Source organism: Chelonoidis abingdonii, chromosome 20, assembly GCF_003597395.2.
Source record: "Chelonoidis abingdonii isolate Lonesome George chromosome 20, CheloAbing_2.0, whole genome shotgun sequence".
In the NCBI taxonomy this organism is placed as follows: domain Eukaryota; kingdom Metazoa; phylum Chordata; order Testudines; family Testudinidae; genus Chelonoidis; species Chelonoidis abingdonii.
In genome coordinates this window covers 21007171-21079259 of record NC_133788.1, presented here as the reverse complement: position 1 = coordinate 21079259, position 72089 = coordinate 21007171, and the positions used below count along the sequence as shown (strand labels likewise).

Genomic DNA, 72089 nt, shown 5'->3' with positions numbered 1-72089 from the left:
CACAACTGGAGGAGGATTGGGACCAAGTCCAGGGGGTCAGGCGGCAGATATGGAGGAAGCAGGAGGACATCTCTAATTAGGCACTCTCCTCAATGCTACTAGCAACTCATACAAGGGGTAGGAGTTTGATGTTAGAATCTCTCTTTGAGATTTTCTTCAGTTTCTTTCCAACACTCCTTTCTTGGAGGGCTAAGACAGAGAAAGGAAAAGGAAGAAGAATGGGTCAGTTTCTTTACATTTCCCTGGCTTGAACATGTTTTTCTTTCATATTTCTTAAACACTGTCTATAAGAACTTCACGTATGGCTGGGAAGAGCAGCAGACATACAACAAATGCCTCTAGTGGTTTCTTACATGATTCATTCCCTGAGATTGAAAGTTGTTTTTTTTTTAATGTAGATTTGTTTGTAACATTATTGTCTTCTTCAGGTAAATACCCACTCTCCCTGTCTACTTGCATCACAGAAGCAGAGCTAGTATGATTCCTCTTTGAAAATGAACATAACTGTTCAGATTCTGCTGCCCTGGAGTCCCAAGGGAACACAGTCTCCATAACAAAGAAGGACTCACTTCCCTACAGCTAGCTGTAAAGGATGGCAAAAGCCAGATAAAGCCCAGAGGATCACAGAATGAAAATGGCAAAACATAAGCAATACACCACATTTTTGGTTGACCATTTCTAATATACATATTGCAGCCTTTGTCTGAAGCAAAAACAACATGTCTAGGTGGATGACAAATACTAGCTCCAGTGTATTTCATTTGGAAGAGGCTTAAGTCTGGCTTTAGCTTTTCTTTTACCACTCCAATCCCATCAGAGTTTATTAGAGTCAGTCACATTCCACATGTCTTCTAAATCAGGGCTATTATTAAGTCTTATTCTGTTACAAAGAAGTAAAACCTATGCAGTGTAATAACTCATCTTTCTTTTTCAGCTTCTCATTCTGTTCTAAAATACTGAAACAGCTCTCTATCTAATCTATCCTCTATCCTTACATCATGTATCATTTATTCATCTTTCAGTGCATTCATTTCTCAGATTCACGTAGATGACTCAGTTTTGCAAAGAAAACAGTAGGAATTCTCAGTATCTGTGAGACTATATGACCTGGGGGTGAAAATGCTGTATCAGAAAAATAGCAAAATTTGTTGTTTTATTCTGTTCTGCTTCCTTCTTAAAAGATCTTTCAGCACATTTGAGGAAGGGAAATTCCTTATCAAAACTGTGAAAGTCTAATCCTTCAATCATTTGTCTAGGCAGTTTGTGAAATGGGCATATGGCCCCATCTGGTGTTCTTTCTTACCAGAAGTGAATGCAGTGGGCCATTTTAATGAGCTGCAGACATTTAATATTATCAACCATTCACTTCAAAATTATTAAGATTTGCAAAACTACTGTTACAAAAAGATAACAGTATTTGAGAACAATCTTACTTTTATAGATTCACATTAACATGGTTCAATTAACATGGTCAATATGGTTCACTCTTCCTTGAACTCTCAAGATGGAAAACTAACTGTTCTTTAGGAAGTTGCAGTGATTTTTCCCATCCCTTTCCTGGTGTGTGTTAGTGATTTTCTCTTTCTCTGCATGTGCTGCCTCTCTGATGAGTGAGCATCTCCAGGACACACCATGCAGCCCACTTCACAGCTTTCAAACTTGCAGCCCTGGAGCTCTTCAAGCTTATCTTAGACCTTGTGGACCTTTTTAGGATGTGAAGATTCCAAGGTAGCGTGAAGTTTTTCCTGGTCTCCTATGTAATATTCTCCTTTGTACTCCTCTTAAGCATGTGTTCATGGGGGAGATAGTCAGCAAAGAGTCCCAAGAAAGTGGAATAATATAGAGGCTCCAGGTGAAGCTCTTTCCTTGATTAACTAGATTGTCCTAGTTAATACAAACACTGTAGCAGTAAGTCACAACTGCAACTGCACCTTGTTAGTTTTGAATGCTTTCCACAATCCTTGTCTGTTAGTTCTGTTTTTAGTTGTTAAAATATTATTAAAAAACAATAACAGTAGGGCCTAGATCCTCAAAGGTATTTAGCTGTCTAATTTCCAGTGGTGTTCAGTTAAAGTCTAGCCCATGCACTAGGGAGCAGAAATTGTTACCACCCAATACTGCCTCTGTGAAATACATTGTTTGGGGTGGGGGCAGGTCTCTGGACAGTTGCTAGGGGGATTTTACATCAGAAATGATCATGGCAGCTGGCACTCTTATTCGCAACCTCAGCAGAGAGTGCAAGCACCAAAGCCACAATTCACAAAAAACTCTTAAGCACATGAAGTGCTTTGCTGAGTTGAGATGGACTTAAACACACATTTTTGACTTCACCAAAAATTCTGAAAAAATTCATTTTTAGTTTTCCCTAAGCTATTCTCCCTCCCTCCTTCCCAAAAAAAAATTGACAGCAAACTGGAAAATCTGTTATTCGGACAGTTCTAAACAGATCCATTAGTTCTGACAAATTCTTTATGCTTTACATTTGAAGGGAGGCTTGGCATTTACAAAATGAAGTAAATAATGCACCTCTGGTAAGTGACCACTGGGTGACACTTCCTCACTGCAGAGATCTAGTCCAATGCTCTTTCATAGGATTGTGTGCCTGTGACAGATTTTGAGAGCATCTTCATCTGTCTTTTCTTGCTTTTGTGTTATATTTTATACTATATTGGCTTGTTTTTCTCTTCTTGTGGCATTGTTGCAGTTATATGAATATATGAGACTAGTTCTCTGAGTCCTAGAGAGCTTTGACTATATAGGATCTGGAAAAAAAATCTGCCAAAGTCCTTAAAAGAATGGTTTCATAAAGGAAAGACAGGTCTGTGGACAGCAATTCTGGGCCCCAGGGAAGAACAGGCAATGGGACCCCTAGAAAGGGATGTGCCCACCCAGCTGCCTTCGCCACTGCCGGTAACACCCCCCACATGTCTAGGAGCCAGGGACAGATTAAACTTTTGTAGGCCCGGTGCCAAACATATTTGTGGGCCCCATGGAGGCAATGGAGCATGGTGCAGGGAGGTCAGTACCCAGAGCAAGGGGCCAGCCAGGGGCAATGGGGCATGGCATGGAAGGGGCAGCCCCGCTCTGCCCAGCCTAGTACGGGGGCACTGTTTACAGATTGGCAGCTGCCAGACGCACACTGGCCCACCCAGCCCTGTGCTGCCAGAGTGCCCCTTCCCCTCTGGGGTTGGCCCATGCCGTGCCACACAGCCCCCCCACCCAACACCTCCCAATTCCCTATGCCCAGCCTCCCAGAGGCCCATTATGTCGAGTGCCCCCCCGCCCACAGCCTCACCACAACTGCCTAGCACCCCAACACACACAGATCTCCCCCACTCTGCACTACCCAGTGACCTTCTCCACAGCCCCACCACTACAACTACATAGCACTCCACACAGACCCCCCCCAACTGCCCAGGACCCCAACACACACAGGATGCCCCCACTGCCCAGAGCCCCCCACCCCTCACACCCCAGCACCTCCCCACAGAGACCCACTCTCCCATGCCCTGTCCCCTGGCCACACTCACCAGCCCTACTGAGCCAGTGCAGTGCAGGGGTTCCCCCGCCAGCATAGTCCCAGGGGGCAGAACAGCTGAAACTTGGGAGCACAGAGCGGTCCCATCCCCTGGGGTGCCACACAGCCCTACTTGCCTGGTGCTGGGCCCTGCGGTGGAGAGGAGGCATTTCCTTGCAGGGGCAGTGCATGGCAGCCACTGACTTCCCCAGTCTACTGCTTCTGCAGAGCAGGCCCTGTGGCTTGCCTGGGTGATTTAAAATGGCCCAGGGCTCCTGGCTGCTACCATGGCAGCTGTGGTGGCCAGGGGCCCCCAGCCCCCTTTAAATTGCCTGGGCCCCTGGGCAATTGCCCCCTTTGACCCACCTCCTGTCAGTGGGCCTGAGGAAAGATTATAGCTAACAAACTAGTTGCCTTTACTCTGAGGGGCAGGGAAAGCGAAGAAGATGTTTAAGGTGGGCATTTTGAGTTTCATAACATTAAGAAGATTTAACTCCCTGGAGGTTCCAACCAAGACCAGGGGCTCATAGTACATATATAGTAAGAAACAGAGTTTGCCTTGAAGAACTTACAATCTATGTAGACAAGACAGACAAAATGTGAGATGAAGAAAGTGTGACTCCCATTTTACAGATGGTGAGCTCAGCCATAGTTGAAGTGTTCGGCGGGGCACAAAGGAAGTCTGTGGCAGAGCCAGAAATTGAATCCAGGTCTCCTGACTTCCAGGCCAATCCCCTGATGACACCACCATCCTTCCTATCATACATATGCTCATAAAGGCCATGTGGCATATCAGATGAGCGGCAGGCAGTTGTGGAAGTGACTCCACAGTGTCTGTGCTACAAAATGACTATTGGAACCAGAAACTGTGCTAGTAATCATATAATCGTAGTAATTGTGATAGACTGTGATGTCACAAACAGGATTATTTATGGGCTTGATCTGGCAAAACACTTGATATACAGAATTGCCGATAGGAGTGGGCCCTGTGGCTATAGATGAGGCAGAAGGAAAAAAGAAAATGCGCTAAGAGAATGAAAGTTCTTATTACACCATAAATACTGATAAGAAAGGAAATTAATAAAATGATTGGCCAAAGAATTCATGAAGATCATGTGTCACACATACAGATGCAAGAAGATTTAACATATTTCTGATATTGACTGTACTATACAGAGCCCTAATCTTATTGCTAATATCAGGGCAAATTCTGCCTTGATTTATATCTACTGCAGCCTCCATAGAAGTTGTTGTACTTGCACTGGTAAATCAGACTAGAATTTAACCCTGAGTCTTTAATTCTCATGTAAACATACTACTTTCTGCTTCAAAGTTCTTTTAAAAAATCTATACAGATGTTACTGTATTTTTTAATAAAAATGTGATTTATACTAAAACTCACAGTGAACACATACATTAATATAATGCCATGTTTAAAAATTTAAATACCTTAAAGTTGTGTAATAAGGAGTTTATTGCCAACATTGTCTGGGAAAGCAAATGCAAAGTTTCAGAGGGGTAGCCGTGTTAGTCTGGATCTATAAAAGCAGCAGAGAATCCTGTGGCACCTTATAGACTAACAGACGTTTTGGAGCGTGAGCTTTCGTGGGTGAATACCCACTTTGTCAGACAGCCTGTCTGACGAAGTGGGTATTCACCCACGAAAGCTCACGCTCCAAAACGTCTGTTAGTCTATAAGGTGCCACAGAATTCTCTGCTGCTTTTACAAATGCAAAGTTCTCACTTTAAAAAAATAAGCTACTACTAACCATACCTTGTGATCGCTCCTTTTGTTCTATAGCCCTATTCAGCTGAAATTAATTTTTCACAGGTTCTGGCCTTGAAAACTCTACTGGCTTCCACTTGACACCCTTGCACATTAATGCTGATTCAGTAGGCAAAACCTTTATGTGCTGTGAATTGCTTACTTCATCTTTCTTTAGCCACATTCAATAAATTGTTTCAGAAAATGAAGATTGTGTCCCTCCTATTTTAGTCTAGGGAAGGTAACTCTGCTGGAAGATGTGTTGATCCTCCAATGGACAGAACATAATGACGTACTTGTATGGGGAAGGGCTGACCTACCATCCATGAGAACGACACCTCAAAGGCAAATACATAGCAAGATAGTACGTGTCTACTCTAAGAATAGGTATTCCCAGGTTCTACATCCTGATGTTCCCAACTAGCTAAGCAGACATTTTAGCCAGTATAGAATCATAGAAGATTAGGGTTGGAAGAGACCAAAGGTGGTCATCTAGTCCACCCCCTGTAGGATCAACCCCAACTAAATCATCCCAGCCAGGGCTTTGTCAAGCCGGGCTTTAAAAACCTATAGAGATGGAGATTCCACCACCTCCCTAGGTAACCCATTCCAGCGCTTCACCATCCTCCTAGTGAAATAGTGTTTCCTAATATCCAACCTAAACCTCCCCCACTGCAACTTGAGCCCATTGGTCCTTGTTCTGTCATCTGCCACCACTGAGAACAGCATAGCTCCAACCTCTTTGGAACCCCCTTCAGGTAGTTGAAGGCTGCTATCAAATAAGCCCAATTCCCTCAACCTCTCCTCATAAGTCATGTGTCCCAGTCCCCTAATAATTTTCGTTGCCCTCTGCTGGACTCTCTCCAATTTGTCCACATCCTTTCTGTAGTGAGTGGCCCAAAATTGGACACAGTACTCCAGATGTGGCCTCACCAGTGCTGAATAGACTGTGCCTCAATCTGCGCCAGTGCTCCTACTAGTGAGCCCAATATGCGTTAGCCTTCTGGCAACAAAGACACAGTGTGACTCATATCCAGCTTCTCGGTCCACTGTAATCCCCGGTCCTTTTCGGAGAACTGCCTCTTAGGCCACGCTACACTACGGGATAATACGAATAGCTAAAATCGGTTTTATAAAACTGATATGAAAATGCGATTTTCAATGCGGCCACCTCCAGGCACAGTAAAATTTCGGCGGTTGTGCATCCCATGTCTTGAGGCTAATGTCGATTTCTGAATGCCGTTGCATTGGGGTAGCTCTTTCCGAGCTCCCATAGTGCGCCGCAGTCTCCCCCGGCCCCTTGAATTCTGGGTTGATCATTATTGTCGCGGGTGGGTCTTGGGTAAATGTCAGTCTAGTCATACCTTCCTCGGGAAAACATCAGCTGACAATCCTTTTTGCGCCGGTTTTTCCGATTGCCGCGGGCATAAGACCCATAGAAACGGCAACCATGGAGCCCGTTCAGAATTTTTTTTTCCGGCAGCCGTATTCTGAACCTGAATGCCGTTGGAGCAGAAGGCCGATACTCCAGCGCTACACAGCAAAGCATCTAGCTTTTGCATGAATAGCAGAGATGGTAACAGTCCGTCTGTACCGTCTACTGCCGGAGAAACTGCCAAGGAAATGAAACGGTCTCTCCCCCTCTGTACCTGTCCGTGCTAATCCATGAGTGCCCCTGGCTGAAATGGCCCAGGGGCGCAAACGCAAAACAAAATTGGATTGACTCCCCGAATCAATCCGCCCCTTATGGTTCTAAAAAATTAGAGTCACGTCCGCCTAGAATAAGGGGCAAGTGTATAGAGGACCAGTGATATCAGAGAGCAACCAGCGCTACCATGCGTAAATTCACAGGGGTGCCCCTCGCAAACAACCCCACCCCGTCACGCTTCTCCCCCCAACCTTCTTTGGCTACCGTGGCAGGCTCATGCCCATTGTGTCTAAGATAAGAAGCAGGAATAAGAAACACTGATTAAGTGAACATAAAAGGGGAGGCAGCCCGCGGCGCGATGATATCCATGGAGGACATTAAGCGGTGGTGGGGGAAGGAGCAACAGCATGCTGCGTAAGGACCAGTCCAGACAGTAACAAGAATCTTGACTTTACATAGGAAAGGGAGGGTGCTGTAGCCCCCAGTGCTATGAATGAAGAGTTATTAGCCGTTCTGGTCTATCTACTGGGATACCAGGAATGTTAACCCGACAGCTCATGTCAAATGATCTAGAAATATTTCAAGAGGAACGGTATTACTAAAGTCCTACTGCAACCGTCCACACACCAGGGAGGGGGAAGGAAGAAAGGAGCAGATAACTCCTTCACTGGCGGCAGCATCACGTGCTACCAGCAAGCATTCAGTAAACACATAGGGTGAACATTGGAAAGGAAGTCAACGAAATGGATTTCTTCCCTTTTCCTTTCAACGTGTGGTGGGGGAAGAAACTGAGAGCTATTCAACTGAACCACGCCAGACAGCTGTGTTTAAACCTACAGACCCATTGGAAAGCTCACCAGATGCAAAATACTTTCAGAGACTGCGTGGACTTGGATAAGCTAAAAAGGTCCTCAGTAACCCTCCTCCTCCAGAGCGCATTGAGTCCTGTCCAGTCGGCGTGATCCACGCAGCGCAGGTGTAAACCTGGAAAGATTTTTTTCAAACGCTTTGGCATTATCCGTGTTTCTGAACGCGAGCTCTGATAGAACAGAATTGGTCTCCCATACGCGATGAGATCCAGTACTCCCGAACAGGTCCATGCTGGAGCTCTTTTGGATTGAGAACTGCTCGCCACCCGTGCTGATCAAGCCCACGCCGGACATAACTACAGGAACATGTAATCAAGTTCGCTGGTAGACTTTTCCGTTCTACAAGCCCCCGCCTGCATCCGAGTTCAGATGCTCGTCCAGAGCGGTCTCCAGTGGTGCACTGTGGACCGCCGGAGGCCCAATACCCTATCACATGTGTCGGTCCAACACAAACTGTAATCCGACTCATTGAGAGTTGCAAATCGATTTAGCGCTACCCTCTCGCGGGGAGGAGTACAGAAAATCGATTTAAAGAAGACGTTATACGATAATAGGCACGTGTGTATGTGGGCCGGGTTAACAGCGTGTAAATTGATTAACGCTTCTGTTACAATCGATTTAACGGTAGTGTAGACCAGCCTTAGCCAGTTCAGTCCCCAGCCTGTAGCAGTGCATGGGATTCTTCCATCTACAGTCAGGACTCGCATCTACGTTGGAATCCTATTCGAGATTTTTTTGGCTCAATCCTCCAATCGTCTTAGGTCACCTGGACCGGACATCTCCTACTTCCAGCATACTACCTTCCCGCTTAGTACTCATCCGCAAACTTGCGGAGTGCATCTATCCCATCCAGATCATTAATTGAAGATTTGAACAAACCGGCCCACTTGATAACGCTTGCCACTAGCTATATCGAGCCAGTTGACACTCCTGTTGAGCTTGAACGATCTAGCCACTGCTTTCCTATCCACTTAAGGCCATTCATCCAATCCATACTTTTTTTAACTTGCTGGCATAACTTGGGCCGAGACCGTAAAAAGCTTGGCTATAGTCAAGATATATCACATCCACCGCTTTCCCAGAATCCCAGAGCCATTACTACTAGAAGGCTATCCAGGTTTGTAGGCACTGACTGCGCCATTGCCGCATTACCATGTTTGAACTGTCCCTGATACACGGGTTCCTGATCACCTTCCTCTCCTCCAAGTGCTTCAAAATGGATTCCTTGAGGACCTGCCCCATGATTTTTCCAGGGACTGAGGTGAGGCTGACCAGTCTGTAGTTCCCCGGATTCTCCTTCTTCCCTTTTTTAAAGATGGGCACTATATTTGCCTTTTTCCAATTGTCCAGGACCTTCACTGAATTTTCAAAGATAATGGCCAATGGTTCGGCAATCACAGCAGCCAACTCTCTCAGCACCCTCAGATGCATTAGATCCGGACTCATGGGCTTGCATATGTCCATAGGGACAGGAAGGGGAGTGAGAGGAGGAGAATGGTTTCTAAAAAATGTTCTTTCCCCCTTTGGAGGTACCATTGAACTTTGCCACAATATTTTCCATGACCCACCTCTGTTTTCTGATAACAGGATAATCACATGCAGAATCCAGATCAATTCCATGGCCTCAGGGAGCCTCTTTAATATAAAATTTGTATCTTATTGTCATTGACTAGGATCCTGTGACATTACCTTGTTCTTGCCAGAAGTGCAATTATTAAATCTAAAATCCATGTATCACCTGAAAATTATGTTTCTGTTATGTATCTTCACTGGGTGTTGACCTCAGTGGAGTTTTATTTAATTGCACCTTAAGTTGTTACACCTTAAATACTTGGTTATTTGCACCAAGTTAAATAAATGCCAGCTAAAATCATCCCTTATTTTAAAGTGGCTGCAGGTAACATGACTGGATCATAACTATCACCACGACTAGTGATAACTGCCAAGAAGTATCTGAAGGGTGGAAACAAACGAGGGAGAAGAACTGTTCTGAGATTAAATTAAGATATGGAAAATTTAAGCTGAATGTTATTAAAACCTTTTTCATAGTGTGCTCCATTAGGCTATAACATAGTCTCCCAAGGGGAATGATAGAAGCAGGGCCAGCTCCAGGGGTTTTGCTGCCCCAAGCAGCCAAAAAAAAAAGCCGCGATCACGATCTCCGGCAATTCAGCGGGAGGTCCTTTGCTCCGAGCTGCTGAATTGCCGCCAAATACCTGAAAGTGCCGCCCCACTCTGGAGTTGCCGCCCCAAGCACCTGCTTGATAAGGTGGTGCCTGGAGCCAGCCCTTGATAGAAGCACCATAACTTTAAGACATTTTAAATTAGGCTGAAAAAAGTACTAGAAAATATCTGGTAGGGAACAATCCTATATTGCCTAAGGGATGCACTAAATGATCCAATGGAACTTTTCGCTCTCTAATGTATCTATGATTCTGTGAAAAACCACATCATTATTAATAATAATACCTAGCACTTAAGTAGCCCTTTCCACCTACACAGCACTGTAAAAACATTAGCCAATTAATATCCAGAAGATCAGCTGAAAATTTTGAGGTTACACAATCATTGTGTAAGTGGGGGAGTGGTTTCACTATTGTGGGGAACTTTTGTGGCTTATACACTACCCCGCTGAAATTGGCTAGTGAAAGGATCTGAGTCCTTGCTCCCACTCCTTTTACCGAGGCCAGCCTGACAGTCTCCTGTATGGCAGAGTCCTTGTAATCCCGACAAGGCTGGGTCCAGCATTCCTGGGTGACCAACCCCCAATCTTATCATGGTCATTTAGGATAGGGGCTAGGGTGCCTCCACTCCAGGGTACTCTCTCTGCCCTGGACACGTCCCTGACCCACTGATCATTGCATTTTCTTTGAACTGTATGCAATTTATTAAACAGGAACCAATTAAAAAAACTAAGGAAAAAATGGGAAAGGTTAAAGGGAAACATATAACCCCACCCTGGGGCACAGGGACACCACAAGCAGCTGTCTCTGGAACGTCAGGGCAGTTCACAGTCTGTTCCTCACGTCCCAGGCCCTGGCTGTGCTGCAGGGATGCTGTGGGTCGGACACTTGCTCTGGCGATGGCCACATGCCCTCAGGCTCTAGATGGCAGGGCCCTTCTGCCCAGCATTGCCCCTCCTGTCAGGGTTATGATCCCCCTTCAAGTTTGGCCTGCAAGGCCTCTTGGCTGGGGGCGTCTCCTTGCGCTGGGCCCCCTGACCAGCATCCCCCTCACTTTGCCCAGCTGCTCAGCGCACCTGGCTCCAGATGGCGCCAGCTCCAGCCCCAGCTCCATTCTGGCAACGCGCTGCTGCTCTGCCTCCAGCTCAGCTCTCTGGGCTGCTCCTCTGGCTGGCGGCTCACTCTCTGGCTCAGCTCAGGCTCCTGCCCTCCCTTACCTCAGCCCCCCTGGTCTAGGCAGCTCCAGCTCACACGGAGGACGGGACCCCCAACCTCCTGACTCCTTCATTGGCTGGCCTGCTGTGTCAATCAGGCTGACCTAGAACGTTGGCCTCTCCCCATTGGCCCTGAGAACTGTTAGTCTCAGGGTCCTGATTTCTCATTGGCCTTTCCCCTTTCTTCTGGTACTGGGAGGTGGCCAATCAAAAAAACCCCACTGAGTGTCAGTAAGCGACCAACAGTCCCCTAACAATTGTACATTTCAGAATGAAGATACACGGGGCCCTTACTATAAATTCAACACCATGAGCATTTTTAGAATTAACAAAACTCTAAAGTGAAAAGAAAACTCCTTTGCCAAACCATCCTCTTCAGACAACGCAAACCAGCATTTTTCCATTCATCACTAAGCCAGGTGGCTCCATGGCCTTTACCGGTTTTAACTGTTAGTTTAACTTGGTGGGCAGCAAGAGATAACAAACCTACACAATTAGGGGATTCAAAAGAAGCCTCTCCCTGGCTCACTCAGTAAAAGCAGTATTCAGCCTGTCTCAGCTATAAGGAAGTCATTCTTTTCAAATCTGATGCAGGAGGTTTAGCCCAGGCATGTCCTTTTATTCCAAAGGGGGAATGCACATAGGGAATCATACAAAGCAAAAAGATTACTCAACTGCCTGACATTAGCATACAGTTAGTCAGAGATGAAAAACCAGTAGTGTATAATTGGGGTGGAGGGAGGTCCAGAGAGGCCATCTAATGATCAAATAATTTTGGACTGCGTGGGACCAAAGGTACAGGAGCATTATATTTTTAGAGAAAGTGTTATTAGAATCTGATCATTCAAGCAGAGTCAAGTGTGCAATTTGTTATTAGAGAGACAAGGTGAGGGAGGTAATATCTTTTATTGGACCAACTTCTGTTGGTGAGAGAGACAAGCTTTGAGCCACACAGAGCTCTCAAAGACTTGTCTCTCTCATCAACAGAAGTTGGTCCAAGAAAAGATATTACCTCACCCACCTTGTCTCTCTAATATCCCAGGATGGAAATGGCTATAGCTACACTGCATATAGTTTGTTATTGTCATTCTTTCTGGTTACAGTCACTGCATTTAAGAATCTCAGAAATACTAATTATTCAGGGATCTGTCGTGCTTTACACGTGAAATCAGATGAAACATACCAAAACAAGCTAAATCCAGATTTTTAGCATTCATCAAAGTTCTTCTCCCGACCCTTCTCCATGTAAAAAATGCCATATGGTTGTAGATGTTTAACTGAGCCACAAATAGGAGGCTGATAAATCTGAAAAACAGCATTCGTGAAAAAGTCAAGGGCAATTTAGAAGTCTTCTATTTTCTATTCACTGGTCTGCTTTATTTTCACTCCCCGTGTATTGTTTCTCTATTCACCTAGTATGGCAGCTCAATGCAAAGGCAATATCTGGTATAAGCTACGGCCAATCATTCCATGTGTTATTTATTTGGATACTGAACAGCCTGCATGTATATTTTTAGGAAGTAGATTGTTGGTATCAGGTTTCGGTTGGATATTTTGTCCCTAGGATCATCTCCACACCAGGTTCTTGAGAAACTCTGTCCAGCCAATCAAAGGAGCAAATTATATTGATAATGCTTATTATTTATGGAATATTGAAACATCATTCAGGAGGATCCCAAATAATTTACAAAGTATATGGACAGATTTACAAATTAACAAATTATTTCATACACCACATTATTGCAGCCACTTCTCCAAATCAAGGAACTTGCCATAAAGTTTATGAAGGTCTGATAACACAGTCTTTCATTCTCTGTGAAAAGGTTACTGTAATCTCTTTGGCAGCAATGTTACTAATGTTTTAGAGCAGTGTAACTGGTAATCCTGAAAGGGATTTAAGGGTGAGAGTGGACAGCAAATTATACATAAATCTGCAATATATTATGGCATCAAAAAGGGCAATGTAATTTTGGGCTAGATACCCTGAGGTGTCATATTGGAGAGCAAGGAGATAGTAGTCCCTTCTCAATATATCTCTGCTGTGACTGCATCTGGGATACTGCATTCAGAGCCAGGTCCCTCATTACCAGAAAGATACTGAAAACTGAAGTGAGTTCAGAGAAGGGCAACAGAAATTTTGAGGGGATTCTTGAGGGACTGATTTGCAAGTACAAAAGGAAAGAGTGAATTAACTTTAATTTAGCTAAGCACTGATTAAAGCAAATATAATCTACACCAAAAAGAGAGGAAATAATTCACATAATAAAAGTGGCTTCAATGAGGTATAATAGGATTAAATTTAAATAAGGAAAGGTAGCCTGTAAATATCATGTAATACTGATATGTGTATACTGATAATGCACACTCAATTAGTCTGCGGAATTAATTCCCTGTGGAAATCGTGGAAATTCCATCTTTCAGCACATTTAAGCAAATATTTTTACTATTGTCACATCTATGGTTGCATGAGATGCACAGGTTTCATTTCTCACAGTTTTGGTGAACCAAAATCAGTGGATTTGGTTTGAACTTGCTGATGTTCACCTGCAATTATTCATAGATTCCAAGGCCAGAAGGGACCATTGTGATCACCTCCTTGACCTCCTATACAACACAGGCCACAGAACTTCCTCAAAATAATTCCTAGGTCCGATCTTTTAGACAAAAATCCAATCTTGATTTTAAAACTGTCAGTGATGGAGTATCCAGCACGATTATGTGAGCTCAAAAACATAAAGAAAAACTTTGTTGCAGTTATTTCCACAAAGGGCCTTTATTGGGTGCAGTTGTTATGAGAAATGAGTGTACCAGGTATGATGAATTCTGTGCAGATTTTAACTTTCAGCTTGAAACGTGAAACCAGGTAAGTTTTTCTTGGCTTCAGATTTCAACCAAAAAGTTTTTATATCTCTAACCAACTTTTCAGAGTAGAAGGACCATTCCAAAGATTTAGGGGAAAGGTGTGTGTGTGGAGGGGAGAGAGCTGCCACAAAGACAGGCATTTTATTATCTCCAAAGCAATTGCATTATCAATTGAAACTGAGATTATTGTCATTTCTGAAACACCCACCCTAGTTTTGGTAATCATCATCAAAAGGCTGCTTGAGTCAAATTATAGCAGACTCACTCTGGAGAAAAAGCAGCAGACAGCAAGGTGGGGCACATCCTGCTTGTGTGTGGCACAATCCCCAAAGCACTTGAATATTGCTCAATTCTTGACTTTTCCCAAACATACAAAAAACTGAACACCACAGTGAAGATTTACCAGGAGTACAGAGTCATGTTGTAATGGCTCAGGAACTCCCCCCAGCCAAAGCTGTGATCTGGTGCATTGCATGTCAGATTTGGGCTATCTAAATATAGCTGATGCTTTTAAAGTCTAATTAAATTGCCTGTCATAACCACATCTGATGAACAGTTTTGGAGAGTGGTTAAATATGTTTTAAAAATCTAAGGAAAACACTGGGAGGTACTTGCCTAAGTGATTTGTTTTTATTTGTCCCTGATATAGAAGGACCCAAAAATCTTGAGCCAAATTTTCAAAAGCATGCATTCAGATTTAATTGCATATGCATATGGGTTCCACCATAAATTGCAGTTTCCATCTGCACAAGCTGGGTGCACATAAAATTTTGCGTGTGATTCAATGTGCACACTTTTAAATATTGGCCCTTGATGTCTGCAGAACGGTATGAGATTTTCTCCCACAGATCAGGCTAAGGAAGTACACCTTATTTATTTACTCAATAGTGCTCAAAATGTGCTAAGTGCTGGACAGACATATAGGAAGACACAGGTTCAGCCCCAACTATCATACAATCTAAAAAGACAAAAAACAGACAAAGGAGAAAGGGAAGCACCTTGCAAGCAGCAGATTTGTCAGTGTGATGATTGGTACAAGTCTTGTTAATTCCATGTTGTTCTTTTTATGATGTGAGGACAGAGGGAATGGTGCGTGTATGCAGAGGGGAGTTAATAAGAACGAAGAGCTAGGGAAAAAAAAGAAAAACAGGATTAACAGTATAACTGCTGCCATCATTATTTATTTATTTATTTATTTATTATCCTCAGTTTATTCAGCTTCCAGCCAGTGCTTGATGGAGTGAGGGTTAAAAACAACTTAAAGTCAAATTCTGGTGCCATAAATGTCAGTGGGATTTTTACCACTGATTTCAATTGATACAGGATTTGGTCAACTGTGTCTGAGCATGGGATTGGCAACAGGTGCCTACCCTCATTGAGTTCAGTGATGGGGGGGCGGAAATGGCTCTGGGCACAGGTGGAGATAATTGCACCATCAGGAAGGGAAAACAATATAAGAAGAGACAGGGTGGTGCACTTTTTTTTTTTTTCTCTTTAGCAGCCTAGCTGATATAGGGAATGAATACTACCTGAGCTATAGGACCAAGCTTTTTCCTTTCTCTTCTTTTTAGAACTTTGGCTATGCGAATCTATTTGTTTCAAGCTGTAGGAAAATTGATTGCAGAATGTAGCAGCAAATTAGGGTGCATAGCCACAGCTAGTTTGTGTCAGCAGTTGGCCACATGCCTTTCCAGTAAGGCTGTGTTCAAAGTTTATTCCTTAAAGTCATTGATTCTGAGGCCTGAAGGGACCATAGTGATCTGCTAGTCTGTTTGCACAGACCATACATACCACCGCAACACTAAACAAATGCACTAGGTTCACATTCAGTTCTTATATTTTTGATTTGTTTTAAGAGTAACTTGGTCATTGTTACGGCTTTCACTCCAGTTCAATCACAGAAGGTGTAGCTGAGGGAAGTATAGAGAGTTAATAAGTACTAGAGGCCTCACAGAACATTCTCCACCCCTTAGTGAATAGGGCTTTGTGTTTTCTCCCATTTTGTATTCATGGCAAAAATTCTTGAGGAACAAAACCTAAAGGCACAGGTGCTATAAGGCTGTGCTGATGATATTGCTAGAGAGTGCTGATTTGTCTTTTCAATCTACCATGTTGCATAAAATGGCAGATATTATCCCACTTTAAGATTTCCCTAGAATCTATTTCCTACTCTACAAAATTCATACACGCAGAGTCTGATGTCTGCTGCCTTATAACTTAACTGTGCAAAGTAAAATGCTATTTTCTCTACCTATGCACAGTGGAGAAACAGGGCCTTACGGGAGCACCCTGCTACCCTTAAAACATCTTTCAGAATGGAACTTCTTGTTCTCACAGCTCATATTCATAAACAGACACCTTAGTAACTGCCAATATTATTCAGCTGGTCAGGGATGAAAAGATCTTCATATGTGTGTGGTAGTATCAAGAACTGATCCTATGAGAATTAAACTAATAGTGTGGGACTTAAGGGAGTTTTATAATAGGGAGAATGTTACTAAAGTTACATAGTTAATGCATAAACAAGTCTGTTATTTTAATTCTTCTGGTTGCAGTCATTGCATCTGAGAATGTATTAAGTGCTAGTTCCTAGGGGATTTCATGAAATGTATATGCCAAAAAGTCAGAAGCACCCCAAAACAAGTTCAGTCCAAATTTTAAGTATTCCTCAAAATCCCTTGTTACTTTCCACCATTCCAAGTAAAAAGAACAAAACTAGTGTGACTTTGAAAAGGGGGAAAACAGGGCAGAAGTTGATGAAAATGAGTCAAGTACTACATAAATGTGTGAAATGAACTTTTCTTTTATTATAGGGTGTTTATATTATTGATGTGAGAAACTGACTACAAAGTCTTTTGATAAATCAAAAATATTATTTGTTAGAGAAAAGCTAAATCCATCTCAGCAGGACTCTAAAGGAACGTACACATTGCATGCATGGAGTATTGTCATGAAAATAGGAGACCAAACTACACACAGCAAAAATTCTCTACTCTGTTTCAAGCCAGATATATTTGTACTGGATTGAGTAGTCATTCATTATATTGTTTTAAGGGAAAATGAGATGTTTAACAATATTCATTTACATAATACCCTTTTCATTAGATTTTTTCTTAAAATGTGGATGTAAGATGCCATGTGAAGGAAAGTGTTATGGAACAAGATAAGTTTGACAGTATAGGATGGGATGACATATGTTTTGCCACTACTATATTTTCTGATGGCACAAAGTAAAGTTTCTTCTGTTGTGGGAGATAGCTGGCTGCTTATACCACAGTTGACTAAAGAGAAATCAATTACATGAATCCCCTCAGTGCTAGGGTGGGATATGTTACTGAGAAAATCTGAGTCCAAGAATCGAGAACTTGATACTAGAAAAACTGATAACATTAGGGAAAGTCAGCATCTTGCCTTAGTTTAACAATAAAAGCACTGTGGATAGAATTAACACAACTTTAATACCTTCTAAAAGCCTATTATAAACAATGGACCCATCCAGCCGTGCACATAGCTAGCCTTGGTAGCACTGTGATCTCATTGCTGTCACCTTTATACTCTTTCCACACTTCTCTCTTACTCTCTATCTCTAACATTCGCTTGTTGCATCTTGTTCAGTTTAGTTGTAAAATCTCAGGGGAAATGATCTTCCGTATAAACCAAGAGTGTATATTGTACTAGCACAATGGGGCCTTTGGGTGCTATTACAATATATATAATACTAATAAAGTTACAAAATCATTTTTAAAAATCCTTTAAAACCTTTGGATGTTTCTTCTGTATTATTTGTAGATCCCACCCATAACACACACACTGTCATGAACTGATTTGATTTCCACATGAAGAAGGTTAAATAAATGTCTATATCCTAAGTAAAAAATCACAAAAGGCTCTTGAAAATCAATTAAATATTGAACTAAAAGGAATTTGCCAATATTATTTGGAAAGTAAGGCTGTGTAAAAATAATGAATTCAAAGGCTAAATTAAGCAGTTTTTCTTACAGAAGGCACTCTTGGGAATGGAATGCTGACAATAAGTAATTGAGAGTTATCCTGTTTGTTACTTTATTAATGTTATAATATCTTTTAGACAATGGCTTTCCTTTGAATAAGTCTGTCTTGGGGACTGGAAAAGCGGAGAGTTAAATATAAAGTCTGACCAATTCCCTTTGTGTTGCATGAGTTTGACTAGGATCATGTCATGGGAAAGCAGAACTGACAATACAACACTGATTGTTTGATCTATATGGCAAGAAAACCAAACTTTCAGCACCTCCCACAGAGGGCTCCTTTTGCCCTGTTTATTCCAGTCCACACATGTAGCTCTTTTACTTTTCCCATAGACCACTTACCAGAAAAACAAAATAAAAGTTACATGTCAAACAAGATCTATGGTATCAACTTCTAAACTGCAGAATATCTACTTTTAAAGTTACAATCTAAAAGCAATTTTTTCATAATTTTTTCAGCTCTGTCGTTTATGGCATTATCACTGATAAGTGGTAAAGAGACAACAGATGGATACAGGCAGACAGATAGGAAAGTACAAGGACACAATGAGACTACCATGAGGGGCAGTGTGGGAGAAAGTACAAAGGTGCTTGTTTGAAAATTTAACAAGTGTGTGATAGAGGCTGGTACCATGGGCCCACCTAGGGTAGGAGTTGCCATTTTGATAGGGAATGAGAGACAGAGACTGGGGAAAGGCCAGGATAAAGGGTTTTGAAAGTGAAGACAAGTATCTTCTAAGAACGGCCATACTGGATCAGACCAAAGGTCCATCTAGCTCAATACCTGTCTTCTGACAGGATACTTCTGTTTGATGTGCTAGAGAAGGGGAAGCCAGTGGAGCGATGTGAAGTCTTTCTTCAGACCACAAATGACTAATCCCAGGAGTTACCTTCTTAAGCTTTTTATAAGCTTCCATTTCCAAATCCTCTCCATATTCGCATTTTGTTTGCTTTTCAAACTTCTGATGCTTTCCAGCTCCCTTTTACAACACCAGCCATTTGTCCATTAGATTCACCTCATTAAGTACACAACTCCTAAGCTCCAATGGAATTGTCACTTCAGGGAACTTAATTGACAGCAGTCTTAAGTATATCTCCCAGGCATGGCTACATATACACACAAACTTTTAAAAATACTGTTCCCTGATAAATGTAAAACTAAGAGAAGGAGAGGAAAACTTGGGGTCATACTGTTATAGGTGCCAGAAGGAAAGAAGTCCATTGTGTTAATTATCACTCAATTGCGAAAAACAAGCATGGTTGCAAAATTCCATTCCTTGTAATTGGCATTACACAATAAAAATTAGATCAGCATTGTTGATACAAAGCATGCTAATTCATATTGTCATGAAGCCTAAAGATGCATGTTAACTGAATCCCTTTAAAGACAGGGAATGCTTTAAACAAATCTACAGTACCCCCGCTAACGTTACTGTTTGGAAATGAATGTGACTCTAAACCCTCCATGTGTTCTGAAAGTAATAGTTAACAATATACGTTTTTGCTTCCTTAGCCTCTCAGTTTGCAGTGCTCTCAATTTATCTTTTCACTTTTGTGCTTTTTGAATAGGTAATATAATTACATAATATACAACAAATGAGGCATGACGTAAAGAAACATGATTTACAATATCAGTGGATAAGTTTTACCCAAGTTCTCCATACTATAGACTATGGAAACTAAAAAAGCTATGGTTTTCAGATGTGTATCCTTTTGCATATTATACAGGTGTCATTACATCATCATTAAATGACTCAGATTAATTAGCAACTCTTTTTAATATATAATTATTGGCTGTGTTTTATCTTACCATTTTGTTAGCTGTACAGCAAAGAAATTGTTGTCTAGCAAGTTTGTCTGTCTTCTACCTAATTTCAGGCGTAACCCTGTGGTGTTGCAGTTTTAAGTACTATACTCATACATGGAAACTGCACCCAAACAAACCAGATGACACAGGAAGAGTGCCTCACATTTTTAGGATGGTTTTAAGCTTCAAGAGACATTTTTTGTTTATTGTGCTGTTTCATTTTTTTGGATACAATAGCAGTACTGGTGGCAACCACTTTGGAGTTATTTCTTACAACTATAAACTACCTTTTCTATACATGAAGGGAGCTTCCTAACCAGGGTAAGTCATCTTAGAGCTCATCTGGATATAGATTGCAGTATGATGCTCATATGGAGAATAAGGGCTTTATGTGACTCTTCCATTCTTTAAAAGGCAAAGGGTAAAAGAGGTCCTGATTTTTAAATGGAGTAATTTTTCTGTGTGATTTATTAACCCAGGGCTCTGCAACATGACAAATCTTAACTCCCTAAGTGTGTAGAGGTGAAAATGGATAAAGTGCTTTTATGTATACTTATTTGATCTGTGGTAACATTTTGTAATTTGTAATCTAGTGAACATGGCTTTTCACAATTCTTTTGGGGGAAAAATACCAAAAACGACCCCTGAAACAAACTAAATTTTTTAAATATTCTCATCTTTTTCTGAGGCACTCAGATGTTATGCTCACTTCCAGAAGTAGAATGGTAGTCAGATCAGATCCTTAGTGCTTCTATAATGCTAAGATCTATTAAAAAAACCAAAACTCTGATTGATAAATCCTGTGTTTTGTAAGGAAGACATTATTCTTCCCCAGAGCTTTTCATGGGAAGACTCATTTTCCAATAGGGAAAAATTAGGTTATAGTTTGGTGTGTCAGCCCCCAACCACAAAACCTCAAAATACCCACTCCAAAAACAGTGTGAAAATGTTAAGGAAGAGGAAAAACAGGACCAGATTCTTTCCCCAGTGTGGGTTGTTTTGTACGTGTTTACAGTTTAAGCCAGTCAGTCACATATTAGAGAGTTCCAACTTATTAAAGGGAGTGTGAATATTGTTGTGTAACACCTAGCATTGATTCCTGATTTGGTTTTTTTAGGTACTATGTTAATACAACAATAACTGAAGAACAAAAATAACAGCTTTATGGCAGAAAAGATTTTAAAAAAATCATAACAAGAATGAATAGAAATCATTGCAGGTAGTGTGTTTTTCCAAGCCTCTCAGAAAGACAAAGAGTCTTCTATCATTCCACCCTGCCCCACTTTTTGTTTTTTCTATATTTCTTAACCAAGAGGATTATTGTTACACTGTAATTGATATACACATAAGGTTACTCAGCATGACTGCTTGCAGGATAAGGTACTACTCACTGTAAGGATGGCATAATCAGGTCTCGTATAGTAAATTATGCCCTTACCTCATATCTAAAGTACAAGAGATATCTACTATGCTCTAAGTATACTCACTGTCTACTTCAAATTATTTCTTAATGCTATGAACCAGCAGAATATTTTTGTCACATTCAATTCTGCAAATAGGTCATGAAAGAAGTGTCTGATAAATAATGATAGACTTAGGTGGTCAGAGTTAAAAAATAGAAATGCGCAGAGAATCTGGAGCATATCCCTTGTCAATTTATGTCAATAAAGCAACCTGACTTTAGTTTGTATAGTGTGCATCATACAAACTGTATCTCAAATTATTTTACAGATCAAAATTATGTAAGTTACTGGAGAGAGTATGGTATAAACTACAGAAAATAGTAGTGCAAAGAAAGAATATTGAATGGTGAACAGATTAGCATTCAGTCAATAGACCAATAACACAGAGAGGGAGAAATTAAGGACACACTGGCATTCCAAAATTAATGATGCACACATTAAACTTCCACTGTCTTCAGTGAAAGTTGAGTTCTCCGGGGCATATATTCAGAGGCCCCAATCTGGCCTCTAATTTTTGTGCTTATTTTCAATTGGTGCAAATACATATGGGCACTAATGATTAAACTTTAAATGTTCAACTATGTACTTCTCAGGCACAGTAGTTAGATATTTCCATTCTACTATTTGTGCCTTGCCTAAATTCAATTACTGGTGCAAAATTAGATCCCTCATTTAAAAACGTGGCCCTATGGATGAGATGGACCATCCAAAGCCCCTAAATAGCTTTGAAAATCCACAGCTGAGATATCTAGAAACTTTGTCTCATCTTTCCTCCCAGATTCTTCCTTCTGTCTCCTTTCTTCAGCATCACTGACAACTTCATTATTCTCCCCATCACCCAGATATAGAACCTCAATGTCATCTTTGAGTCCCCACTGTCACCCGCTCCACCCCCTGGTATTTTGGCTCTTGTTAAAACCTGTCACTTTTAAGGGCTTGTCTACATGGTTAACCAGTTAAAATCTGTCCTTTGCTCTGTAGGTCCATGTCTTGGTCATCTTTCACCTCACCAACTGTAACTATCTCCTTGCATTGCCTCTCATCACTCCGATCTATACAGAAGTCCATTGGTAAATGGACATTCTGACAACATCATTTGGCCTTTGTTCTCCCTCTGTTTCATTCCTCACTGGAACAAAAACAAAACCTTTCAAACATTTTTGTGAAACAGAATTGCGTTGAAACAATCTGGTTTTGGACTGAAAACCTACGCTTTTTTATTTTGTTTCTTTTGTTTCTCTCTCCTTCTTGAAGTGATCTGAGAGTCTTCCCTGGACCTCGGAAAGCTTACCATCTAAAACTTCATCAGAACCAATACATCTCTGAAACATTTTGGCTTTGATAAAACAACATAATATGATGGAAAAAAAATCTGTCAAAAACATTCCAACCAGCTCTACAGAGCTTTGCCTATACTCTTATTTCCTCCTACTCTTAGTCTTGCTTCCATAACTGCTCTCTTCCTGTGCTTCTTCCACTCTCAATTTAACATCACCTTTCATGCTGGTCTCTATTCTTGGAACACTCTCTCTCTTCTTTGTTTACTAGCAGCTCTCTTCTTTTTCCTTCAAGTTCTTCCGTAAAACCCATTTCTTTTATGAAGTTTTCTAATGCTGATCTCCATATCTATCCTTTCACTAACTTGTGTTTGATTTATTTATTCCACGTATCATATTTGTCTCCTCCTCAGGATAGAGATCATATATTTTATGCACTCATAAAGTACTCTGTATTCTTATGGCACTCCAGAATAGATACACAACAATATTATTTATGAACTAGACAAGAACAATAATCATTTGTTCTTGGCTGGGTTATGATCAAATGTATCACTTCAATAACTGATAAATCATGTATCTGAGGACTACTGTATATACTACATTTGCAAAGTGATGGACAATGACCTATTTTCCCCCTCATTTAAGTTCTCTGAACTCTTAAGTTCTATTCCTATGCACCTTTAGTACAGTAGGGGATAGTATGTATATATAACAAATGTTGAGTGAGTAATGCTGCTATTTCTATTTATGAATGATTTCTATGCAGGTATGATTTGTATTTATGATACTTATCCAAGTGGGTTTTTTTTTGTTTTTGTTTTTTTGAGTTGCATTTGTTTGACTACACATTCTTCCTGTAAACATATATAACAAAAACAGAATATACAATAATAATTTATTTCTGTTTGAGTGTTTTAAACCCAGGCTTGCTGGGGCAGGGAGACTACTGAGCATTTCTGAGTTCTTTTACACTCCAACTAAAGACAAAAGAAACAGTAAAAAGAGTTCATTCACAGGTGTTAGCATTTGCAACTTATCTATTCCCTATACATGCTAAATGATAATATTTCCACACACAAATGCATATTTACCACATGAGTGACGAATCAATCTATTCATGCATGCCACATGTACACCTTGTTCATCACTCCAGACATCTTTGGTTTTCATGCACTCTCTACAATCTCACTTTTTCATTTTGTTATTCCCATATTACAGGAATTGCAACACTGAAGGAATGCACTCCCAAGAATGTAAAATCCACCTGTACTATCTAGTCAGGGAGAGTTGAGGCCAAAAGTTGGGTAGAAGAGATCTTCTTTAGGTTCCCCAGAACCATGGAAATCTGAGATAAAAAAATAACTATTATTTGTAGCTCATCTTGTCCATCCCCTGCCAGTCAATTTTCCCTACAGTACATTCTTCTTGAGTACTGAGGGTGCGTTCACCATTTTGCTGGAGAAATTACTGTCACATCATTTAACTTTCTATTTCTATTTACAATAAAAATATATCTTAAAAGATGCTACCATTAACTTCTTCATTTGAAATTATCCTTAGTGATTGTAAGTGGTAACCTAGAATATTACAGTGAGGACAAATAGTCATTACTACTTATGAAATTCATGTTCTGAATGTTGATGGGCAGATGCAAGTACCAAAGTCCTTATGCTACATATTGTGATGACCATTCTTCATGTATGACAGGGTCATAACTTTTCTTCTTCTTATCTCTGTGCTAGTTTTATGGGAGCGGCACCAGAACTCAGGAGTCCCTGGGAGTCCAGGTAAAAGGCTTAATTTTTCATTGAGCTCTGCCCCTGGTGTTAGTATTGTCTACTCAGACCTTGCTTCTGCTGATCCAACATGTAACAGATTTAATATTGCTTGACTACTGGAACTTACTGGTTTTCTAAAGTTATCCAGGTTAAAGTATAAATAGACTTTTACATCAATAGCAGGCTGCAAACCCCTCAGTGTTGCTTGTAAAAGTTACTCTGTTCCTTCTGAAACTTGAAATAATATCTATTGCCATATAAATGGATGGGATCCCTTCAGTTACATACTGAGAATATATCTGAATCTGAACTTTTCCTGGACCTGGGGTGTCATGTCATCCTTGATGCTGCTCATGTTGAAACCTATTTTAATCAAAGATACCCCAAAATTGAAATCTCAATCCCCAATATATTAAATAGTACATCTTTTGCAAAGGAAGAACCTTGAAAAATATTAAGATTTGTGTTTGACTATTTCTACTCCTTATGCACACAATCTGATCATGTGACGTGTTCAAATGAAATTAAATAACTATGAATCTATCGATTACAGGAACATGAATAAAGATAACAAAGAGAATATTCCACTCATGGGCAAGAGAACAAATACATCAGGTCCTCCCACTACAAACCACCAGGAGAAAAAGCCGACTGAAAACACTCCCACAAGGAAAAGGTAGAACACAATACCTTCACAAGACCAGCCTTAGACAATTTATTAGGAATGGCAGATTGGAGCTATTTGTAAATCCTTTTATTATCTTTATACAACAGATACTAACATTGAAATAATCGCTAACAGCACACATGTAATATATGAATGAGAGAGTTCTGATGAACGTAGTATATGTTGAAAAATGAACTGATGTGCTTACGATATTATTAATAATAATAAGCATTTATATAGCTCTGTAAATGTATACCATGCTTTAGGAAATGTGGACAAAGACATAGTGCTTGCTCTGAAGAGCTTACAGTCTCAGGCTCCCTATCTGGCAAGGTCATCCCTCATGTCAATGAGGCATGCTCTCTGCAGGCACTGGGGTCAGCCCACATGTATGAGCTTGCAGGATCAGGGCCTCACAAAGATCAACAGTTCAAATATGGGAAGATTTAGAGATAGTTTGTAATGAGATCATTTAGGGAAAATCCGAGTTTTAAGGAAGCATTTAAAGAAGAGAGCAGTGTTGGCAAAAAAGAAATGAGAGGTTCTCTCAAGTATAATGACATACGGATTGATACAAGAAGGTGTGAACTCAAAAGTGGAAGGGGACAGGGAGTGGTAAGGGGTGTAGCATATGGTGTGAGAAATACCCAGAAAAACCTTCCTACATGGAGATTTTCAGTAAAATGTTCAATTCACTCTATTTTTCATGTTTAATAACCCATATCACCCATGTTTATTTTTATGCATATTTTATATCAGTTAATTAATATTCTGATTACATATTTTGTCTATTATGAATGGAGAAATACAGAACAAGTGGTTGTATTCATCCTTGATGTAATGCCACCAAAGTCACTGAAGTTACTGCAAGACAGGGATGAATTTGGCTTATAAACTTTGACCTTACAACTGTTTCCTTTTATTTTGTTGACTGTACAACACACAATATAGCCCAATCAGAAAGGCCTTAGGCCCCAAGAGAATTTAATATTGCTTTAGCATCCATGATAATTTGTTAATCATCTGAGTGATCACCTTAAGCAGAAGTGATGCAAGCAGCCGTCACAATCTGAAAACTCATCGGCTGGCCTGACTTCTCCCTCTGTAATTAAATCCAAATAGGGAAATAACGCCAGTTGATTTTCCTTTTCCACCTCTCCTTTGTCTGGCATCATTGGCCTTCCAAAGTACAAGGGTAGTCCTACGTAAACCTAAATTTGAATCAAAGTGTTCGTAGTGCAATGTGGCCAACAGGAAGGATGTCTGAATTGGTCACAATATATACACCTAATGTTTCAAATAGAAGCAAATCTGCAGAAGACTGGCAAGTTACAGCAAATATGTGTGGCCACTAATCATAAGTCACTTAAGTTAATTTACCAGATTCAGACTTTTGGCATCTGTAGTTAATAACCTTAGGATGGAAGGGCTCTCCCATCTTACATTAGAGCTAGGGTGTGGTACCAAACATTCCTGCTATATATGAAACAAAGATCACATGATTTTAATTACATACTCCGTTTAATTATATATTTCTGTACTGGTATATGTCTAATCCTTTTAAACATTTCAGTCCTTGAGTATACAATCACTGGCAAGCTCAGAGGTGATTTCACTCTCACCTAAGCAACATGTCTCATACTCTTATACTTTATTTTGGCAACATATATTGTAAAAAGTACAATTTATTTCTACTTTCTTTGAGTCAGTGAGGTATGAATTAACTAAAGACACATCATTAAATACAGGAAGATCTACATGTGGACTGGGAGGAGTGCTGCAATGATGTTTGAGTATGACTAGGTTGCTTTCATGGCTAATGTTTCCTGTGGCATGGTTTGAATATGTAAGCACATAGGTATTTGTTGGCAGTTACTCATTTTTTTACTCATGGTATGTCCCAGAGATGCCATTTCCCCCACAGAACAGAGAAAAGGCTTCAGGCCTGCACATTATGCCAACCTCCAAGATACATGTGACCCACTTAATTACTGCCTTGTGGCTTGTTTGTGCCAGGTATATGGACATAAAGGAGCTGTGAAGACAGCAGATCCTGCCCTGGGGAATTCTCCCAACACAGGACAATTCTCTTCTGGTGTTGAGCTAACATAGACAGCCCCTGAAGGAGCTCCTAGTCCTCCCACCCAATGCAGGGGCTGTGTCATGGACAGCACCAGAGTGCCATGTGAGTTGGGCATTCCTTCTTGCCCTCAAGGTTCATTAAGGCCATACACAATTGGTTGCCAGTCAGGGCAGTCCAAGACATCCCAGGACAGGAGACACAGAAGAGTGCATAAAGCCACCTTTCTTCCACCCTTTGTCAGCCGCTGTACCAAGGTCAGACTTCAATGAAGTTAGTGATTCACACCAGCTGAGAATCTGGTCCATGGTGTGTAAGTAATGGCAAAATAGGGCCCTGTTTCAGCGTAGGTACCCCTGTGCTATGAACAACATTTTTCCTCAATATAACTTCAGATACACATTCCTGTTAAATATAATGGGTATTTTAATCTTTGTATCATGGGAATACGCTTGCATGCACATACAAAATGTTAAAAGGTCATTTAAGTTTAAAATACCACATGCAGTATATTAACACTTTCCTCCTCCAAAGATGGAAACTATATTAATCAGGGATGATATTACATCATACTATTTTTAACATACATCCGCTAGTTGCTACGCAGCAACATTCTGTAAATTGACACTAGGGTGGTTGCTTCAAGTGCATCTGAATATTTTGCAACGGGAATTAGAAAAAAGGAGAAATAATTAGTACCCTACTGAGTATGTCACACATTATGTGAACCAGAATATTTTTCAAGGTGACTCTCAAAGAATTTTATAAATTTAGAAAGACAATTTACAAACTATAGCCCATATAGGAGTCATTTCATCCACCAATAAAATTCAGCCATCATAGGTAAAATGTGACAGCTGTTCGAATGGCATCTAGCAACACCAACCATTTGCTTCTCTCTACCAACTCTCCATGCTTTTAAAAAGCTGGTCACCATAGTTCCTCATGAACCCTTATGCTATGTTGTTCAGCTTTTCATTTATTTTTTCCACTCTGTCTATAAACTGCAATGCACTAGCTAAACATAGTAAAAGCTCATACTCTGAGGTAGCACATTTCAGTCCTAGATGGTGGAAAGGCCTTGTATTATTTAATATGTGATCTCTCAACTTTTCTGGTTCATTAAGTGTTCATCAGTATCAGTGAGCTGAGGTGGGATTCCTCCCCAGTTCTTCTTGGATGGAATGATGATGGCTACAATGCAAAGGCTGCAGTGAGCAGATTAGAGTGTGCATGTGTGTGTATTCTTTGGAGTTACAGTAACATTTTGTGGAGTTCACGAAATGCAGATACAAAGTTGTCTCTAGGTTGCAGTGGAGCCTCTGATAATGTCTGGATTTGGTGCCATGTCTCCCAAAGACATCTCAGAATCTTTTGCCTTGTCTGCCAACACAAAGGATTCAAAATGCTTGGTGGGTAATGTGTGTAGAGATAGGGATCTTCCAGTACCAAAAAAGGGTAAATGCTATTTCAGCACCTCATCAGATGTGATGCCATGCAGCATATAACCTGTACCTACAGCTAGTCCTAGCTGGGCATGTGCACAGTTTGTTTGTGTTATGTTTGTTATGTTTTGACTTGCTTTTCTACTAATAAAGTTTCAACACAATGTATTCAACAGTTCACAGTTTTTCTTTGAAATTGAAGGCTTTGAAAGCAATTCATCTCCAAGACAGACCTCTCCTCCTGTATTTTCAAAACCCATGGATTCAAATATTCGCCCATGGTATGTATAATTTACGGTATATTCATTAACCACATTGCAAACATGTGCAAACATACAACTGCTCGAAAGTTCTGTATAGACAAGGCTAAAATGTCAAAAGTGGCCTCTCATTTTGGTTGCCTTAATGCCAAAATTCCCATTGACTTCAGTGGGCCAGCATTTTCCCTGCAGTGACTGCCTTAATCCTAAATTTTCACATTTCTTTCATTATTTTAAAAGGGCCACAGCTAAATAGTTTAGGCCCAAAATTTGACCAGACTTAAAATTTATATAGTCCCCTGAAGTCTGAATGATTTTTCTTTTTAGCACCTTGTTTCTAATTAAGAGGGGAAAAATCCCACTGTTTGCTTGGTTGTGTGGAGCCTATGGTAACCCAAGATTTGCTGCAGAACCAGCAGAGGGAGCACAAGTAACCAAAAATCCCCTTTAGATTGTTTCTGCCATCATCTGTCTTGGTGATAGCCAAAAATGTTTCAAACAAAAGAGAGACATGACTGTTTGTGCCCAGGAAATTGAAAAAAAGCCATTTATGACACACATATAAGAAAAATGAGTGCAGAAAGACCCATTCTATTTTCAAGATTTTCAGTAGTTATTTGTATTAGGTGTCAGTGGAACAAATTTAAAATTATGAAAAGGGAGGCTGGATGGCAAAATATAAATCAAATCAAAGTCAGGTTAATAAAGACCAATTGTTTTTCCAGTGGCTGTTTTGTTGTTTATATGGAATTAGTTGATGAGCTTGTTTTAGTTCCCAGAGGACTGGAGACCTAATCACCAATAAAAAAGAAATAAAAAATCATCATAATTATATTCCTTGTTATTTTCGGCAGAGATATCAGACTGAATTGGAATAGAATCTGAACCACCATCTTTATTTTAAGGGTGGTCCCGCTAGTTTAGGGCAGAGGAACATTTGTAGGATAGTGTGGGAAGCCTCACACTATTGTCTATGTATCCATTGTGTAGATAAATAGCAGATTTCAGTTTTCTGAATTTTTAGGTTGAGATGTTCCATCAGCATTCAATTTGTTACAAAAGCAAATTAAAAAGAAACCCAGCCTATGAAAAAGTAATTGCCAGTGGTCCTTTAAGTCAGACCCAACACTGAGAAAATTTGGAAAGGATGTACAGTATTTACTAAATACAAACTCCACTGCAGCCATTGTTTTATTGTACGAACACATATTTAGCCCTGGGTCTTGAACTGCTTATAGCAAAGCTTCCACCAAAGTCAGCGGCAGGGACTGAATGAGTGACCGCCACAGAATATTGTACAGTAAATCTTTCTGTATTTCAGTTTGTGTGTGTGCGTGTGCGCAACCCCCTCAGAGTAGCCATTTCAATATTTGTCTTGTGGAAGATGTCAAATTAATAATGAATACATAAAAAACAGAAGAGTATAAGCTTTACAATGGAGCATGAAGAGTGACGTTATTAAAAACAGTATGAAAATAAAAAATACAATAGTAGGAGACTGAGTGAAATAACATGGAAAAACACAAAGTAGGTTTTCAAATATGAAACTCGTTAACATGATAAAATTCTGAATGTCTTTTCATTTTTGACCTGTATTTTAAAACACACACAGTAAGTTAAATGATGGTATTAAAAATACATTGTCAAATTAATTTAATTTCAGCTCTTTTGTTGGTATTGCCTCCCATTATCGAATGAGTCTTAGCGCAATTTGCCAAGATGTCCTCTTACTTAAGCACTCAACCTTTTCTGTATTTTCTACAGTGCATCTGGAAATGGGGAAGATATGGATTCCCCACAATCTCTTCAGGACGATATTACTGAGTATGCCACAAATGTAGACAGTTATTGGTAAGTGGAGACATAATGTATTTCTGTAGCGCGTTTTCTATGGATTAAGTGTGTGAGAGAGTGGAATTACTGATTTTTCCTTGTCGTGGTTTAAAAATGAGCTCATAAGACTTCAAGGGATATTGATTTATACATTTGAGCTTTATCATCAATAAATAAATTCTTTAGAAAGTGTATATCATGCATCCTCATATTAAATATCTGAGATCAGAGAAAGCTAAAGCCTATAAAATTGCTGATTCCTAGTTCACTGAAGAAAATGTTGTCCAGTGCTCAAATACCACTACTATTTGTTGGTAACTGAATGCTTTTCATTTTAGAGTCATTTCTTAAAAGCAAACTACTTTAAGATGTCATCTATATAGAAAACTATTAATTTGGGTGCAAGATATTGATGTGGACACAAGCAGCAAAATAAGGACAGATTCACACATGGATTTAAGCAGCAGGCCACAACTTTTTTATTAAACTTTTAACACAAGGGAGGGATACTACCCGCCCATACCCTTACCCTCCTATATCAGTCATTTAATTGGTCCCAGTTGGCCAATGGAAGAAAAAATTCCTTCCTGACCCCCTAAACAGGTGATTGGCTAGACCCACAGCATCTATCAAGCTGGATTCCCAGTCCTAGTTCAGGTGGATAGGGTGGGGTGCTGGAATGGAGCTGAAAGAGGTTTCACCTGGACCTTGCACTGGGCTAAATGCTGGGAGCTGGGAAATGCTGTCCAATCAGAACCCGTCTCCCCCAGCTGACCAATGGGTGCCAGACACTCCCATGAGAGGAGCTACCTATTGTCCCTTGGCAAGTGCTTCCCTTCCTTGCTACTGGGACTGTCCCCCTTTCACCATTAGCCCCATCAATTTCCCCACCCAGTTGATGCAGGTGGGTGGCATTTGCCCTTCAGTTCAGCCATCCTAAGAGACAGAGGGGGAGAGATGGAACAAACAAAACATCATAATATTTAAACTTCTAAAGAATAACAATGTATAATTGCTGAGCTGATTTTGGAAAACCTCATTTGGTAGGGATGGGCTTAGTTAGCACTGGAACAGGAAACTTACAAGAATACCCCAGAGCGCTGAAAGAAGAGCAGTGTTGGTGTTTCAGTAGGTGACACTGATCCTCCAGAGTGGTGGTAGGAACCTTTGTGCTGTTGGATGTGCTGTCTAAACCTGAAACCCTAACTCTGGTGACTAAAGATCCCATGTTGCTTTTTGCAGAATATAAATATTAGCCACAGAGTTGGCCAAATTCTAATTTGGTTAACTAATGTATCCTGCTTACTTAAATTGCCACTGCACTTGCAAATGGATATGGCATTCCTTACTACTTCCTGTCCTAAATTGTTGTAGAGTATTGTTGCGCGCTGTTAAACAGCTGCCACATTCCACCCCACAGGCAGCTGCATTTCAGTGGTGGGTGAAGTGATTCCTGTACATATAGTTTGTAAAGAGCTTTGGGATCCTTCGGGATGAAAGACACTATATAAATGTAAGTCATTATTATTTTAAAATAGACTTTGTGCACTAGATATTGAAAGAAATCCTATGAGTTTCCTCTCACTTTAATTACTCGGTACAAGATTAATCAGTAAAAGCAGGACTTCAGGGATTTTATATACTGAATTTAGTACTATATTCTTGGAGATTGCTTAGACAATCTTGGAACAGTGTTCAGATAAATCCAATATTCTGTGACAGAAATTTGTCATAATCTGCAAAATAGAAGGACCCACCAAGTGATTCATCCAAATCTCAGCCATATTAGAGTGCATACTGGTGGAAACAGTTCATGGTCTGAGATATGCTCATTCAGGATGGCAGAATTGAACACAGATGAAATTCGCATGAATAGAGTCACAATGCTAGCAGAAATGTCTTTTCTCATTGATATAGAGTATCATCAAACCATATCAGTTTTGTAATAAAACATTCAGCAAATATTCTGAAAACTGATGAAATTTCCTTCCACCATCTCAACAGCAGAGCAAGTACTTTGTGTACAGTGAAGATGGATGCAAGTGGAGTGGTGGTGTAGGGAGGACTCTGAATTCACTTATTACTGTGGCGGTTGTTGGAGATGGGCCAGGGAAGAGGCTATTGGATCTGCACTTACATAGATCCAGTAGCCTAGTACCCCTGCATAGGGGTTGCAAAGAGGCAACAGCCCCTATAGTCTGCCTTCTAGGCTGGAACAACAGTTGTAGAGAGATCGCACCACTCCCCTGTAGTCTCCCCTTTGTTGTAGGATTTGAATTCCACTCTTTGTCCCTTCTGAGTGCTCTCCAGAAAGTCAAATTACTTCAGCTTTGAGTGTGAAGGGATAAATACATGATAAATAAATAAAAGATAGATACATGAGAATAAAAAAAAATCATTTGTAAAAGATTAACCATATCCTTCATTAAGTTAAAAATTGCTTTAATAGCCATTTCTCACCAAATAAATTATTTGTAACTATTTTTGGAGGAACACACAAATATTCTTTTGTAATGATGACATGTTAACCTGTGATATGTAATTACATTTCTTTTTCTAAATAAAAAAAGAAATGATGGAAATTAAATTAAACACTGATATTAGCTAAATTTAACCAAGAATCATGATTTTTTGGTTGTTTGTTTTTGTTAATTCAGTACAAACATGTTGCAAGGAGATCACCAGAACAATGCCAGAAAAAAGCTGAAGAAGTATATGTTTAGGGCAGTATCTGAGGGGAATATAGAAGAATTACAATGTCTGCTTGTGGAAGTGAAGGAAAGGTCAAATGCATGTAGAAACATGACTGTGCAAGGTAAGCTGTACAGAGTATCCACAGTCCCTCATTTTGTACCATATATGTGGTAGAGAACTGAGTAATGGTTTTATATATGAGCAACTAAGCTCTGCATCCCAAGCTGGTGTTTGGTGAATATCATGGTTAGAATTAATGTAGTAGTCAGGTCAGGCCCCCAATAAGCCACCTACTGGCAAACAATTGAAGCAACCTTGAAGGTGATTTCTGAGGGCACAGCACACCAGCATGAATATTTGTACCTTTTCAGGGTGGATATGACTGAATACTGCAAAAGAAGCTAATTGAATATAGCCAGCTTCTTTTCCCCCTTCTTGCTGAACTGAGATCCATGTGATTTTGAGGAATGAACACAGAGCTGGGAGTTAGGAACTTCTGCATTCTCAACCCAGCTAAGCCAGTGAGAGTTCTGACTGAACAAGGACTAAGAACTTCAGGGTTTGTTAGGTTTTGGCAGAACTGTAGTATGTCAGTAATGTATATATCCATCTAGTGGGGTTGTTTGTTCATGAATTCATATGTCCTTTCACTAAGTACATATGGAATATAAAGTTAAATTAATAGCTTGAATAGATGTAAAGTAGTTTGGGGAATAGTCTATATGCATGTGTTTCCCAATAACATGAGACTGGAATTCTTCCTATTCCTCTTAAGACATAATATAACCACCTGTAATTCAATCATAAAATTCACTTTTGTAGATTATCTGATGAAAAAATTAACAGATTCAGATACTGGTAAAACCTGTCTGATGAAAGCCCTTTTGAACATCAACCAGAACACAAATGAAATAGTGAAAATGCTGCTTTCCTTTGGAGAAGAAAATAGTTTTTTGGAAAGGCTTATCAATGCAAAGTACACAGAAGAAGCGTACAAAGGTATTTCCATTCAGTAGCCATTTAGAGTGTATTTTTGCATGTATTTTAATGCCACAGCATATATTTTATATTGAAATATTCTAAAGACAATTAAAATAATTATGACTATTAAATATTATTGCTATTTGTTATGCATCATCACTGAGCTCAGCACTGTACAAGATGTAAAAACTGGACTTTATACTCTAAAGATTCATGTCTATGTTGCTGCAGGCCAGACAGCTCTAAATATTGCTATTGAAAGAAGACAATACGATATTGCTCAGACCCTCATAGAAAAAGGAGCAGATGTCAATGCCCATTCTCAGGGTGTGTTCTTTAACCCCAAACACAAGCATGAGGGATTTTATTTCGGTAAGTGAAATGAGATCTCCATGGAAAAATTGGGTTGGGATGCTAGAAAAATGAAACAATCAGGCAATAGGCGTGTGCAGAAGATATGTCTTTCAAACTCGCACAAGATATAAAAATGGCCATGGGCTTCATCATTTTCAGAACTAAATGCAAAACTCATTTCATAACCTTTGCTTTACCTCAATAACTTTCTCGTACCCCATACACCCAGTTTCTTTCACCCACACACAAACAAAACAAATTACCAATTAATCAAGTTATTTCTCCTACAGGTTCAGAAGGAAAAAAAGCAGGATTGACATTATTATTCATAAGATGCTCAGATTCCACAGTGATGCACACAACATAAGCAGATAGGTCGGTAATAACCCTAACTACATCTATTGTACATACAAAACTAGACCAAAATCCCACTGAAGTCAATGGGAGTTCTTTCCCATTTCAATTGCCACACTAAGAAACCCCACCTAACTGGAAAAAAAAAACAAAACCAAAAACAAACAAACCAAACTCATAGGGACACCTCAGTTCCAGAAACACTGAAATTCAGAATCCTGAAGGACTAATTACTCTTCATACTTCCAGAATGAATGCTTGCATGAAAGAAAAGAGAATTTGATGAATTACTTACACAAGGTACAGCTAGTGGGTAAACGGAGTGCAGTCTAAGATATTCTTCTCCATAAATCTATACATATCACATAACGACAAGAAAGTGTGTATATTTATCTTGTTTAATTGGGCATTTAGTGTAAGTGCTGAAATAATATATCAAATATTGGGAAATGTAATATGCAGTAGCAATTGTAGTACAAATTGCAACATAGTAAATAGAAAGCAGTTTTCCAAAGTACAGTAAATTACAAATATTCAGAAATAGTTGAAAGACAATTGTTTGTAAAGACTGAAATTGTCAATAAAGTGTAGTATTGTGTAATTGTAGCTTTTCCTCAAATAACAATTTCATGTAAATTGTTTCTTTGTAAAACAATGTAATGTAATCAACCTTATCCTTAATTTGTAAAAATATTTTAATCTCATAAAAATGTCAAAATAATCATTCAAATACATTTCATACATTTCTGATACTCATAATATTTTAAAATTAATAGTTATGGTGCATTGTATTTTTTAGGTGAAACTCCACTGGCATTAGCTGCATGTACTAATCAACCAGATATAGTTCAACTGCTAATGGACAATAGGAGGACTGATATTACCTCACAAGATTCACGAGGAAACAATATACTGCATGCATTAGTCACTGTAGCAGAGGATTTTAAAACACAAAATGACTTTGTAATCCGAATGTATGATATGATTCTATTGAAAAGTAAGAGCAGAACTTTAGAGACAATGAAGAATAAAGATGGTTTAACTCCATTGCAACTAGCTGCAAAAAGTGGAAAATTAGAGGTAAGGCTCTTTTGTAATATCCTACAAAAGAAATGAACTGGAGAGACAGAGTCTAGGTTGCCTACATGTACTTAAACCATAGATGCACAAATTTGCACTCCACCATGGTGGTTATCTTGTATTGTAAATTAGTGGTAGCTGGTAGAGTAAGATTATTTACTGTAAATCTTTGCTCCATTATTTCTGTTGTTTCAGCCCCTCAGATTCTCACAGGATTTCCTCAATGCCTCATTACTACAAAATACAAATGCTATTTAAAAATTTAATATTACACACCCTTGATAATTGCATATCTTCCTAAGAGGATAATTACCCAACAGGAGTCCAAGCTCATTTAGACCTACTGAAGCATACATGGTGAGAAACAGGTGTTGACTGGGCGCCCAGAGGATTCAGGGGGCCTGGGATCTTCTCCCCGGCACTGAATTGCCACCGAAGAACCGGCACTTCAGCAGCGGGTCCCGGGTGGAAGGACCCCCGGCTGCTGAATTGCCACCGAAGACCCGGAGCAGAAGAAGCTCCGGGGGCTCGGGCCCTGCGAGAGTTTTCCAGGGCCCTCAGAGTGAGTAAAGGACCCCGCTCCAGGGGCCCTGAAAAACTCTCATGGGGGCCCTTCCAGGCCTGGGGCAAATTGACCCACTTGCCCCCCACCCCCCGGGCAGCCCTGGGTGTTGAAGCCATGGACCCAATCTCAGAGTAGCAGAATTGTGGGATTGCCACTTGAGCAAAGTGGAGTGGAGACCCAGAGACTATCACTAAAAAGGGTACACTCCCAGAAAGATTGTGAAAGAGTTGAAGGCGTAGAATACCTTATAATATTATGACAGTTCTATTAATAGAAATACTTTAATGATATATAAACTAAAAATCAGTTTTGTTTGAATTTAAACTTTTCCCTGCAGTATTTGCAGCTCAAGCACTGGAGTTCTGCACTAGCATATGATAATCTGAAACGAAACAGTCTGTTTGCATGGTCTAAGCTGAAATACAAAAATTAAATAAATAACATACCATAAACGATAAACAATAATTTTATTAAAAATTATTTTGGTTTTAATACTATCAAGGGCTATTGATAGCACACACTAATATTTCTGAATTACATGATGTTCTCTCTTATACATATATAACTCTAAGGAAATAAATGGAATTAGTCTGATTTATAAAAAAAAAAAGTAGAATTTGGACCTCTGAAAGCAAAAGCTTGGAGTACTTGGTTAATGAGTAACAAGGGATAAATTAGAAAGTCACCAGTTAAAGAAAAGTTATACCAAAGTCTGCAGTGGAATGCTTTCATTGGAAAAAACTGCAGATCCAACAGAAAATTCAAGGCAATTAAAGAAAACTGTATTTATTTCCCAGGGACGGGTCATCTGTAATGCCTCCTCTCAATTACCAAAAGGTTAATTGAATTACAAAATACATTTAATTGTGCCATTTTGGCAAATGTGTTAGTCAAAAAGTACCTTTCTGGTAAGTGTGCACACACTCTCTTTTCCATTTAGAAGACTTAATTTACTTATATGTGATTCTGTTAATGTTTTAGATTCTGAAATACATTCTCAGTAGAGAAATAAAAGACAAGCCAAACAGAAGCCTTTCCAGAAAATTCACAGATTGGGCTTATGGTCCTGTTCAGTCTTCCCTTTATGACCTGACAGAACTAGATACGACTGCAGACAACTCATTACTGGAGATTATTGTTTATAACACAAATATTGGTGTAAGTTGCCTGTCATTAAAGTCAATACATTTTCCAGCAATACATTCACTTATTTTTTTTATAAATATCTGGAGAACTTGAAAAACTAGTGAAAAAATAACGTTTAGGTCTCAGTGTTTGAGCAGGAGCCACCAGCATGAACCCTTGTGCTCGTGCAATGTCCCATTATGAATGCACGTGGGTCCAGATCCCAAAGAAGGCCTGGGGAAATTGTTTGGCCTGCATTTGGGGCATTAGTTTGTTGTACTGTAGTTTTAAGTATTCTTCTTGGGACATCTAAAATGGTCTTAGACTAATGGTTCAAAACACCTCATTTTATCTAAGATAACCATTTGATATCATATATATCCTTTATTTAAAAGAAAATATTATTGAGAGGCAAGGATACTATAATAAACAGTAAACTGTAAATTTACTATACATATTGGTGTTTTATGCATAGAAGCAATGCATTATTAAGAAATTTTCACCATTTAAAAGCAGAATTTGGCATGTTGCTAAAATTCAAATTATTGAAGTGGCAACTCCTGAAAAATAAACATACTGTGTTAGGAGACTGGTACAGAAGTTAACACTTGGATTTTAACACAATCGCATTTTCCGCAGAACAAGATCAAATTAATTTGGCAGATAATTATCTCAGGCAGATCTTCATGGTGTGAACTGGTGTAGCTCCACTGGATTCAGTAGAACTATACCCATTGACATCAGCTGAGGAGCTGTCACATGGGTCATTGAGCAAAGTGGTATTTCTAGACTGACAAGAAAAGACCATAAAATGAAATGTTTAAAATATGTAGTTGATATTTTTTTATTTGTCCTTCCTCTAGTTTTCTCACAAGTCACAAATTTGGCTTTGTTTTTTTCCTACAGAACCGTCATGAAATGTTGACTTTGGAGCCCCTGCATTCACTACTGAGAATGAAATGGAAAAAATTTGCAAGGCACATGTTCTTTATGTCATGTTGTTTTTATTTCATATACAACATAATATTAACATTGGTTTCCTACTATAGACCCCGAAGAGATGAGGTATGTACAGCAACTAAAAATCTCATAGAATTCTGTGTTCAAAACGCAGTAGCATTCCCTAACTCAGATTTAACATGTTTGGTGAATCAAAAATAGAACTAGAGATTCTCGGATGAAATCATTGCTCCATTGAAGTGAATGAGAGTTTTACTATCGACTTCAGTAGGGCCAGAATTTCCCTCCATGGGTTTATCACTTGAAGAGGAAGCAGAACAATAAGGAGAGAAGAGAAATTCATTTGAGTTATGAAACAAAAAAAACCTGTTTATGCATAAGTGTGTGGACCTGGCTGTGGTTTTAAAAGTCATATTTTTTTATAATTGAGAAAGAATAAGTGTATATTTTAAATAATCTTACTTCATTTTGAGTTTGATGCTGCAAGTCCTCAGTGGAGAGCACTTAACTGAATTCAATGGAATTTCTGCACATGGAGGGCTATAAAGACGGGGTCCTTTGTCTGGGATCCTTTACTTTATTGTTCCTTCAAATAACTAGCTTTAAACTCCCACTATTCATTTCTAACCCTCTTTTCCAGGCTCCACCCTACCCATTAGCTTTGACACGTAACATGGGATGGTTGCAGTTGCTGGCACAAGTGCTTATTATGATAGCAGCAATATTTTTAGCCATAAAAGAGGTGAGACACTTTCAGAATTAATATAAAATAATTGTATGCATAAAGATCTTTTATGGATTTGTAAAGATTCTGTGACAATTTTGATCATTTTATAAGTTATATGTTTCATAACTTATATGTTTCATAATGTCTTGCATTGTACAATTACTAGGCTAATGGCTAATCGTGCATAAATGTGTTAATCATTCTTGATGGTCCAAATATATACTAATATAAGTTTAAAATATTATATGAAATTGATGTGAGGCCTTCCTTTTTGAAAGACTGGGATCAAAATGAGATTTGAAATATGGTGATCATACTAAATTCTTACTCAGCAACATACTTAAGCAATGTACTTTAAGGTCATGAAGTAAATAGGAAACCTCATCTACTTAAAGCACTGTGTTAAGTACATTAAAAAAAGTGAGGTGGCAAAGTTTGCAGATTATATTAAACTGCTCAAAATAGTTAAGACCAAAGCAGACTGTGAAGAACTTCAAAAAGATCTCGCAAAACTAAGTGATTGGGCAACAAAATGGCAAATAAAATTTAATGTGGATAATTGTAAAGTAATGCACATTGGAAAAAATAACCCCAACTATACATACAAAATGATGGGGGCTAATTTACCTACAATGAATCAGGAAAAAGACCTTGGCATCAAATCGTGGATAAGTTCTCTGAAGATGTCACACAGTTGTGCAGAGGCAGTCAAAAAAGTAAACAGGATGTTAGGAATCATTAAAAAGGGGATAGAGAATAAGATGGAGAATATATTATTGGCCTTATATAAATCGATGGTACGTCCACATCTTGAATACTGTGTAAGATGTGTGTCTCCTCATCTCAAAAAGAATGTACTGGCACTAGAAAAGGTTCAGAGAAGGGCAACTAAAATGATCAGGGGTTTGGAACGGGTCCATATGAGGAGAGATTAAAGAGGCTCGGAAATTTTCCAGCCTTGAAGAAGAGACTAAGGTGGGATATGATAGAAGGTATATAAAATCATGAGTAGATGTGGAGAAAGGGATAAGGAAAAGTATTTAACTTATTCCCATAATACAAAGAACTAGGGCCAACCAAATGAATTAATGGGCAGCAAGTTTTAAAAACAAATAAAAGGAAGTTTCTTCTTTACACAATGCACAGTCAACTTGTGGAACTCCTTGCCTGAGAGGTTGTGAAGGCCTAGGACTACAAAAGCGTTTAAAAGAGAACTGGATAAATTCATGGAGGTTAAGTCCATTAATGGCTTATTAAGCAGGAATGGTAAGGAATGGTGTCCCTAGCCTCTGTTTGTCAGAGGGTGGAGGTGGATGGCAGGAGAGAGATCACTTGATCATTACCTGTTAGGTTCACTCCCTCTGGGGCACCTGGCATTGGCCACTGTCGGTAGACAGGATACTGGGCTAGATCGAACTTTGGTCTGACCCAGTACGGCCGTTCTTACATTCTTATGTATTATTGAATAAGGATCTGTATCAGAAAGGACAAGCACATTTGACTTACTTTTCAGTAAAACATTTAAAGTTATTTATTAGTAACATCTATTAGTAAAGTTAACTATTAAACTATTTTAAGTACAGCAGAAAATCAGGACATATTTGAAAAAATCTGGAAAAGCATTTTTGAGGCACAAACAGTATAGAAAGAATGAAATTCTAGATGCTGTAGTTGTTTTTAGTAGACTAGTTGGTTTTGAATTTTTATTCACCTTTTAATTTTTACTATTTTTCATCTGTTTACATATATCTGTCTACACAGAGTGTAGCCATCTTTCTGCTAAGACCCTCAGATCTTCAGTCAATTCTGTCAGATGCATGGTTCCACTTTGCATTGTAAGTCTGACATATAATGGTTGTTTCTGAAATAACATGCGCTCTGTCAGTTACATTTCGTCGTTAACCGTTATTCACTTGTTATTTTAGACTATCGGTTGTCAGAGAAAGAACATAATTTCATATGCAGTTTTACTGTAAGACATCAGGTATATCTCTGGCATTCACTGACCAATAACACTGTTGTGGATTGGTACATACAAGCTATTTTTATCTTTGTAAGCACTGCAAAATAGATAATTGTATTTTGTTTGTAAAGAAACAAATCAGTTAGCCAGATTTTGATTACCCATTCCATCTTCTGTGTTGCTCTGTTAACAAAAAAAGTGGCATAACCAGCTGCCCCCAGTGTACACGAATCCGTAAGTGGCTTAGAGCCAGTATAGCTGGCCCTATACTACCCACTGCTGTTCCTGGCATAGGAGATATGACTGGGCAAAGGGGTGTAGTCAATGTTATGCTGAGTTTCTGTGATCCCTGACTCTAGAATGATCATTTGGGGGACACTGCACAAGGCATAATTTAGAACAGTCCTAAAGTTGCTCTAAATTACGGTGGAGGCTAGCCTGGCCCCAGGACTGAGGAAAATAAAAAGTGATATAGAGCTACCTTTATAGTTTTCCCTAGCTGCAACCAGCACAGTTTGGACACAAGGTGGAAAGTGAAATTGGAAGTGAAACTTGAAATAAGGAAGTTCTGTATTATATTTTCCACTATATTTTGTACATTTCTGTGCTGTGTAAAAGAGTATTTACAATATTTATTTGTTTTTTTCAACAGTTTTATACAAGCAGTGCTTGTGATCTTCTCTGTCTTCTTGTACTTGTTTTCCTACAAAGAACACCTGGTGTGTCTTGTCTTGGCTATGGCCCTAGGATGGGCAAATATGCTGTACTTTACCAGGGGTTTCCAATCCATGGGAATTTATAGTGTCATGATCCAAAAGGCATGTATATAATTTTTAACTCTTGTTATATTATCTATTTACTCTAGTTGCATTATCTAACTCATGTACATTCTGCAATTTAGATGTTGCTTTATATTTTTAAGTAATCCACATTGAAATTTCCATTTTCTTCTCTTTAAGATATGTTTTATTTCAATAGGATGTATTATGTAATTTTAAAAAAAATTAATAGTGGTAACTAGCTAATTTGTTCAAATTATGCAACATTTGTTTTTAAATCTCTGAATCGTATGGTATTTTTCAGCTAATGGAGTTATGATATTTAATTGAATCAGACAGTGTAATGCTTATTCTTTTCATAGAGTTACATTTACGCCTTGATTAGTGTGTTTAACAGACATTAATGCATAAGATAACAGGAAAAATCACGGATAATCAGGCCAACTAACTTTTCAAAACGTCCTACTTGCTAATGTGATCACTTTTAAAAATATAAGTAGATTTAATCACTCTAGTATCGATTGTGGCACGTCTTTATCACTGCACATGTAACTATAAAGAGAACTTCATGAAATTGTATTAATCATAAACATTTTAACTTTTAGGTGATCTTACAGGATGTGATAAAATTTTTAGTTGTATACATCGTGTTTTTGCTGGGATTTGGCGTAGGTAAATATAATTTATTGACTATTACTGGAGAAAAGCATTGATATTTTGTGTGAGTAAATGTTTTTTTGCACTATTATAAATAAGAACAACATTGTGATGGTCAGAACATTACTTGTCTCAAGCTGATGTCAAGTGCTAGTTGTGGTTTTTAAAAAATCCATAACAATTTTTGTAAGAGTGTTTAAATCTAGTGTTCTGGCTAAATACCTATAAATATAATTACATTCTGTCTAACTAAACTGCCTATAAGTTTCAACTCGATATGGTATTCTTAACTTCCTTTGCGAAACTATCATCTTCTGTTGCTGTATGTTGCTGGACAGTTGCTGGATTTGTGTCTCTTTCTAGTATATATTGCACTTTATTATGCTTTGGTATAAAAGATGTTATATAAATTGTAAAATATTTATAAGTAAAATGGATTTTTCATTTGCTTCTTATTTAGCTCTTGCTGCGTTGATTGAGACGTGCCCAAATGACAGTAAATGTCATTCCCACAGGAGTTTGGGCGCTGTTCTGATGGAGCTTTTTAAACTTACCATAGGATTGGGAGATCTGGAGATCCAACAGAATTCAAAATATCCCGTGCTGTTTCTTCTTCTTCTCATAACTTATGTATTGTTGACTTTTGTTCTCCTTCTGAACATGCTGATTGCATTAATGGGAGAAACAGTGGAAAATATTTCAAAAGAGAGTGAACACATTTGGAGACTCCAGGTTTGTTTGCAGTATTAAACCATAGACCGGGGTAATCAACTATTTTTTGTCAAGGTCCAAATTTTTCTGTCAAGGTATAGTCAAGGTCCAGACTCCAAAGAAAATAATAATAATAATAATAATAATAAATTTAAAAAATATATTTTCTGATCCAATCAAAATTGTCTGGAGCTCTGGATTTGGCCTGTGGCCTATTGACTACTCCTGCCATAGACCTTAATACTCTTTGGCTTGGTCAAGACCTAGACATTTTTACAAAGTTTCGCTGAAATCAGAAAATATCAGATCATGATGAGGATATTTAAGATATTTGACACTGCTGGTCTGGGGTCCCAGCTACCGCCCCTGCACAGCCCCACTGCTGGCGCTTGCCAGCCGGGGTCCCAGCCTCAGGCCCCGCTCAGCCCGCAGCCGGCCTAGGTGAACATATTCTTCAGTCCCCTATGTAGACTGTCTGGAAACTACCTACATCGCTCCCTGATCGGGAGGCACTGCTGTGCCAGAGAGTTGCATGAGAATTTTAAATTCTAGCACAGGTTCCAGGCCAGGGGTTCCTGACTCCTATCTGGGTGTAGCTCCCTGAGCTGATGGTAACTGGGGAAATTCTAGACTTTCTGCTTGTACCTACCAGATGCATAAACATGAATTTAGTAAACAAGATATTGAGATCAATATTTGGGGCAGGTGAATTTCAAAGAAAAATAAAAAGTACCTACAAATGGTACATGAATACCATCTGTACTCTGTATTAAATGTTTACTACTGTTGGTGTCAGTGTTCAGTGTAAAATTTGTTGGTGGATGCACGATATATAATAAGGGAACATACTCTGAAAATTAAAATAATTTTAAAATGTGAAATATGTAATATGAAGCAGAAAATATTAATTTTGAATGTGGTTAAGAACACTCCAATGCTGTTACTAACTATTTATTATTACCAGAGAGCCAGGACCATTTTGGAATTTGAAAAAATGTTACCAAAATATCTGAAGAAAAAATTCCAGTTGGGAGAACTGTGTAAAGTGGCTGAAAATGACACTAGAGTATGTTTAAGGTAATACTACATTCAAGCACTGTTTGATGAGTGTCCTCTGAATGCACCGTCAGAGTTGTCTGTTCATAACAGCCACTGTACAATATTTTCATTTAAATCTATAAAATCATATTTCTGCTTCTTTTGTGTGGATTTTTGTAAGCAGAATCAAAATTGGTAACTGCAAAAATCCAGTTTGGGATATTCTACAATGAACAGTTGCTAGTAAGAGATAGGAATATATAGTTTTAAAAATACAAGATTGTAGGCAAAAAGGGGAATTTCCTCATATACATACTTGATTTTAATACACACTTATTAAATCTCTGCTGTGAATGTTAATTACTTGTAATCTCTTATAAATGTTAATTTAAAACTAATTATATTTACAATGGAGTATTCTTTAACATGATTAACATACTGCAAAATAGTTCCATAATATTTTATGACACATATTCACATCTGAAATGTGAGTTCCAAATGTATGCTTCAAATGAATGAAAATATAAAATAGCTCAATGAGCAAACAGTCTCAGCTAAATACAATGCATAATGCTTCAAAATACATAGATACTTTCCACACAGGGCCGACTCTAGGTTTTCTGTCATCCCAAGTGGGGTGGGGAAAGGCAGCCGCAGCAGCATGATCGCGCCGCTCCGTTCTTTGGTGGCACTTCAGCAGCAAGTCCTTAGTTCCGAGAGGGACTGAGGGACTTGCTGACGAAGACCTGGATGTGCCGGCCCTTGGAATTGGCCACCCCAAGCACCTGCTTCTTTAGCTGGTGCCTGGAGCTGGCCCTGTTTCCATACTGGTAAAACGTGTATTGATGATGTACCATGACAATTCCAAGAAATAATTAAGAAACAAAAGAGGAAGTGTAGCTATGAACCTGGAGATAATTCATGCTAATAACAATTTATATACAATATAAACAGGATTAATGAAGTGAAATGGACTGAATGGAAAACACATGTTTCATTTATTAATGAAGATCCAGGGCCAACAGGTACTGTTAACTTTAAAATATCTTTAGATTAATATACTAATGTATTAAAGCTTTTTTTTTGTTCTTTTTAGGAGTTAAATATATATTTTACATCTTTAAACTTGAATGTTGCTAAAATCTAAATTCTAACAATACTAAGATGAGAAATATATACCAGATACATAAACATGAATTTAGTAAACAAGATATTGACGTCAATATTTGGGGCAGGTGAATTTCAAAGGAAAATAAAAAGTTCCACCAAGCCTGGTGTCCTGTTCCTCACAGATTTATGGGAAGCCTGCTTTCTTTCAAATTTAAGTTGACTTAAAAGCTAATAAGTAGGAAACTTAATATGCTCTCAGTTCAGCTTTATAAATGGAAATTTAGACCCCGATCCTACAATTTGTTTTGTGCAGGCTCCATGTGCGTTCAGGGATCCACTTGTTCACAACAAGTTGCAGAATTAAGGTCATAAATATGTAGGGACCAGATTTTCAAAGGTATTTAGGTGCCTAAAAATGTAGATAGTTTTTTTTTTTTTGTAAATCCTATTAGGAACCTAAGTAAATTTAGGTACCTTACTCCCATTGAAATTAATTTAATTGTCTAAAATACCTTTGAAAATCTTGCTCTAGGCCTTTTGCAAAGATTTGATTAGCAGGACACGTGTATGTTACAAAGGAAAAAAACAGGCTATTTTAAATAACCTGCTATGTACTCTGCAGCCACTTTAAATACATTTTCTTAGGAGGTTAGACCATTTTGCAACAGGTAAAGACCAACAACAAATGCATTATACCAGATTAGTTGGTAATTTTAGTATGGAAATTCCTATATTCAGTACAACTTTATAGCCAATTGGCCCCAGTCTTTGCTATGTGAGTACATGAAGGTTAGAAATATGTATAATTACTCGGTGGGGAAAAAATCTCAATAATGGCCAAACGGACAGGGATACAACAGTTTCATACAAGTTATGGTACTAATCTACAATTTATTGATTAAATAAATCCACGTGTTTTTAACAAATAAAATATTCAATTTTAAAAAGTAAAAAGAATATATGCAAAATTAAATTATTGCAAAAATAATGTAATACAAAGTTTTAAAAATGATTATTTTATTTTATTTTGTAGGTTACAATAGAATTCAAGATACGTCAAGAAGTAATAGCAAAAACACCCTGAATACATTTGATGAAATGGACTATTTGCTAGAAACCACTGTTTAGTTACATGGTACTTGATATTTGTTTGTTTAAGAAGGTTAAGAAAATGAACAGTAAAATCCTACATTTATATACTGGACAGCTGCAAACAGTCAGAGAACAAACTTTCTTTGATGAGCCAATGACTTCAACCCACATATTAAGAGAGAGAAGCCAAAGTAAAAGGGACTATTGCATTTAGCTCTGTTTGGGACTCATAGAATTGGAAGGGACCTTGAGAGGTCATCTAGTCCAGTCCCCTGCACTCAAGGCAGGACTAAGCATTATACTGAGCCTTTTGAACAAAATTCCTGGTGTCAAAGTTTGTGTGATGGCATTTAAACAGAGTTATTTACTTTCTATAGGTTAAACAAATCAAACAAATGTAAAATACAATATTTTTGCTTTTGGATAAATTATTCCAATCTCTTTGATGTCCAGTACGGTATTTTCTATACTGATCTCTCTAATCTAGGAGAAATCATTTTGTGTACTGAGAATAGTTAAGTTTTGAAAATATGAAAAAAGACATTTCAGCTTTGAAGTAGAACCACAATATGAAGTATGTAATTTTGAAAGTTCTGGATACAGTGGTGTTTTCATTTTGGCTACCAGTGTTATCATCATGGACCTCATTCTACAGTGTGATGAGCATTTTGTGAAAAGATGAACTCCTTCAACTTTCACTGACCTTGCAGGATCTGTTTTCTGGTCTATAATGCTTAGGGTAATTTTGTATCTCTAGTTCTTTCTCCTCATTTGTATGTATACATTCCCTTTCATAAGAGCAATAGGTCACTAAAATTAATTCATTTAAGAGGGATCATTGTTTGAGTTGATTTAAATCACTGGGTCTTTGGCCTTTTGTTATTACCACTTGAAAAACCACTTCTTGTCATGTTTTAGTGCTTAAACAGAATACTTTTTACCTCATGGGTGTTGTTCTTGGGTTTAAATTAATACCCAATCCCTGCTGCTTTGGGGAGATGAGCAGTAAATATTTATCTGTGAAGAAATTATTTAAAAAAAAATCAGTTTAAAGCACTGTAATTATGAACCATTAAGCTCTTCTGAATTCAAAGTACTGTATGTTGCACTTTCTGTAGCACTTTTTATTTGATCAGTCCTCAAGACATGTAACTTTGAATTATGTTTGTTTTTTTATTTTATGTATGTGTGTGTGTATATAAAAAGAAATATTTTTGCTCTATGTATGTTCAATATTAATGTATTCCTGTAGAATGTGCTTTAGTCTTCATGGATTCTGATCTAATATTTTCATTGTTAATTTCTATTTTGAGGAGACTATTCAGAAAAGATATAGCCAAATCTTGATCTGTGTTTGTGTGGCAGAAAGATATGCATTAGATCCTTACAATTGCTTCAGTTATCTCCACAGTGGGTCAGCTGATCCACAAGACTAATGTTTTAAGACAAAAGGACATAAACAAACTACACAGCAGGGACCAGCGTGCAGAGCTAGCGGAGATGGTAAATGTGGTTGTCACTAATTGGCTTTCTATAGATCCCTGTATCCTCTATCTCTTACTAAGCACAGCTCCTGTAGAGATGTCAAGCAGAACTGAAACAGAATCCACAAAGTTGAAATCTTAGAAAACAAAGCTGACTTCTATTGGAGAAGATTCATGGGTGGTGTCAATGTGATGGCTGAACCATGTTTGGCCTAGTAGCATATGTGAGTAAGAAATCAGAGTCTTATGGGAATATTTCTTCAGCGCCAATAGCTTTTTTGGAAATTGTCAGCCAAGAATATTGCAGTAGGGCCACATGTTTGCCTTTTGGTTAATTCGCCTATGCCTGTCAGTTACCTGGGAAAACATTCCTCTTCATATATATAACTGAGAAGACACAGCACATACACAGAACCTTACTCTGGTCATCTTGTGTGGTTGCTTCTAGTAGTTTTCCAATCAGGATACACTTATGCCGTTTATCCGAGGGATATCCGTGTTAGTCTGGATCTGTAAAAAGGAACAAAGAGTCCTGTGGCACCTTATAGAGTAATACGTCTGTTAGTCTATAAGATGCCACAGGATTCTTTGTTGCTTTTCACTTATGCCATTGTGGCCAAAGAGCGTAGCTAGACCACGCAGTACCAGGTGATTTCTGTGCAATACGATTGCAAGGACCTTGACCATAATGAATAATAGGTAGAGAAGGCCAAATTCTATGCTTTTGATATACAGTAATATTTATTTAAAATTAAAGAAATAAAGTAGATAATTTAATAAACATGTATTTTTCTCCTGTATTTATTATTGCCTTAACACTGCAATTGAAACACCAAGCAAGGATAAAGAATATTGGTTGGGAGTGAGGGAGAAGAAAGACATCACTTCTAAAAGGAAAAGGAAGGTGCAATAGTTTTCTGGCCCATTAAATAATTGTTTGTTGCTATCTTTCCTGTGCAATGACATGCGCATCTTATTGTTATCACTAATATTTTTCTGATACTGATTTTTGAGGATGGTTGCTAATATCAGAACCCTTGCTTTTTCATTTAATTAACACAACCTTCAACTTGTTACTGCAGTGTTTTTAAGAGATATAGTTAGTTGCTGCAACTATCAAAAATAATACACACGGTTTTTAATGCTTTATCAGCCCGACTGATGCCGATATGACAAAATAAATATTTAGCGAGTTAATTTATGCCCCCCATTCTTTCTGTCACTGTGATACTCGGGCTTGGTTCCTACAGATACAGAATCACTAAATTACAGTTTCAGCAGCTTGGTAAGCGCCACATGGAATCCTTTTAATGTTTTTTCATATATCAGAGAGAGAATTTACAACTTGGTCTTCAACAAAAAACTCATGTCAATGAGTTCACAACTTGGAAATGGTTTATGCAGTGAAATGAAAAACTCTCTCTATACATCATATTTGTCAATTGGCTCCAGTGGAAGTTAGTTGCTGATGCTTTCACTGATCTTATTAACAAATTATTTTACAACACGTTTCTAATACATTTGTGAGGTTAATTATGTGTCCAGGTTGGATGTAGCAATTCTGTAACATATGGGCCTGTTCTTGCATTCGTTTACATATATAAATAAATAACAGGAGTTCTGGGATGCAAGAATTGCGAAATCATACACTATGCAAACATTCTTTTTGAAATTGCTCCATATAATGACCGCCGTGCCACCTTTAAGCAGGTGTTTTTTTTGGCAGGTCTGGTGAGTGAAGGGAACAGTGCTTTATGGTTGGTTGGCTGGCTGGCGGAGGGCAGATGAAAACTTCTGCAAAAGGAGCACAGTGGTCGCTGACATCCCCTGGGAATGCAGGGTTTAAAAAGGAGCAGCATGGGACCGAGAGCCTTTCTTTTTACATAGACCAAGGCTGAGGCAGGAGGGCTCCAGTGTTCAGCTCTACTTGGCTCCACATGGAAGCGAAGCAGGGCGGTGAGCAAGCCAAGCCCTTCCCCCCACTTCGGTCCCAGGATAAAGGCAGGAACTAGCAGCAAGTCTCAGGGTATGTCTACACTATGGAATTATTCTGATTTTACATAAACTGGTTTTGTAAAACAGATTGTATAAAGTCGAGTGCAAGCGGCCACACTAAGCACATTAATTCGGTGGTGTGCATCCATGTACCAAGGCTAGCGTCGATTATACTGGAGGTTGCACTGTGAGTAGCTATCCCATAGCGATCCCATAGTTCCCGCAGTCTACCCCGCCTCATTGAATTCTGGGTGAGATCCCAATGCTGATGGTGCATACAAACCAGTGTCCGGGTATTCTGGGTAATGTCAGTCATCATTCCTTCCTCCGTGAAGCAACCGGCAGACAAATCATTTTGCGTCTTTTTTTCCTGGGATGCCCTGGACCAGACGCCATAGCATGGCAACCAAATGGAGCCCATTTTGCCTTTTGTCACTGTCACCGATGTCTGGATGCCGCCTGACAGAGGCCAGTACTGCCAGCGCTACACAGCAGCATTCATTTGCCTTTAGAAGATAGCAGAGACAGTTATCAGTTGTTCTGTACCGTCTGCCATGCCATTGTAAATTGGCAATGAGATGACGGTTATCAGTCGTTCTGTACCGTCTGCTGCTGTCATGGGTGCTCCTGGCTGACCTTCGCTGAGGTCAGCCAGGGGCATAAAGACAAAAATGGGAATGATTCCCCGGGGCCTTCCCTCCTTTATGTTGTATCTAAAAATAGAGTCAGTCCTGCCTAAAATATGGGGCAAGTGTATTAGAGAACCAGTTTCAGATCCCGCAGAAATGATGAGCTGCATGCCATTCTAGGGGGTGCCCCTGCAACAACCCCACCCATTGCTTCCCTCCTCCCCCAACCCTTCTGGGCTGCCATTGCAGTGTCTCCCACATTTGTGTGATGAAGTAATAAAGAATGCAGGAATAAGAAACACTGACTTTTTAGTGAGATAAAATGAGCAGGAGGCAGCCTCTAGCTGCTATAATAGCCCAGGCAGGACATTAAATGGTGGCGGGGAGAGGAGCCCAGCATCCCGCTGCTATGATAGTCCAGGCAGTACAGAATCTTTTCTTTAGACATCAAAGGAGAGGGGGCTGATGGAGCTCAGCCCCCAGTTGCTATGATGAAGAGGGTTACCAGCCGTTCTGTACCATCTGCCGGGAATGACGGGGAGTCATTCCTATTTTTACCCAAGCGCCCCCGGCCGACCTCACCTGAGGCCAGCCAGGAGCACTCACGGGATGATGATGAGGACGGCTACCAGTCCTTCTGCACTGTACCGTCTGCCACCAGGGAAGGGAGGGGAGAGGATCCTGCTGTTCAGTGCCGCAGCACTGCGTCTACCAGCAGCATGCAATAGACATATGGTGACACTGAAAAAAGTCAAGAAACGATTTTTTTCCCTTTTCTTTCACAGGGGGGAGTAAATTGATGAGATATACCCTGAACCACCCTGGACAATGTGTTTGACCCTACAGGCATTAGGAGCTCAGCCAAGAATGCAAATGCTTTTCAGAGACTGCGGGGGCTGTGGGATAGCTGGAGTCCTCAGTACCCCCTCCCTTCCTCCATGAGCATCCATTTGATGCTTTGGCTTTCCATTACACTTGTTACACAGCACTGTGATGTGAACTCTGTATCATAGCCTGGAGATTTTTTTCAAATGCTTTGGCATTTCGTCTTCTGTAACGGAGCTCTGATAGAACAGATTTGTCTCCCCATACAGCAATCAGATCCAGTATCTCCCGTACAGTCCATGCTGGAGCTCTTTTTGGATTTGGGACCGCATCGCCGCCCGTGCTGATCAGAGAGATGAAAACTTCTGCCAAAAGGAGCACAGTGGTCGCTACATCCCCTGGGAATGCAGGGTTTAAGGAGCAAGCATGGACCGAGAGCCTTTCTTTACATAGACCAGGCTGAGGCAGGAGGGCCTTCCAGTGTTCAGCTCTTACTTGGTCCACATGGAAGCGAAGCAGGGCGGTGAGGCAAGCCAAGCCCTTCCCCCCACTTCCGGTCCAGGATAAAGCAGGAACGTAAGCAGCAAGTCTCAGAGGTATGTCTACACTATGGAATTATTCTGATTTAACATAACTGCGTTTTTAAAACCAGATTGTGATAAGTACGGTGCAAGCGCCACACTAAAGACATTAAGTCGTGGGTGCATCCATCTCCAAGGCTAGCCCGTCGATTATACTGGAGGTTGCACTGTGAGTAGCTATCCCATAGCGATCCCATAGTTCCCGCAGTCTACCCCGCCTCATTGAATTCTGGGTGAGATCCCAATGCTGATGGTGCATACAAACCAGTGTCCGGGTATTCTGGGTAATGTCAGTCATCATTCCTTCCTCCGTGAAGCAACCGGCAGACAAATCATTTTGCGTCTTTTTTTCCTGGGATGCCCTGGACCAGACGCCATAGCATGGCAACCAAATGGAGCCCATTTTGCCTTTTGTCACTGTCACCGATGTCTGGATGCCGCCTGACAGAGGCCAGTACTGCCAGCGCTACACAGCAGCATTCATTTGCCTTTAGAAGATAGCAGAGGACAGTTATCAGTTGTTCTGTACCGTCTGCCATGCCATTGTAATTTGCAATAGATGCCGGTTATCAGTCGTTCTGTACCGTCTGCTGCTGCTCATGCGTGCCTCCTTGGCTGACCTTCGCCTGAGGTCAGGCCTAGGGGACATAAGGACAAAAATGGAATGATTCCCCGGGCTTCCCTCCTTTATGTGGTATCTAAAAATAACAGAGTCAGTTCTGCCTAAAATATGGGCAGTGTATTCAGAGACAGTTATTCAATCCCCGCAGAAATGATGAGCTGCCAATGCATTCAGGGGATGCCCCTGCCAAACAACCCCACCCATTGCTTCCCTCCTCCCCCAACCTCTGGGGTGCCATTGCAGTGTCTCGCACATTGTGTGATGAAGTAATAAAGAATTGCAGGCATAAGAAACACTAGATTTTTAGTGAGATAAAATAGCAGGAGGCAGCCTGCAGCTTGCTATAATAGCCAGCAGGACATTAATGGGGCGGGGGGAGCCCCAGCCATCCCGCTGCTATGATAGTCCAGGCCAGTACAGAATCTTTTCTTTAGACATCAAAGGATAGGGGCTGATGGAGCTCCAGCCCCCCAGTGCTATTGGATGAGAGGGGTTACCAGCCGTTCTGTTACCATTGCGGGGACCATGACGGGTCATTCCTATTTTTACCAAGCGCCCGGACGGCCGACCTACCTGAGCGCCAGGAGCACTCACGATGATGATGAGGACGGCTACCAGTCCTTCTGCACTGTCCGTCTGCCCACCAGGGAAGGGAGGGAGAGGATCCTGCTGTCAGTGCCGCAGCACTGCGCTACCAGCAGCATGCAATAGACATGGTGACACATGCAAAAAAGTCAGAACGATTTTTTTCGCCTTTTCTTTCACAGGGGGGCGTAATTAGATGAGATATACCTGAAAACCACCCTGACAATGTGTTTGACCCTACAGCATTTAGGAGCTCAGCAAGAATGCAAATGCTTTTCAGAGACTGCGGGGACTGTGGGTAGCTGGCAGCCTCAGTACCCCTTCCCTTTCCCTCCATGAGCATCATTGATGCTTTGGCTTTCCATTACAACTTGTTACACAGCACTGTGATGTGAACTCTGTATCATAGACCTGGAGATTTTTTTCAAATGCTTTTGGCATTTCGTCTTCTGTAACGAGCTCTGATAGAACAGATTTTGTCTCCCCATACAGCCAATCAGCATCCAGTTTCCCGTACAGTCCATGCTGGAGCTCTTTTTGGATTTGGGACCGCATCGCCACCCGTGCTGATCAGAGCTCCATGCTGGCCAAACAGGAAATGAAATTCAAAAGTTTGCGGGGCTTTTCCTGTCTACCTGGCCAGTGCATCCGAGTTCAGATTGCTTTCCAGAGCAATCACAGTGGTGCACTGTGGGATACCATCCGGGAGGCCAATACCGTCGATTTGTGGCCACACTAACCCTAATCCGACAGGGCAATATCGATTTCAGCGCTACTCCTCTCATCGGGGACGAGTACAGAAACTGGTTTAAAGAGTCCTTTATATCGATATAAAGGGCCTCGTTGTGTGGACGGGTGCAGGGTTAAATCGGTTTAATGCTGCTAAATTCTGTTTAAATGCGTAGTGTAGACCAGGCCTTAGTAGTTCTCCGGATTACAGTTTAACTCGGCTGCACCCACGTGGAAGGAGAGCAGGGAGGAGGGAGAAAGCCCTCCTCCCACTTCAGTCTCAGAATAGAGAACCAGGCCTTTGTCGGCACGACTCCTGGCAGACATAGAACAATGAGAGCGGGGAGGAACAAGGGGAAGATTAATTCTCTATTTCCCCTGGTTCAGGCGGGGCAAAGCAGGCATAGCAGAGTGAATTCACAAAGGGAGGTGCCGTTGAGTAGCAAAGCAGCTCGTAGCCAGATTCTGTCCCTTTAGTAGAGGGAGGAGTGCGGCCCCCTCTCATAGCAGCTGTGCAGTGCACAGAGGTTTAGGGAACAGGGTTTCTGTTTTACCTGCTGTGGGCAGGAAACAGCAAGGGAATGGAATTTTGCTTCACCCTCTCAGTTAGTGTCATGGGACAGGGGACGAATTAAACCCTGCACAGGGTGGACGGAGTGCAGTTATTTGGGATGGGTGAGCCACGGGCAGGATCCTTGCAACAAGAGCGAGGAGCTGGGGGAGACTGGGATAGTGCCTGATAGTGCCAAGGGCAGCCTATCAGGCTTGGGCAAGGGTCTCAAGGTGAGGCACTCACCCAGGCAAGTGAGCTGGCTGCGTTTGATGGTGGGACAGTCAGCTGGGATTTGATACAAGTAATCAGGGTTATTGCATCTGAGGCTGTTTCCACAGCTTTGCAAGGCCGAACAAGGCGTAATGGTTCGCCCAGTTCTAGGACATTCCACTCAAGTGATTGCAGGAGATGAGGCAGACACTGAGGACAGGATCAGTTAAATGAGGATCCTGATACCAAAATGACATGGCAAAGGTGGGGACTGCAGGCACAAGTGATTCCTCTGAGGTTTTACCCCACAAAAAAAACAAAAAAACCCATGATGGGGTATCACATGGGCCAGCCAGAAACTGTCTCAGTTGCCCCTCTCCGCCCCCATAAGCAGATGCAGGGTACTGCACGGCTGATACAGGCTACCTGTAAGTTCCTCAAACATGGGGACAGCCATGGGAGCCGTGTCTTGCTAAGGCTGCATTCCTTAGCTATGCTTGTGTTACATTTGAAGCTTACCCAGAGAGAAGCCCGGCTTTGTTAGATACATAAATATAATCGGATGGACATGCAGTACATTCAGTGGCATACATCTAATCACAGCAGTTGCTGTTACCAACTGGGCAGGCATGCAATACATTCACAGGCATACATTTCTTTATAGCAGTGGCTTTTGCAAGATCTATACATTCAGGCATGCATGCAAAACATGTTTTGGGTCTCATACAGCACATTCCTGCCACAATGGTGAGGGGAGGTATAGGACACAGGGTAGAACAAATGCCACCTGCAAGTAGGCCCTGTTTGAACAGGATGTGGGTGACAGAAGGCAGGCCGGTACAAGGGGCCAGCTTCAAGCATTGGAATGGGCTAAGGCTTCCTGTGGGACTACTCCAGCAAAGCCAATGGGTCAAATTTATGTGCTGGATTTTTTAATGGGTGTTCTTATCCCCTTTATATAAAATAATAATGATTAAAGTCAAGAGTAGGGTTTGGCTATGTTAAGGCAATAATTAAAGAAGAATGAATTCGGGGTACAGGGCAGGGCCATCCAGCCAATTGCCTGTGGACAACTTGTGGGTTTCCCCCAAGGCTAGTTTCAAGCAGCAATGGAATGGGCTGTGGCCTCCGGTGGGACTACCCCAGCAAGGGTGTTGGGTCAAATTGGTGGGCTGGGTTTAATGGAGATTCTTATCCCTTTTATGTGTTTTGCCCCAAATCTTGGCCCCCGGAAAGGCTTCAGGGAATTACATTGCTTCATAACCTCCTTGGCATTGACAATGGCATAGCACAGGCCTTGTCTCATTTTCAGGTCCACAGAGTTCTGGAGTTGGCACCAGGAGCCATCCAGGAACCCAGGGAGATGCCACTAGTACTATGGAACCTTGGCGTAGAATGGTTTTCAGTGTGGTGCGGAGATCAGTTGCTCCATGCACGTGGCAGGGTTGTGAGAGAAGTTTTAATGATTTCATGCAATTTCAGGATTAGGAAGACCAGTCAGCAATATGGTCCATTACAAAGGAACAGATGCGGTGGCACGTGCTGTGATTGGCAAACCGTCAACTGGTGTCCTCCACAATCTTGAATTGCCTTTCTGCCATTACATTCATCAGTAGACTAAATGGTATCCTGATCTTTGCAGTGGTTTTTTAGTTGGAAGGTTTTTGGCTGGGTGGTCGCGTACTGGTGGACCTAGGTTGGATTCCCATCATTCCATCACGGCTTACATACTTAGGGAACTTGTTCAGATCCTTGGCGATGTATTTCATAATGAACAGGAGGCGGCCTTGTTCAGGGCTGCATTCTTGACAGCAGTTTTTGGTGCTTTCAGGATCAGTGAGCTAGTATCTGGGTCTGGTAGGGACTCAACAGGAAGGGCTTTGCAACTGCGGGATATGCAATGGCAGGAGCATTCAATAATATTACACTTCCGACGGTCAAAGCCAGATCAAGTCAGCTGGGGTGAATCTGTGATCCTCTGGCAGGGTGGTGAGCCTGGGGTCTGCCCAGTTCGGGCTTTGAAGGCCTACAGGGTTATACGGCAAAAGGGGAAAGGCCCCCTTTTAATGTATGGTGATGGGAGTCCCCTCATAGCATATTGATTTGTTATTGGGTTGAGACGGGGGCTGATGAGGTTGGGGCTGTCAGCCCTTTCATTTGGTTCCACTCATTCAGAATCAGGGCGGCAACGGCAGCAGCACAGGTATGGGAGCAGAGGCAATCTAGGCAATTGGGTGTTTGCATTCAGATGCATACTGAATGTATGTAAGACCTCAGGCGGTAAGTCAGCATTAATTTATCGTAATCTCATTACAGATATTGAACGACCAGCCATGCAGACAATGGTGTGGATCTGCAGGCATAGTATTGTATTTTGTGCCTATAGCCACATGTCCAGGGTTGCCCAAAGGTTCATAGCTAGGCTTTGGTGATGAGGTGATACTCAGTCAGCATGCAAGGAGGGTCAAGTTATGGGATCAACTAATACTGATGCTATATGCTGTGCAGGCCTGTCAGCAGCCCCCAGATATAATGTGGTGCATTTTTGGGAAGACAATTTGGGAAAGCTTAAAGGGGTGGAACTAATGCTCAGAGCAAGGAGGGACTTGGGGGCTGATCCTTGAACTTTTTTCAGGACTTAATATGATTTGGTCAGACATGCTTCATGCTTCAGGATCTGTCGGGGAGCCGTGAGTTGCCCCAGGATGGACAAGACAAGGAGGTATGTGAACAGGAAGGTGGCCAAATTGCTTGGGACCATAGGAAAGATAGTAATTTCACATCCTGGCATAGTATATGGGGCAGCAGAGTTGTTTTGGGAGCATGGGGTTCACCTGTCCGACTTAGGTGGTGTCATGTTTTAACTGGTATAAAACATGGCATTAGAAGATGTCTGGGAACCCAAGTACGTGTGGGGAGGAGGCAGCCAAGCTAATTGCTGGTGGCTCCTTGTGGCAGATGTCCAGTGCAGGTACTCCATAGGAAAGGTATACAGTGACCAGATAAATGGCTTGGAAAAAGACTTAAAAAGAGGTGTTAATTATAAGGTTGGGAACTCCTATGATTGGTATGTCAGGGGGCCAACCCCCCATTATTATAGGCAACCTTAGCGCTCCTGGAAGGTGGGGGGTGGATGGTAAGGTCCCAGCAATGGATTTGCTGGATGGACATGGATGGAAAAAGAGGGGGAGTTGGTAAAAGTCCCCTAGGTAATTATGGAATAAACATGGGGTTATCTGCACTGTACATTGTTATCTGCCAGGTTGTCCCAGACATCTAGTAATAAAGTTGCAGCCTGATTAAACCAATGTCAAATTTCTCCTGTCCTTCTTTTGGCATAGCTAGACAACGTGTAGATGTAATTGAAAAACTTTGCAATTACAGAATGCGTTGTATTTTCATTGCTGCAGAAATTTTATCATATTTTCATCAAAATTCTTACACTTTCCACAAATATTGACCATGAAGTATAATATTGTACCAGTACATTCCTGGGCACATAATATTTGATTTAAACATATGCCACTAACTCAACAAAATCAATTTTTGATTTATTTGTCTTTAACATTAACTAGATAATATTTGAAGTATACCTGGTGTGATAAACTCAGGACAGACAGCTGCAAGGGAGGGGTAGGAATCAGTACCAGAGGGTTAAAAGGCCCTCCTCCTTATCAACTGAGAGACAACCACAGGTCAATCAGGTTCAGCTGTGAAAGGGTTACCAAGGTAGCAAATTAGAAATCAGCTGGGGGGGAGCTACCTGAGGTTAATTAGGATCAGCTGATTCCAACTTGGGGCTGCCTGAGACATTTTTAAACCCTTCCCTGTGGAAGGAAGAGGAGGAGAGCAGAGAGAGAAGGAGTCTTACTGCCAGGAGTAGTGAAACAGTGAGACCCACCAGGAGGAGAGGCAGTACTTTCTCCCACAAGGGAGTAAGAATTTGCTAAACAGGACTGGTGGAGATATGGGGAGCAGACTTCCCCCATGTCCTAAGGGGGACTGCGTTACCTGAGCCTGTCTTGCCAGGGCTAAAAGCAGCAGAGAGTGGGGAGACTGAGAAGGTGCCTTGCCACACTGGTTTCCATTTTATTTTATTCAGAGTAACTTTCTTACTCAAATTGAAAACATTTCCTAATGCAATGTGTATTTTTTCAGTAATGGAGACTTCAGGTTGCACAACTCTGAATAACATTTGGGAAAGATTTAAAATTTAAATGTAGGAAAATCTTTATATAAAAGTTAACACTGATCAATAATTTGGTATATTATATAGACACAGTTTTTCAGAATGCATTAAATAATCAGCTATATAAACTAGTAATATTTATTTCTAGTATCTGCAATAAACTATTGAACATGGCTAAAAATAATACTTTTGCATTTCAAAAGTGCTTCTCATCTTCAAAGTGCTTAGTAAAATTTAATTAATACACAATTTTAAATTAAGGGTTAACTTCTCCATTGACTTATGGTCCATAAATCCCCACTGACTTCACCTGGATTACATGGAGTAGAAATCAGCTATGAATTTTGCCATATGTCTAAAAAAGTTTCATAATCTTTTACAAATGTCCTAGCTCTAAGACAAAGAGGATCTGATACCTTTTGCAGTAAGTTTTACTTTGACTGTTTTTACAAAAGCTTGTTTCTTTTCATAATATGCAGCCTCATTCACAAATGTTGGGTATACTGTACAATCCCCTTCATAATTAATGGTCTCTCCATCAATAGTTAAAAATATAGGCTCCCCATTGTTCAGTGGCTGCCAGTCTTGATCCTTACAGGAAATTAGATTATAGATTATGTTAGAAAATAGATTATATTTTCACTTTCATATTTTTTATAACTTTCATATAAGATTCTTAAGTTTATTATGCATAGTTAGACTACTCTGTGCAGTTTATGGCCAAAACTTTCAAAGCTCCACTGATTTGGGATGCCTGACCTCAGGCATGCATCTTGGGCCTGATTTTTAAAAGTGCTGAGCACTCACTATTCCAGGTGAAATAAATGGGAACTGTTAATGCTCAGCAACTCTGAAAATCAGGCCCAAGGTTTCTCAAACGTTTGGCTCCCATAATTGGAAGTACCTGTTGAGAATGAAAGTATACCATACTTGCTTTTCCTTGACTTTTCCTTGACTTTTTGTTCAAAACTGAGTTTAGAACTTCCCAATTCAATTACCGAAATACTGTAAACCATTAGTTATAAAACTTATATGAATGGTTCTAAAACTTCAATCTCTCCATTGGTGGGTCTGACATAATTGTAAATATCTTATTTGATGATATACCATAAACCAAACATCAAATGGAATTCCTATAAAAATGTTGTAAATGAAGAATGATAGATTTTACCTGCAGGCTAGGGTGAATAACAGCAGTAATTTCACCATTTTTATTCCTGGGATAATCTACTTTTTCCATTATTTTGTAAATTTCAATTGTACATGGTGGAAATTCCTTTCCTAGAAAGGATAAATATATTTTTAAATGTCATGTCAGCAAATTACCAGTTAAATAGTACATCTCATTTATTTAAAGTGGCTGAAGTCATTCATTTGTATCTGTTCATAGTTTATCAGTTAGTAATTAACTCAAGAAACATGAATATGTCTAGCTCCAGATTTCCTATCCCATGAAGGTCAGGTTGCTGATTGATGACCCAGTTGCTTAGCATTGCATAAAAATCTGGATCTAAATTTGAACAGTATTGTTAAAATCACGGATCTCAATCACTGCATACACAGTAATAAATTTATTTTGTAGATGAGGAATTCATAAAATCTGACACTATTATTTAATAGTTAGGGAATGATATTGATGGGATTGCATGCAGTTCTTGTTTTCTGACACAATAATGTGGAATTCTTAGATGGCACTGATGCATGCCTATGTCACTGCTTCAAGAATAAACTGACAATCAGCAGTCAAGCAAAAACTTTCCCAATACAAAGATATTTTAATTTATAACAACTATGTATTGACTTCATGTAGGTGCATAAAATGATTTGAGGTAAAGGTATACGTTTACCTCATAAAATGATTTGAGGTAAAGGTATACGTAAGAAATGGAAATGAATAAGCTGCTCATTATAAATGTTTCTTGTTTATATAGCACTCTCAGCATACAGTTACTATAAAATAAGTTTTGAACACAGTTTTGAACTACCACCTTATATCTATGACATATCTTGTAGGATCCTGCTGGAAAGGTATAACAAGTGGGGTTCCGCAGGGGTCTGTTTTGGGACCGGCTCTGTTCAATATCTTCATCAACAACTTAGATATTGGCATAGAAAGTATGCCTATTAAGTTTGCAGATGATACCAAACTGGGAAGATGCAACTTGCTCTTGGAGGACAGGGGCATAATTCAAAATGATCTGGGACAAATGGACGAAATGCTCTGAGTAAACGGGATGAACAGTTTAACAAGACAATTGCAAGTGCCTTGACTTAGGAAGGACAATCCAGTTTCACACATACAAAATGGGAAGAGACTGTCCAGGAAGGAGTACGGCAGAAAGGGATTAGGTTATAGTAGGACCACACACAACATATGATCAACAGTGTAAGGCTTTGCAAAAAAGCAATGTGAGTTTTGGGATGCATTAAAGAGGTTGTTGATGAGCAAGACACAGAAGTTCATTCTTCAGCTTACTCTGCGCTGGTTAGGCCTCAGTGGGTAGCTGTGTCAGTTCGGGCACCGATATTTCAAGAAAGATGTGGAAAACTGGAGGAGGTCCAGAGAACGAGCAACAAGATATGAATTAAAGTCCCTGAGACATGGCCTGTGAAGAAGGCGAAAGAATTGGGGTTTGTTTAGTTTGGAAAAGAGAAGACTGGAGGGCATATGATAGCAGTTTTTAGGGATGCTAAAAGGGTGTGCATACAGGAGGAGGGAGAAAACTTGTTCACCTTAGCTCTAGGAATGACAAGAAGAGTGCGACTAAACTGCAGCAGCAAGGCGACGGGTTAGGTGAATTAGGGAAAAAGTTGGTCTGTCGGTGGTTAAACACTGATAAATTGCCTAGGGAGTTGTGGAATCTTCATCTCTGGAGATACTTAAGAGTAGGTTAGATAAATGTCTATCAGGGATGGTCTAGACAGTATTTGGTCCTGCCATGAGGGCAGGGGACTGGACTCGATGACCTCTCAAGGTCCCTTCCAGACCTAGAAGCTATGAATCAAGTTTCACCATAGTTCTAGATTCTCAAGATTCAATGAAAAGGGCAAAAATCATTAACAGAAATTCTTAAGGCTTAAGTGCAATTTTCAGTTCCAAGATTCTTATATAATTATTCATCATGCTGTAATTCAGTCTGAGTAAAATAAATTGTAAATAATTTATTAAAGACTGTATGAATGAACTTATTATTAATACTACAATAATAATACAAAATATGAGTTGCATTTGTTTCACTGCAAAATGCTGTAGCTTCATTTATTTAAAAAAAATCTACTCTTTTTGCAATGAGATACTAGCAGAAAATAGGAGTGTTCATGCTTGCATGATTTACTGTACCTTTATTAAAAATGTGCACAAAATCAAGGCCATGTTTGATAATCTTTCTCATTTTGTCCAAAATATCAGCTCTAAGAACTCCTTGGGGCTGAGGCCCAACTTCCACACCTGTGTACAAATGAGGGAGATATTGATAGACATTGTATGTCACATGTTTAAAATGCACACTAAAAACATACATGCCTGTGTGTGTCTGTGCTTACTGTTTTAGAATTACCAGTTTAATTAACATTGGAGGCAAAATAATGCAATATCTCTCTAATGTTATCCTGTCTATTGTAGTATAAAGGAACAGGTTAGCCACTTCAGTTCAGACACAATTTCTCTTTCCTGTATCCCACCATCCCTCTTCTGGTTAACAACCAACATTGCATCCTAGTTTTATTTATGAGAAATAAATACCTCTTCTGAGTTAAACATCAGTACTGCCGTTAATCAAACAACACAATTTACTTTCTATCCTAAAATATTATAAATATCTCCAATAAAATATTGTTCTTACAAAAAGCATCTTGATTGAGTATAAAAAAAAAAGGGGGGCACTTTTTGCAGAATGGATAATTTATTTACCAAATCAAGTCCATACGATTACAAAGCAGGTGGATGAAGCTCATCATAGAAATTTGTTTAACTTAAAGAAACAACTTAAAAAGAAAAATATTTGGAGATAGGCATCTATTTTCATAATTTCTGGGGATTGGAAAGTGGTCTCAACATTCATATTTACCAACAGGGTGTTTTGCTATAGATCGAGTTGTTGCATATTTCAAGTTAGGATGTTCAATTAGGAAAACAGGACAGCATTCTGGAGCCAAAGCATTCTGTGAAGATTTGTCAAAAAAAAGTCTTTGTTATGCAAATATTAAAAATGTTGCGCTACAAAAGACTACTGATGCTGAAGTGATTTACACAATGTCTTCAATATGTTGCTCTTATTTCAAGGCCCTAAAATAAGTAGGACATCTTTAGAAAACATACAAAGCTATATTTGTTGGTCTGCTTTCCCTTAGTTCATGACAGGCATGCTCCACTGAACTTTGCTGCAGACTAATATAAATGAACACAGTCCCAGTCTTAATTTACCCAGAATCAAATTGCTTTAGGACAGATTTCAAATATTTTTCTTCTAGGTAGGGTTAGATTCTCTTATGAGACACACACAGTGAGTTAGCCCAGTTCTTTTATATATCTTGGCAGAAAGCCTTCCTGTCCATTCCTTTCTAGATTACTGCCTATCATTTCTACATTTTGATTAGCTGTATGCCAATCTTCATATACTCTTACACATAAACTGACCACATCTTTGAACAATATATAAACAGAGGGATGGGACACGATGAAAGTTAAATATCATATGTCAAAGTATATGAAATATCTTCTCTTGAAGTATATGAATTAAGGGGAGGGGATCTTCAGAATATACCATATTGACCTAATTTTGCTCCCATTAAAGACAATAGGAGGCTTATCATTAACTTCAGTAAGATAACAGGCCAACATGATGCACTTTTGAAAGTTTCACCCTAAATTTGTGTCACTTGCAATATCAATAAGATTAAACATTTTCAACACTTATTAGTACTGCAGCCAATGTATATCAGGATTTCTTTTGTCATAGCCTTATTCCATACATTTTTCAAGTCTGCATTTTAAATACCTGATGTCTTACAAAATTTTGCATTCAGCCTACAATTTTTTCCAGCTTTATGACAGACTAGTTTAAAAACAGACCCAATGATCTGTAAGTTTTTATTAATTTGGTGTGTGTTATTTTTTGCTGCTGGCCCCACATTTGTCTTACTGGTAATTTATTTACTAGTGCTGTATCTATCAATTGTTATCATGAAAGGTTGGAATCAGTACTAACCAGATCCAATTTAATAATTCTTTGTGATAGTAAATATCCCATTCTATAGTTAGTTTTATATTCTTTACCAAACATTTTAGCAAAATAAAACAACATAAATGTATTTAAATAAAGGCACAAAGTTGATATACAGTAATATGTTTCAAATACAAATCTAAATTTATTCTCAAAGTTTATTAAAAATTAGTTTTACCTTAATGTAATGAAACATCTGGATTGTAAAGTTATTCCTGGAGTTTTCAAGAATAAGAGTGCCACCCATGTTAGAAGTTGTGTTGTGAAGGTCAAAAATAATGTCATAGGCATCATTACTATTTTTTGGACCAAATACATGATTGATTTCCTGAGCCCTTCTCACTTCATATGGAATATCTTCTGTGATTTGCCTGCTGTTAATATTAGTACAAATAAATTAATTAAATTCTATAGCTTTGCTGTCAACAAAAAATAGAGTATCCTTTTCATTTGATTTTTCCATAATTGATTAGAATCGATATATCATATGCAATTACCCTGTCAAACTGTTTGACCTGTAACAGGTTGTGCTTGAATTCAACAAGTATAAATGCTAGTAGGCAATGTGTCTTGCTGTTGTCTCTATCAGTATTTTGCAAGATTTCTCACCTAATCTAAAATGGTATTTTACATTACTTCTGCTTTACTACTTTGCATGGGCTCCCAGTTCACAATGGTTGAAATTCTCCCTCTGCATAGAAAGGCAGCACAAGATTTATGCACCATGTAAAGTCATTTCTAGGGCCTAATCCAGCATCTGTTGAACATAGAAGTCTTTTAAGAGCTAGTTCATGCCCTTAGACCTTGGTCCTGATCTATGTTTTTCATGGCTTGTTTCCTTTTTGATCATCTTCTTACTTTTCATATTCTGACCAGATTCTTACGATCCCTTGGTTTGGGTCCTCTCGCTCCATAAAGCAGATGATACTTATGGATTCCATCTGGAATTCTTTCCCTCAAGATTTTAGTAAGTTCCATCTCAATGTCTTCAAAACTAAATCAAATTGTTATTTTTAATAGACCGGTAGTTTATGGTTGTGAAATTTTATAGTTGAATGTACTGTACTTTATTAATTTCATTGTAAAATGGCATCTGATATGTCATATACCTATAGATTATCTTTGTGCTTTAATTTAATTGAAACAGAACTTCTTGGGATAGGGGAAAGATGTAAGTACTCTGGGTAAAATCCTGCTGTTTTGAAGTCAATGAGAGCTATGCCATTACCTCCAGTGGGGTGGGATATCACACTCTATTTTTGTAAAGCTATTGGTAACTATGTCTTCACATCAGAAAAAAAAAAGTATAATAGTCTTCTAAATATACTTACTAATGCTCTAGTCTTGAGTAATCTGTTGGGATTTACTGAGAAATATTAGTAAAAGTTATACAAAAAGCATTTAAGAAGAAATACTGTACTTTAAATTAGATAAGCTGACAGTACATTTGTTAAACCATTCCAATTTCAAAGCAGGTGAAATAATAAAGAGGAAGACAAATTATTCTAAATGCATAAGTATATGTATGCTTAAATAGTTTAAAAGTTGGTGCAGACCTTTGTCTCTTGCCAAGTATTTACCTTCTAAGGGAAACTACCAATAAAACAATTCTCCCTTAGATAAAATGGTCTTTGCTGTTATCCACCTTTCCCATCAGGACCTTTGTGTTGCATAATTAGCTGTTGAGCATGCAGATATATCATACTTAAAAATGCTTGATTCACCTACCAAAGTCCATTTCGACAGTTAACATCTCAAACACAGAGCTAACACAAATGTCATTTATCATTGTAAAATAAGCCTCTTAAATTGGAATAGTTACACTTTGTTTTAGATTATGTAAATAAAGAAATACAGTGGGATCACTTAATTTACTGACAATTTTGTCTGTATAATTTTGCCATACTATGCATATTTCAAACTTGACTGTTTTCACATTTCATTCTACACTATATGTGACTGAAATTTAAAATACTCTCAATATTTATAAAACATTTGTTTTTTCTCAGAGATACATGATATCATATTTATCTATATTTAAATATCTTTGAGTTTTAACAACTGGGTATGTGGCTACCAGTACAGTGACATTAACAACAGTCCAAAAGTTAAATTGCCCAAGGGGTTTCAAGACGTGAGAAATGACATTGTCACTCAGAGTCATAGCAATACTTTAACTTTACATGAATAAGCAAATTTTATATTGATTTTAAATATAGTCTAACTTTCTGTGATAATTTGTCTCGTGTTGCAATAGCACTATTTAAACAATGAAGCAACTAAGTACATTCTATTTGGTCTTTCTGGGTTAAAGGTCAGGGAACAATATCATGTGATTGCACTGTCAAGAAAATATTGGTGTTCATGTAAAAATTTTACCAATAAAATAATAAAAGAAGCTCCTGATAACATTTAAGATAGAAAACTAAAAATATACAAGCACTCAGTTATTCTTACCCAAGATTATCAGGATCAAAAACTCGGTTCAGGTCACAGTCAATGTATCTAGTACATTTCTTCACAGCTCTTGGGTTGGTAATAAACGGTCTCACTTCCAGCCCTGTTCTTTGAATCTCATCTCCATTCTCTTGCCAATGCTTGACCAAAAATACCCCTGATAACTCATTGCCATGAGTCCCTCCAAAGATAGCAACTCTTCGTACAGGAGCCTCATGAACGACATAACAGGAAGTCATTCTATTAAGCTGGTTTAATGATTGCTGTAATCAAAACAGAAAATAATAGTAAAGTAAAACATTTGTTCCTAAGAAAGGACAGAAAATGTTTGACTTTTTTATCTGTCTAGACCAGATATTAACTGAAGTGTATTAATATTTCTCTAACAAGTCTCACGAGTTTTCTGTTGCAATACATGGGTGTTGCTAAACTGACACTCCTCCTTCCCAAATCCTGCCCTTCTTTTTACCATATTTGGATCATAATATGTATAAATCAGCTAAAGATACAGTTATATAGTTCAATCACTAACTTCTGTATTCAATGTGTAATGTTATACAGTGTATAATCAAATACTATACTAATGAAAAACAATATAATTTTTAATTTGTACTTCAAAATAATGTTCACATTCTACCTAGAAAATCCACAGAATGCTAGCACTTCAAATTGGATCTACCAGGTATATTTGTGCATCACTTCGTTTGTGTTTTATATCACATAGCCAGTACAATATGCAATAGAGAAATGGTTTAAAGTAAGAAAAATACACAACAAAATATGAAGTTATGATTTCACATCTTAGGTATTGTGAAAGACAAAATGCTGAAAGCTCATTACTGTCAACTACCACAGACGATTTGGTAATCCAAATACAGCTGGATTTCTTGAAATATGTTTTTTGTTTGTGTATGTGTATGTATATATACATATATATGACAGTTCTATCATACTTAACTAATGAACAGTGACTGCAGGGGGCTTAATTAAAGATTAGAATTCAATATATTCACATCAGAGTGTAATATTCTTGGCTCCAATGTTTTAATGGGATCTGTTAGCATGGACCTCTGTGCCAGTGCAGATTATCTAATTGGTGTTTTACATTTCTAACTTCTATGATTCTAATGATACAAAAAATAGATGGATATAACTGACATAAGATCAAATAGTTGTACTTGCCTCTCAAAATCTTCAGAGGTCAAGAACCAGCCTTTTTCCAACTCCAGAATTGTTCCATAATCCCAAAACATACACCATAACTACCATTCACAAAGGACTTTCAAAGAGGAAAATTAGACTATGCAGCAGTCACATATGTTCCATGGCATCCTGGCAGTGTTTTATGGCCAGCATTATACCTGCAATCCCAAGCCATTATATGAAGTCTTCTACAAGTCTAGACTAGCCAGAACCCACCCTATTGTGAACATTTCACACATCCTTTCCTAAAGGCTTTTACCATACAGTATGATAACTTGGAGAATAAAAAAACAGCAGGAAAAAACAGCTTTTTTATAGGCAAGAGTAATCTGTACTAATTGTAATTACAACTCTGTAATGACTCACTGCACACCACAGAGATACAAATGAATTCTACATTTCAAGCGTATAAAATATAAGTTTTGTTAAGATTTGCTTTCTTTCTGTTAGAATTTATATAGGATTTATATTTCAATCATCCAGAAACCTCACTGCTATGTGAGAAAGATTTGATATGTTAAAGATAAAAGAAAGCTGAACATGGGATTCATACATCTTGATTAAATCTACTGGAAGTGTACTCACATAATAAAACTTGTACTTTAAATTTCAGCCTATGCATACTGATTTACTGAACCTTGTAGTGAACTAATCTGGATAGACTATGTTTATTCAGACTCCTAATGGTATTATTTCTTCACTTTAATAACTTGTCACATAGTTGCAAGAAAGATAACTGTAGTAAATAATTTATTAAACAAACTAGAATAGTTCTATTACACCAAAAGACTGTTTTGTACCATCCTTTGACACCATTGCTTTTTGGTCATGATTCCAAAGTTATTACACAGTGACTGAACAAATGACTCACACTTTGAATCCTGTTTATAGAATTTAAACAGTGCAGCACTTTGGAAAGTAAACTGTAAAATGCAAATACACAGTGCTAGTAAACACAGTTTCTCTTTTATTTTTGAATGTATGATAATGTTTATAATTCCCTGTAAGAGTTAGAGTGAAACACAGCAATTGTTTATACACTTACCTCATTTAACATGCAAGAAGTTTGTCTCAGAGAAAGAGCTTTAATAGAAAAGATACAGTGCATTTCCAAACATGAGTTTAGGACTAAAGCCGTAGAAGCTTCTTTTATACCCTTAAAGCAAGTTAACTTCCAAAGAATGTTTAACTCCTGGTTTCTCAGTACTAACTCTAGTGAACTTGTGGTCACAAATGAAAAAGAAACATTTAAAGAGTTTTCATTCTTCTGAGTTAAGATGCTGACAACAATATAATCCGTTATTACTATGTTGTGCACCACCACCTATATTTTGTATTCCTGGAAAATTATTCAGGCACTTATTTTGGCTTCTTTAATATCATTTTAGGGCTCTTTTGTTTTTGCATTCTGTAATTATTGCTTTTTTATTTGTGCAGCAGTACAAAAGCCTTAAGAGCAGGGTTGGGAGGACTTTGAAAAGTTATTATTAATGATAATAAAGCTATTTAGTATAAATCATTTTATAGAGGTTCCTCTCTGTATTCTCCCCCACAATGCCCTCTGTTGGAGTGACTGGGTGCCCTAAAGACTGAAAGCTGAACTTGACTGCCTCCAGAGAATATTAACATAGGGCTGCATCTACCACTGTAAAAGATAATTGCTCCTGAAAGCAAAATACCAAGGGCAGCAAAATGTTCAGTAACTACTTGTATAGGTCACTGCAGTCTGGTAGGAGTTGATATTTGCCAACTTGCTTAAAGCATCATAGTGCTTAGAGCTGCCCCTATCAGCACTGCTTTAAAGACAGGAAGAGAGCAGTTGCTGCACTTAAACGGTGAGGGCTCCTTCCCTTGGGGAGGAGAGTGACTCCTCTGCAATGCACACAACTCATGCCAGACTAGGTGCAAGGGGCAAAACCCTGCTACTTTAGCTAGTATTACCCTGTGTGAACTAGTAATTACTGCACTAGGCTGCTGAGTGGATCTTCTACACTTAAATAATTACAATGGAGATGATAGGACTGATAATATCTGTAACTGTAAAGACTGGACATATTTTTCCTACCCAGGCAACTGGGGCACCTGGATCCTTTCACCCCCAAAGAAATGAATCCCTCATTTATATTTAATTGGTAGCCCTATTAAGTGCACTATACATCTTTTAAAGTTTTTAAATGAAATACTATTAGTCTATCTTGCAGAACACCCAGAGCTTAGGGTAAGGGCCGGTCTAAAAAAATAAAATAAAATATGGAGATATACCTATCCCATAGAACTGGAAGGGACCTTGGGTCCAGCCCCCTGCCTTCACTAGCAGGACGAAGTATTGATTTTGCCTCCATCTCTAAGTGGCCCCCCTCAAGGATTGAACTTACAATCGTAGGTTTAGCAGGCTAATGCTCAAATAACTGGGCTATCCCTATTTTTTTACTATATTTAAAAAAAACGAATCTACATTATTTTAGCTGGGTGTGATTGTTTTAATTGTGAGGTTCCCGGGTACTTTATTTTCATAATATTTTTTCTTGCAGAAGTAAAAGACTGCCCAGAACTAACAGCTGAAGAAAAAGCCACTCAGAGGATAAAGGGTGAAAAAGAAGCTAGGGTGAAATCCAGCCCAGAGCTGATTGTTGAGGGGAAAGCCTGTCACAGCCTGGAGAACGGGGATAAGTTTATAGTTAGAGTTCAGGAGGATTTATTACATGTTTCTGTTGGGCTTCTGGCGCCACCTAGGCAAGCCCAGATGCAATGGGAAATGAGTTTATTCTTTTTGTGCAACCAGTCTCCCTGCTTAGCTTGTGCTCTCCTCACGAGGCTGTGCGCCTCCTATCATCTGTGCCTCACACAGCCCCCCCACCCTCAGAGACACATTGACCCTCCTCAGTCTCCACTAGTCCTGAGCTGTGCAGAGAAGGCGCGAGGACGGCGGAATGGAGCACTAGTCTGCGCTTTCCCGCCTTGCCCCCCCCTCGCGCGCTGGAGTAACCGCTTCCAACTGTTGATTTTTGGCGGGCTTGACATCAGCCTTCCCTCAGCCCCGTCCACTGGCTCTGGGCAGAGTTTCAGCCTAGCTGCTTGGACCCTGATCCTGGAGCTGGGTTTTCTCGCTTTTCTAAGCCCCGGGAACTGTTTTACCCCAGTTTCTCCTCAGCTCCTTGTCTTGTCCAGGCGCTTGTCCCTCAGTTGTTAGCAGTGGACACGTGTTTACCTCAACATCAAGGAAATAAAAGTCACTAAAATCAAGCACAGCACAGCAAGATCCGAGGCCATAAAATTAAATTGCAGGATTGTATGCTTTTTATTTTGCTTCATTTTACAAATCTCACACATTTATTTTCATTGATGGATTATGGAACCACCAAAAACTGTTTGAAACAAACTATTACAGATCTCAGGGCCAAATTCTGCCCTAATTTATGCATGTGCATCTGTCATTGATGTCCATGACATAAACTAGGTTATAAATTAGCTATATATATACAGTCTGTCTATCTTATGTATTAGGTAGGTGGGTTCTGATCCTACAAACATGAAAGACATAACACAAATCATAGTTAAGCATGTACATAAGTATTTGCAGCATTTTATATGCTAAGAATTGGGGCAAGTGATTAACGTGTTTGTGACTTTTATTATTATTATTTATTATTATTAATTTTAGTAATCATTTAGGGTTCCAGTCTGTAAACATACAAGAATATTTTTTGCTGGATCAGCCCCTATACAATACGGCCAACTCCATGTAGCATTGCTACCTGTCCAGGTTTTCCCAGGATCATGACTTTTTTGAGGTAGCTGTCCTGGGAAATCTGTAAGGGTACTCAGTAAACACTGCCAGCTGTCCAGTTTTATGGGTTGTCCAGTTTTATGGAAGTCCTCTTTTTTTGTATCTCAGATATGGCAACTGTAAACTCAAACATTAAAAATTATGAGTCAG

General features: G+C 39.3%; 2 protein-coding genes and 1 long non-coding RNA gene across 4 annotated transcripts in view; 1 reads left to right on the top strand and 2 right to left on the bottom strand.

The window, feature by feature from the left end:
• Positions 1 to 11200, bottom strand: part of LOC116827767 (uncharacterized) — a 17308-nt gene extending 6108 nt beyond the window's left edge. For both annotated transcript variants that reach the window (XR_012657338.1, XR_004374383.2), the window contains exons 1-2: positions 11059 to 11200; positions 1 to 189 (exon numbers count right to left, since the gene is read on the bottom strand). The exon at positions 1 to 189 is cut by the window's left edge and continues 76 nt beyond it. This is a non-coding gene — a long non-coding RNA (uncharacterized LOC116827767). The remainder of the gene's footprint in view (positions 190 to 11058) is intronic.
• Positions 11201 to 24283: 13083 nt separating this feature from the next.
• Positions 24284 to 47091, top strand: TRPV3 (transient receptor potential cation channel subfamily V member 3). Its single transcript, XM_032785821.2, is given in 18 exon segments — positions 24284 to 24402; positions 24947 to 25069; positions 28762 to 28866; positions 30610 to 30696; positions 33336 to 33493; positions 34195 to 34371; positions 34585 to 34725; positions 35861 to 36141; positions 37688 to 37864; positions 38738 to 38896; positions 39432 to 39533; positions 41280 to 41353; positions 42134 to 42299; positions 42866 to 42932; positions 43378 to 43649; positions 44593 to 44705; positions 45621 to 45691; positions 46810 to 47091. Coding segments are annotated over 18 exon segments (2487 nt in total). The 3' UTR covers positions 46905 to 47091.
• A 12314-nt stretch (positions 47092 to 59405) lies between these two features.
• Positions 59406 to 67316, bottom strand: ASPA (aspartoacylase). The gene is made up of 6 exons (XM_032785807.2): positions 66950 to 67316; positions 64671 to 64866; positions 63338 to 63431; positions 62611 to 62718; positions 60442 to 60551; positions 59406 to 59861 (listed from the first exon to the last, which is right to left on the bottom strand). Exons 1-6 carry the CDS (start codon positions 67186 to 67188, stop codon positions 59664 to 59666), a joined length of 945 nt encoding a protein of 314 aa, XP_032641698.2. The 5' UTR covers positions 67189 to 67316; the 3' UTR covers positions 59406 to 59663.
• Positions 67317 to 72089: the final 4773 nt, after the last annotated feature.

Excerpts from the sequence above, each read along its gene's own strand:
- ASPA (XM_032785807.2), bottom strand. The coding sequence starts at position 67,188 with ATGACTTCCTGTTATGTCGTTCATGAGGCTCCTGTACGAAGAGTTGCT. Across the intron at positions 62,719-63,337 it reads TATAGCAAAACACCCTGTTG|GTGTGGAAGTTGGGCCTCAG; the intron begins GTAAATATGAAT and ends ATTTGTACACAG. Across the intron at positions 59,862-60,441 it reads TTATTCACCCTAGCCTGCAG|GATCAAGACTGGCAGCCACT; the intron begins GTAAAATCTATC and ends ATTTCCTGTAAG.